Raw genomic sequence first — 72089 nt, 5'->3', positions numbered from 1 at the left:
ACTCATTTGTCATAATATGATATTTCGATTCGCAAATTAGCAACAACTTTCTTTATCTTTTAATACTCCTTGAAAAATAGATATCAACCTTTGTACTTATCAATAATTTGTGAATATCTTATTTAAATTTTGATTAATATACTTTTATATAATGACAAATGAATGTAAATAATATATAATAAATTATCAATAGAAGTTGAAGTGTATTGTGAGGGAAATAACTTTAAAATTAGTAGGAGAAATACATATGACATTTGAAAAATAAACTTTGTATTATGTATAATTAAATATAACATTAGCAATAATAAAAGACGTAGGACATATTTCAGCGTTCATTTTACTCTTTACATGAGTAAATTCCATGTAATACGTATTATGCATGCACATTTGTCACAACCCAGTTTGGCATAGGGCCTTTTAGCCTCATAATACCTCATTTTTTTAATCGAAAGTTGTTATAAAATTGGATATTATAAATATATCAAAGGTTTTTTTTCCTTCTAATTTAATAAAAAGCGAACAAATACTAATGAATAATTTTTTAATATTAATAAATTATAGATAATTAATTTATTTCCTGTTTCTAATAATAAAATTGTAAAATAATTAATTAATTCTCATTTTTAATAGGAAAATCATATTCCTAATTATAATATAAAAATTTTAAATAATTATTATCTCCTAGGTTGGCTTTGCATCCTTTTTAGCTTGTTTATGACATCTTGTATTTACGTATGTAAGATAACCAATAGAACATTGTATTTACGTTTCAAATATTTATAAGTAATACACCTCTCATTGCTTATCAAATATAAAATAATTAGGCGGAAAAGTTAACTACTATTGAAATTCTACTCCAACTATATTTTAATTGAGTATGTCTCCTGAGGGACGGTCTCTTAATATTTATTAAACTCTATCTCATGAGATTAATGTATGTAAATATTATATGAAAAACACTAACTTTATAACTTCTTAAAATTGTGTAACTGTTAAAACCATTCAATTTTTTTTTATTAGAGATGTTTAACATTATTGAGATAATTCAAAACTTTATCTCTAACTAATAAATTCTTTTAAGTCTATATTCATAAAAAATAATGGACTCTTTCAAGTTTGAAAGTTATACAGAAAAGTTAATCTATTCGATAAAGCTCGAAAAAATAAAATCACCAACGACTATGGGTCCTTAGCTTTTGCGTACGCATGATGTTATTAATTAGTCATTCACAATTAATTTGCAGAAAATTGTATCAAAGCAATTATAAAGTAGCAGTTGTGAGTATCTTTGTCATAAAAATAATAATATTGGTGTACATCAATAATATTAATAATATATCCCTAAAAAATTATTAATAATACAAACATCAATAGTTATTGTGTGAGACGATCTTATATCGTGAGACGGTCCATTTGTATAAACATTACTCTTTTGTCAATGCAATTTTTTAGGAAGTAAAATGTAAGAATAAGTAAGATCAACGATTGATATGATCTAATCGAATGGCTAGCTTACACTCACTATACATATCACATGTAATGAATCAGAAGTTAGTCAATATAATTACCGTCAATATCGTCATCATTAGCATAGTAAACAAATACTTGTAGAATCTTATTGCAGCTTCAATTCTTGATTTTTCGATGACTACCTTTCATTGCTCCTGAAAAATCATAAAAGGTACAAAATTAGACATCACAATATATATTGTATAAAATTAATCACTATAACACTGAAAAACAAACTAATCTACATGACTAAAACAAAGAAATGTAAATAGCAAAATTATGGATAGGAGAATCTAAAAACACTATATATTTATACTCCTTTGAAAGAGATAGAAATTAGATTGATTTAGAATTTGTTTTTACATATTTGTTTATTATCTCTAAAGATATCTTCATTAAAAAATAAGTTAGGTAGTTTTGAAACATTGGACTCTCTGTAATCGCTCGAAAAAAGCTTCATTTATTAATATACTAGATTTAATGCCCATGCGATTCACGGGCCTGTTGGTTAAGTCTTATGTAATGATTTTTGTCATATATACCTAGAACGTTACTGATTATCTAAACTCTGAGAATGATTTATCCATGTGAAGATCGTCTGTACTAATCTTAATTACACTTAAACTAAAAAAACGATTAATCCATGATCTTTTTGTTACTAATTGAACCGATTTGTCTTCTGTGATAACAATCTCGTGTGGCTCCAAGTTCATGTCCTCTCAATCTGCGGACTGATCTAATGGATTATGAACAATTGAACATGGTGTATGTGGCGGGTCAGTACTCAGTAGCATCATCAAAGACTCAAATAAAGTCCATCCCTAATCCCTTCACTATGACTCCAATATTTCTATGTACTACAAAGATATCTAAAATAAAGATAATGTTATGATTCATGAACGTACATAGAATTATATACTCTATCCTTCTATTATGATTTAATTATATACTCTATCCTTCTATTATGATTTAATATAATTAACGATAGTATTGTTAAGGTAATGTTCGCTCGAAAACTCTATAAGAATACGTGTACTTTGTGTTGCAAATTTGCTTATTGTTTGCATGAGCTTTATCACTCTGCATTCGATTTTACATCTCATACAAACAGATGAAAAAAATAATAGGTGCGTAAACAATAAAAAAATTTGAAGATCAATATGACATGGTTGACTACTTGACTACCATATTTACGGAGTAATAATTAATTCGATCCTGATAACAAATGCCCCGGCGGCGCTTGTTAAAGTTAGTTTTTCAGACATAACATTATTAAAATAGGGAAAACTCTTTAAAACTAAAAAAATCATTGACAAAAAACGAAAAATATTTGCTGCAGTCGATCATCACTACAATTCCATAGTCTTTGCCATCATGATCCTTCCATAAAGTCTTTACCATCATTATGGGACGGGATACCAGCACAGGACACCGGCGGCTCGCCGAATCACCTGACACCCTAGTAGAGGAACACTAAACCCAAGACCCGGGCGAATTTAAAAGAAAATATCGATTAATAGTTCCCGTAAAAGGGTTTAGGTTGGTTTTCCGGTGCCGCTTACCCCAACCCTAAGCCCCTTTTCCAAATCGAAATTCTATTCATAATGGGACATCTGTGTTGATTGGTGAGGCCTGTACCAGCTTCAATGATTTGATAGTGAAAGACTAACTTATTAATGGAGATCGATTAGGGCCATCAAATGATCCTGATTGAGGGAATGGAGTTCAACCAGGGCTAGCCCCCAATGCGAAGTTCATGAATTCGTGAAATTGTTGGAGATTCATTAGTTTTGTGAAAACAATTGAATGATGCACTACTAAAGCAGGATGAATTTGTGTATTAGCATAGTTGGGTGAGTGAAGAGTGAAATAGATTAATAATGGTGAGTTAAGAATAAAACCGTCTGAATTGTCTAGTCAAGAAAAGAGATTATACTCCGCATGTCTTATCTTTAAAGTAAATAAACATCAACATTCTTTAATACTCCGAGTAAGAATTAGGGAGTGTTTGGTTGGGAGGTTTGGAATGGAATGGAATGGATACAAGTCATTCTAGTGTTTGGTTGGGGTATTTTGGAATGGAGTTAGAATCCATTCGGATTCTCATTCCACCCCAACCCCTTGGAATCCCATACTCATCTCCTCACCATGGATTCAAACTCCATTCCTTTATGTTTATTTTTCTATTGAACCAAACATGTTTTGAAAGGTATGGAATTGGAGCCCCATACTTCTATGGTTTCTCAGTCCAATCAATTCCAATCCTGAGTAGTGAACCAAACGACCCCTTAGTTTATTGCCAATCTTATATCAGCTTATTTGTGCTCCTTTTCAAAGTATATGGCAACAAATAATAGATAAAAAATATAAATCCCCTGAAAAAAAATAAAAATAATCATCAATTCGCTTGGCCGCCTCTGAATGTATATAGGCCAAAGATAATCATCATAATTTCGCAATTTGCCCGGTCGCTGAATGGAGTATATAAGGTTATAAGCCAAAGATAATAATAAAAACTTCACAACAGCGAGAACATAACCTTGCAGTAATTTGTAGGCTTTGACTCTCCATCAAATGAACAAATAAGCACAACTCTAATGATACAAATTACAATCAAATAAACGAATATAAAAACTATTAGCGTACTCATTCTACGCATATACTAAACATAGGTTGTCAATATATATAAAAAAAATTTGAAACATAAACTAAACCCTCTAAATACCTTGCGACAAAGCCGACAAAAAATTGTTCTGCTTCGTAATACCTACAAATGCATTAAAGCACATTGTAAATTTTAAAACATCAAATTATTAACCTATAATGCAGTATGAAAAATATAAATAATATTTAGCGGAGTAATAATGTAATCCACATCGTCTCGAGAATAATATACTATGTGATTATGTAATCCAATGCATTTGTTTTAATTGTCTTAAATCACTTTGAAAAAGAAGAAAAAAAGAACACGCATTAGAACTTTGTATCAAAATAAATATGAGTAAGAACTAAAGCGTCCTTAATTAGGTAGAACTTAGAAGGCAAATCATTACAGACAAAAAAACAACTAAACTAACAATAATAATTGAAAGCTAATAGTCTACAGACTACAAATCTACAATTGATGATATGGAAAATTCCTTTGCGTAAATTATGCCTTCGAACATGTCTTATATATGAGCAACCTGCAACCCTCTAAAACATACGGTAAAAAAATTTCACATACTACAAACTTTGACGATTGCCAAAATCCAAAGATGTCACCACATCACAAATGCTTACTAGGTTACTATAAACTTTATAAAACAATAGCATTATTGTACCTGCGTTGCGTAAACAATCTTCCTCCATTGCGTTTTCTTACTCTCTCGCATTCATGTGCTTTAGTAATTCCCACTTCCTACCATAAAAATTACAAAATCACATCATGAGAACTCAATTGTATACAATAAACAAATGTAACTAACACATACATTGAATTGCAAAAGAGAGTGAAAACATTCGAAAGAGAAAATAATAGAGCAAAATTTGTAGAGCCATCAAGTACAAATACAATACATACAAAAATACAATAAAGATGGCAGGACAAATAGTATATATACACAATGCAATATACGACCTATACATAAGAAAGAAGGTAAGAGGTAGTCACCGAGTAAAAGACTCCTTCCAGTTCATTAACGTGACTTGTTTTTGGTTATATAAAAATAACTATAATTTATATCTATAATTATACAATTATCTATAAAAAAATTAATAATATATTTAGGTGTTTCCGAAAGGTTGGAGACTCTATAATCGCTCGAAAAAAGCTTCCTTTATTAATATACTAGATTTAATGCCCGTGCGATGCACGTGCCTATTTGTAGTATTCTATATATAATATACTCCGTAAAATGTTAAAGTTTATTCGTAATCAGATGGTTGTTTATTTTCGCAACACATATTTAGGACCACTTAGATTTAAAGTCATGTTCTTTTGGAACTACTTTTGATGAACTGATCAACTGAAATTATAGGAGCTATTGTTATAGAGATGAGCTGAGCTATGCACTGAGCTGAAATTATAGGAGTTGAACGGAATTTATATGAGCTGAACATAACTTGTATGAGTTGAACTGAACTATTATCCTCTTAATAGTAAGAGGGGTGTAAATTGTAGTCTAATCACTTTAATGTAGAACTCTACTTTCACATTTGTACTAAACTTAGGATTCGAAAAAATTAAGAAGTCATTTGGTAGTATATGTTACGTAACTATTAAAAAACTACTATTACTCTAATCAAATTAAGATCTCGTAATGCATACTGTACACCCTTTTTATGAATCGTGCGTGTGATCAATTGTCCAAATTCTTTATTCTTAGTTGTTAACTAAACAAAAGAAACTACTTCATAAATTACTTCGTATTTGTCTAGTACTCCGTACTTTTCTTTGATACTTTTATTTTATATACATACTTGAAGATATCTAATACTCCGTATTTATTGTAAGTGAATGTTTCTAACTGTAGACACCTCGTTTCTGCACCCCTCGCAAACCACCCGGTGATGATTGGGCCGCATGTTTGATTCGCGGAACGATTAGTGACAGTTCGTAAGATTATCGTCAAGTGATTGCTCAAATATAAATGTCAACCTCTTAGTTGTCATCTACGTGCCGATACGGTCGTTTTGGCGATAATTAGAGTACATTCGAGTCCGGGTCAAAAACCGTCTCCATTTTCTCGATAGTTAAATCCCGAGTCGGAATGTTCCGGAATGTTCCGGATATTTCTATTCCATATTCATCAAATTTTATCTTTTGGCAAATAATATCCCGTAATATTTAAAAGATAATCGAATAAATCCGTCCTACCATAACTAAAACACGGAAATCTTTCTTAAGCAGGAGGAAACCTCCTCGGGAACAGACGCAAGCAGTCTTGCGCCTCTTCCAAGAGACGCAGTGGCTGCTGCGCCTCTTCCCAGGCCCTTCTTTGCATGATTTACGTATCTTTTTTTTATATCTTTCCGAGATTCACTTCCAAAGAGTCTCCGAAACCCTATTCCTTCACGTGATTAGTATAAATAGGAGCTTTCGTTCCTCATATTTCTCACGCGAGTGTCCGCCCTTCTCTTCTCCCTTTGCATTCTAGACTTCGTTCTTACTAATTGGCGCCTACGTGCTTGGACTTCCGACCACGTAAGCTCGGATCCTTCCGGGTACCAGCCTCTCCGTTGCATGACCGACCAATTTGACCACTACACTCAATCAATCTAATTAATTTAATCAATCGTTTTCCTCTTACGAGGGCACTCTTTCCTTGCATTCGCGTCGAGCATTCACTAATCGATCTTCTTAGTTCTTCTCGTTCCGTCAACATGTAAGTCTGAGGGTGTATAATTCCTTTTATTTATTGCATTTAATTACTGTATAACAATTGTAAGGTTTATGTCGAAAGTATCTCATTAAAACCGATTTCTAAAACCGTCTTAAACCTTTTTGCGGATTTCCGGTGAGAGAGACAATCGAGAAAAGACGCAAAGAATCGCCGCGCTCTTTCAAAGGAGCGCAGACTCCGCCGCGCCTCTTTGTGAGGGCCGCCAGCATTCTCGCTTCTTTTCTTCTTCCTCCGTCCTCTGCAATTCGTATCAAATTTATTTGTTTTGTTTGTTAAATCATTTAATTCTCCGTCATAAAATCATAGTAATTAGCATGTATATTGTATCATATATTTCATCATTCATTAACATGTTTAAATCGTCATAAATCCGACTTAAATCCCAAATAATCCATATTTGCGGGTTTTCGTCATTATATTCAAACTCGGATTTTAGAGATTCAATTCGTTCATGTTGGGTTTCTGGGATTCATTGTTGATATATTTTCATCTGTTTAGTCATTAATCCGCCATCATTCATCATGTTTAATCTAATTAATTCGTTAGTTAGTTTAATTAATCATTCATTAACATCGACCCTTCACATAATTAATCCGTTTATTTCCGTCTTCATCCATGTTTTGCTGTTTTATGGCCTCAATCATATGTTAAATAATCTGTAAATCACTTTCATCCGAGTACATAATCTAAATCAGTCCATTAAATTCACCAATTAACGTTAACAATTGCAGTTTTGGCTTCACACGAGTTCGTCCTTGGAATGCAGACGCAGCGTCTCTGCGCCTCTTCCAAAGGGCGCAGATCTCTCTTCTGTTCCAGACGACTTCGTCCCGAACTCCTTTTACGCTTGACCTAGATTAATTAGCTACGTATTAATCAACTAGTATCTGTATTATCACCTTCTGATCTGTCGTGTTTTATTCTTTTGTTCCTTTTTATCAAATCATCCGTTTTAAAGGTATTTTCGACATAAATCGCCTAATCCAATGTAATCAATGTAATTTCCATTATTGTAATTTATTTTATTTGTTTCATTGTTTTGTATGCTCCCATATGTAATTGAACATTAAATCTTACTTCGACCCTAATTGTTTGCTAATTAAGTGTTCACCGACTTAGCTAATTTCACATGTTAGGATTAAAATTTGGATGTTGCATTGCATGCATATAGCCGACGATATATCAAGTACGAATAACTTCCCTAATCATTAGTAGAGGCCGCTATCGAGGCGGGCGGGATTAGGTGTTCGATCAAAAGAGCTTCCTAATACGTACCCTCACCCCTTACTCCAGATCTCCGTGAGCACCCGTGTTCATTGGCATCCACGAGAGTCATTCTAGACATAGAATGCTAAGGGTAACGATTGCTTAGTGTTCATGTCACTACTTTGTGTCTTGACATGACACGAGGTATTCGAACGGTTCCAATTTCCCATAAAAATTGGTGGCGACTCCATACAAAATGCAAACGCTTGTTTTCGAGCCCCTTCACTCCCAAGCGCCCCGTGGGCGGCCCGTCGTCCACGTTTGGCGACTCACTGGGATTATACACTTACGTGTAGCTAGGGTGAAACTTGAACAAGGTTAGGGAATAAGTTTGTGCAAGACAATTGTCGGTTTTCATAACTCGGTCTTCCTAGACCGTTTAATTCGGCCTTCCTAGGCCCAACCCAACCTATTCGACCAATCGTCCCGTCTAAACGGTCCTAATTCTTATTTGGGCCTAAGGATGGATAGCGGTTGACGTCATCCATACCATGATGCTTACTCTTGTTTGTATCAAGGGCCTTCACTACTTGAGGAAATGGACTAGGAATCGGCCTTACTCTTGTTTGGCACGAGCCTCTCCACAGACTTCGGGTTTGATGGTTCGGTATGGCAACCCACCCTTTAAACCAAAACCCTTCTAAAAGCACTCAAAGATCCCGTTATAATGCTTATATAAATGTGTAAAACTCTACATGATCACCATTTCTAAACAAAACTATGACAAATTTTCAAAAATCAAAACCCAATTTCAAATCAAGAATTTCGAAATAAAGGCCTTCAATTAGCGCAAAATCCGGTCAAAACTCTGTCCATTTGTCGTGTCAAAATTCGGGCCACAAGCCCATTTCAAAACCTCACTTCGAGTCCACTCCTACAACTACACTACAGTTGGCTAGGACACACATTTTCAAAGACCTTGTCTTTCTTCAAAACTCACTCAACGCAAGTGGCACACACCCACTTCACGAGTCAAAACTTTTCCTCTTTTAGCAAGTGTGATGGAATGGTCGATTGTGTTTTGATTCGTCGCCGATCTCTTACTCAGTTTTCAAGATGCCTGGGTCAAGTGATGATACGAACCTCCAGCAAATTCAAGAAAGTAATGATCGAATCCTAGCCGCGCTAGCCCAAATGCAAGTTACCCAAAACCAAACCTATGACCGCCTCGAGCTCATCGAAGGCCGTATCTTTGACGTAGAGGGAAGGTTGCCTCCCATTAAAGGTGAAGTACTACAATTTTCCGATGACGAGTCTAAGGATGAGAATCCTCTCATGGGGACGACCGCAGCTGAGAAAAGGCTCCAATACCTAGAGGAGCAATTGATGTACCTTAAAGGAGATGACATTTACAGGGAGAACAATCGTAAGTATGAAGCCGTCAATTCCAAATTGCCCACTAACTTTAGCATGACGGATATCCCTAAGTTCAAGGGACATGAGAACCCTTTGAACCATATCCGTGCCTTCAAGGATTACATGTCTATCAAAGGCATCAAACCCGAGATGTTCTTAAGGATCTTTCCTTCATCTCTTGACACCATCCCAAAGCAATGGTTCTACACTTTAGATCACAAAAAGGTCGCTACTTGGGAGGACGCCGCGATCGAATTCTCAAAACAATACGCGGATAATGCCGAGATCCAAGTCAATATGCGCACTCTAGAGGTTCTTACCCAAAATGACAAAGAAGGATTCACCGACTTTCTAAGTAGGTGGAGGAAGACTAGTACTCAACTAGTAGAACGCCCGGATGAGGCCACTCTTGTGGAGAAATTCGTGGACAATCTCAAGCCCATATATGCCAACCATTTGAGATATCAAAACATCAAGACTTTCAAAGACTTAACCGTGTTAGGGACACGAATTGAAGATGACATCCGCAAAGGACTCTTGTCCAAAACGGTAGGTCGAGGATATCAAGGGTCCACAAGTCGTTCATACGGCTCTACTAGCAAGACCGACGAAGTTAACCTTCTCGAACCATCCAAGAAAACTAGCCCACCAAGGAAGTTCACAAACCTTGGGGATACATACTCCAATGCTCTAAAAAGGCTAGTGAAGCAAGGCAAACTCCAACCCATTGGACCTACTCCCGAGCCCGAAAGGAAGTCCAAATTCGGGACGAAAATTCCTCTTTGTGAATACCATAGGGGTAAGGGGCACGACACCGAAAAATGTTACAAGTTGAAACACGTGCTTCAAGATATGATCGAAGATGGCCGACTTCCAATTCCACCAGGAGGTAAGCCTAATAACACTCAGAATCCTCTTGGAGTTCTAGTGATTACAAGTGATGAATCTACCTTAGATTGCTCACATCTCATTTCTCCCGCCGAGGATGAAATCCATGCAATTGAGAAAGAAAGACTCTACTCTACCATCTCCCCTACCATTTCCGATTTCATCGCCTGGGCAAGGAGTGTAGATAGACAAGTGTGGGAATTAGAAAGCATGGTAATGATCTTGCGCGATCCCAATGCAACACCTAAAGAACGCGTACCATTGATCTTCTCTCAAAATGCTACTATGCAAGAAGTCATCACCACGGTCGATAAACTAGTCGATCAAATCATACAACTAGAAAGTGACATCATGAGGATGAGGGAACTGGCCGCGATCAATGGAGTTTGGGCCGATGACGATGAAGACGAATATCTCATTGAAAACTCTTTAGTCAAAGAAATAGTCCAAAATGGCGAAGACCAAGATGTGGACCACCTAACTCGTTCGGGTCGTCCATACCAAAGCACTACTCAAAACGGTCCCACCAATGTCATCACACCAAATGACAACGAAGATGACCCCACTGATCATTTGCTCAAGCAATTACAAAAAACCAAGGCTGATCTTTCGGTCTGGCAACTAGTGGCAAGCTCATTTCCACACCGCCAAGCTTTACTGCAAGCTTTGGCCAAATTGAATGTAGCACATAACTCTACTCCCGAAGATGTAGTCAACTTGGTCTTCCAAGAATCACCGAAGCTAAGTAATCCTATTACTTTCTCAGACGAAGACTTGCCACCTTTTGGCGCCAGTCACAACCTTGCTCTATACATCACCGTCATCTGTCTAAAGAAGAATGTGCCAATGACCTTGGTAGATGATGGCTCCGCGGTCAACGTCATACCCCTCAAAACGGCACACAAACTAGGCATGAGAGAGTCGGACTGGACTCCTACAAATCAAGGTGTACGTGCATATGACGGTACACGACGAAAAGTGGTAGGACTTGCTAACCTAACCATAGCAACGGGACCAATCGAACGAAAGGTTAACTTCCAAATAGTGGACATCGAAGCTTCATTCAACATACTTCTGGGAAGGCCTTGGATTCATGCTTCCAAAGCAGTAACATCCACCCTTCATCAAAAGATCAAGATCCCACTAAATGGCAAAGTTGTGACAATCACTTCGTCACCTATTAAGGCCATAATCGAGAAGCAATCAAATAATCAAGTCCTTGCGGATCCCATATACGAACTTGGGGGCTTCGAAAGTGTAAATGTCATAGAAAGTGAGTTGGCACCCTTATACTATAATCCCTACTCCAACTTGGTGGTTAACCACATTCTCAAAAACCAGGGATACTTCCCTGGAATGCCTTTGAACCCAGTTCGGAAAAACACCTTCGCGCCATACAAGAAAGGCAACTCGTCGAGAATACCACTTGGACTAGGATACAAACCCGCAACAGAAGAAGTTCTCGAAATGCTCGCCCAAGTCCAAAACCGCAAGTATGTAGGAGTCCAAATGAGGCCATATCTTCCTACCCTCAATGGATACTTCGTTCAAGAAGGAAGTTCGGAACTCTTTCATGGATTTCCCGAACCTTGGCATTACCTCGAAAAGAAGTTAGCCGGAATCGAGATCTTTCACGATTGCTACTTCATCCCTCCAGAAACGGTTCCTACCGTCAAAACCCGTCAAGCACCTTGCTTAGACGAACAAGCTGTTAGCCTCCTGTTTGGAGAGGACCGATTTGTTAGGGCCGCGCAGGATGAGATCATTACTACGATACTTCAAGACGATCGCTTCAACCCCACCGCTTTGATCACGTAAATCGACACCAAGCGGCGAAAGGGTGGAGAAAATCAATCAAATGGACCAACAATCAAGGAAGACTCTTCAAGCTCACCACCGGAGAAGGAGAGATGTTCAAAGAAGAACCAAGACGACGAATTCGAATCGAGTCGGAGTCGGAGTCGAGTCGAGTCTAGAGAAGTCATTAGAGAGTCTACTCCTGTCGTCATCCCCACTCCCCTCGTTTCTCCTAGCTTATTTTCGAGTAGTCACGGTAGTTCGGAAATGCCCCACCATCGTCCCTTTGCCGCCACTATCCTTGGATCAGTTGGCTTCTTTGTTTCAACTTTACTCAAATCTTAATATGAATAAATCAGGTTCTGCTTACTCTTTGCGTTATCTTGAGTGCAATTCTGTTTATGATGATACTGAGGATGACCAAGACCCAGACTTGACCGAAATACCTCCCTACGTAGCCAAAGAAATACTACAGGAAGGGGAAGGGGGACCTGTAATTGAGGACACCGAACCCATCAATGTTGGAACCGAACTAGAACCCAAAGAACTTAGGATAGGGACTACCTTGAGCTCTACCGAAAGAACCGATTTCATAGACCTCCTAAATGAATTCAAAGACGTTTTCGCTTGGTCCTACAAAGACATGCCAGGGATCGACAGGGATATCGCCGAACATAGGATTCCGATTAAGCCAGGTTTCAAACCTGTGAAACAGAAGCTTCGACGAATGAGAACAGAGTGGGCTCTAAAGATTAAGGAAGAAGTTGACAAACAATTCAAAGCCGGGTTCATCAAAGTTTCCGAGTATTCACCGGGTAGCTAACATAGTACCCGTGCCCAAAAAGGATGGGAGAATCCGAGTTTGTGTTGACTTTAGGGATTTGAACAAAGCAAGCCCAAAAGACGACTTCCCTCTACCTCACATCGACATATGGGTAGACAATACTGCAGACCATGCATTACTATCCTTCATGGATGGATATGCGGGTTACAACCAAATCAAAATGGCCATGGAAGACATGCATAAGACCGCGTTCGTCACCCAATGGGGAACCTATTGCTATACAGTAATGCCGTTCGGATTGATCAACGCCGGAGCTACATACCAACGCACCGCGACTACACTTCTACATGACATGATGCACAGGGAAGTCGAGGTATATGTATACGACATGATTGTCAAATCCAAGGAAAGAGAGGGACATATTGCGAACCTTCGCAAGTTCTTCGCAAGGCTACGGAAGTACAACATGAGACTCAACCCTCAAAAGTGCACATTCGGGGTGACATCTGGCAAACTCCTAGGGTACGTCGTTAGCCAACGAGGCATAGAAATAGATCCTTCCAAAATCAAAGCTCGATTGAAATGCCACAACCTCAAACAAAAAAGAAGTCGAGGATTCCTGGGAAAAGTGCAATACATAAGTCGATTCATATCGAAACTTACGATGATTTGCGAGCCTATCTTCAAGAAGCTCAAGAAAACAGACCACACCATGTGGGACGACGATCACAAAAAAAGGCATTCGACCTAATCAAGGAGATATTGGCTAAACCACCAGTGCTCATGCCACCACAACGAGATCAACCTCTTGGTTTATATCTCACAGTAACTGAAACTGCCATGGGTGCTATGCTAGCTCAAACTGTAGGAAGTGAAGAAAGAGCTATTTACTATCTAAGTAAGAAGTTCTTGGAATACGAGTGCAAATATTCACAACTCGAAAAGACATGCCTCGCTCTTGTGTGGGCAACAAAGAAGCTACGTCATTACATGCTTAGCTACTCTGTCAAGATATTCTCCAAAATGGATCCAAATAAATACCTCTTCGAGAAACCCGTTCTCAACGGACGTCTGGCAAGATGGACCATGATGCTCTCCGAATTTGACCTCAAATACGTGCCACCGAAAGTAATAAAGGGTCGCGCCGTCGCCGAATTCTTCGCAGAAAATCCCATCAACGACGCACAAACCATAGATACTTGGTCATTTCCCGACGAGGATATACTTCAAACTGATGTAGAGTCTTGGGATCTATACTTTGATGGAGCATCAAACCTAAGAGGATTTGGGATAGGAGTGTTGCTCATTTCTCCTGAAGGTGAGCATACACCGATTGCTGTCAAACTCGACTTCGAGGTGACAAACAACGCTGCAGAGTATGAAGCTTGTCTCATTGGACTACAAGCGGCAGTAAGCTTAGGTATCAAAAACCTACGAGTGCATGGGGATTCGTCACTGATCATCAACCAAATTACGGGATCCTGGAAAATCCGGGTGAAAGCCTTGCACCCTATCAGGCCAGGATAGACCAAGTGGCTCAATTCTTTGATCATGTAACCTACTTACACCTACCTCGAGAGGAAAATCAATTTGCAGACGCTCTTGCGAAACTTGCATCTTTGATAAACATGCCAGATTACATGATGGAAATGCCTTTGTGTATCGAACGACGGTCGGAGCCAGCGTATGTCCATCAAATTACCGATGAAGAAGAAATCGCACAAGAACCTTGGTTCCAAGCAATCCTAAATTTCAAGCTTAACGGTACCTATCCGCCAGAAATGGACAGAAGGGGACAACGAGCTATACGCCTACTGGCTTCCCAATACATCCTAATGCAAGGAGAATTGTACAAAAGAACACCTCTTGGTGTAGTCCTACGTTGCCTTGATCATTCACAGGCACGAAAAGTAATGGAAGAAGTCCACGACGGAGAATGCGGTCCTCACATGAGTGGACCTATGATGGCAAAGAAAATCACACGTCTAGGGTACTATTGGACCACAATGGAATCCGATTGCATCAAATATGTGAGGCATTGCCACAATCACAAATCTTCGAACGTACAACACGTCCCTCCTTCGTTGCTCTACACAATGACATCTCCTTGGCCATTCTCCGCATGGGGAATTGATATAATTGGGAAAATAACCCCGGTAGGAACAGAGGTCACTGTTTCATCCTAGTAGCGATTGACTACTTCACCAAGTGGGTAGAAGCGACTTCCTACACCGCTCTTACAGCTAAAAATGTGGCAAAGTTCATACAAAACAACATCATCTGTCGATATGGTTGCCCGCATGAGATCATTAGCGATAATGGGTCCCACTTCCAAGCCGAAACCGAACAATTGCTAGCCAAGTACAAAATCAAGCATCATCACTCCTCGCCCTATCGACCGCAGACTAACGGCGCGGTAGAGGCGGCTAACAAAAATGTCGTCACAATCCTCAAGAAAATGACTGACAATTATAGAGACTGGCCAAGCAAAATACCCTTCGCTTTGTGGGGGTATCGTACATCAGTCAGGGACGCCCACCGGGGCTACTCCTTTCTATTTGACCTACGGCATGGAAGCCGTACAACCAGTCGAGCTAGAAATACCATCCTTGCGTATTCTACTAGAAAGTCAAATCCCGGAGGCCGATTGGAAAAGGGATAGATACGAAGAACTCATCCTCTTGGATGAACGTAGGCTACGTGCCTTACATAATGTCCAAACATATCAAGCACGTATCAAACGAGCGTTCAACAAAAGAGTTAGGCCAAGAAACATCAAAGAAGGAGATTTAGTTCTCAAATCGGTTAGAGCTCTTTTACCTGTCGACCCGAGAGGGAAGTTCAAACCTAATTGGGCCGGACCATATTTAGTCAAATCCATACTCCCGGGGGTGCGGTTAGAATCACGGACACTGGATGGAAATGAGTTTTCAAACCCCACAAATCTCGACCAACCGAAACGATACTATGCCTAGGATAGAATGTAAACGCGCCTCGCGTAAACCCACGTGTCGCTCTTGTGGCACTAAATAAACGGCCCCTAGCCTATTTGAATGTCACTATGCTCTTGCATCTTGGCAAACTTGTCATCCTCATATCATCAAACAAACTGAATTCGCACCTCCAGAGTAAGCCAAGCTCATGCTTGTTTTCTATGTTCATTACAAGCTCTTGCTTCGAACAATTATTCTTTTACATTTACTCGAACTACGCGCAAGGGTTTGATTTCACTTTCTTTAAGTGAATACGTAGGCAATCCTTCACCGGATTCAACCCGCCATTATATATAAAATAAATGTAAATAGAAGGACATTTGCATCGCATCTGAAATTCGACAAGAATAATTAAAGAAAATGCCAACGGTTTCATAACCACATAACCTCTTTTATTTCATTCAATTTCTAATAATAATAGTACGACAAATAATAAAAATAGATAGGCTAGGATTCTAAAAATCCCTCCTTTTTATTACAACAATAATAATAATAATCAAATAATAATAACTAAGACTTGGGCTATTCCTCCATCTTTCCCTTGCCCTTGTCGTTCTTGTCATATTTCTTGTCACGACCTCGAGCCGGGCGCTCTTGCACCACTTCAGACCTAATCACCAACGGTCTTTCTCGAGGCCTGACTCTCCCGTTCTTGTCAACCACCATCTCTGCGGCAGGAATAGTCTTTGATTTCTTCGAAGGATGAATGACTTGAAAGCCGGCTTCTTCTTCTCCTTCGGTCAGATGCTTCTCTTTCTCTTTCTCTCCCTCGCGCACCTTGTAATCAACGGGCTCGCGCTTCCTCAGTCTTTCGCGCTCTTCCGAAGTTGCAGCCTTTCTCCACCTCGGATAAGAGTCCGACACCCACAAGGCATTGGCGAGAAGCTCGAACCACATGTTTCTCCGGGGCCCATTTCATAGCCCACTCTCTTCGGCTCTCGGTAGTCAACGCCATAGCATCATGGGGACGGTGTCAAGCCTAGGGATCATCTGCTTCAACCCAACTTGCCTCATCAATCTCTCAGGAAGATGCACACCATAAACTCCAATCCAGGGATGCGCACGGACCTAGTGGGATCTAAAGAAGACACCCCAAAGTGACGACTTGAGGTGCCACCACGGTACAACCCACCCGATCAAAGGGCCGTCATCGCCTCTTTAGCTTGTTCTTCCAATAGTCGCAGACCGGGTGAAGTCCACCATGTACAAAGTGTCCTCATCGAAATCATACGGGCATGATAGGAAAGTGCATGAACCGGGGCTCAAGCAATCGGAGCCGTTCCATGAGCCAAACCTACCAAGACAGGTATTAGACACACAAAAAAAAAAAACGAAAAACAAAACAAAAAAAAAAAAAAAAAAAAAAAAAAAAAAAAAACGAAAAAAAGAGAAAAAGAAGGTGTCTTTTACCTGTAGGATAACGGGACTTCCCAAGAACGGCAGATCGCGGTTGGACTTCCTATTATCCAAACCCAAAATGATCTCCCTAAGCACGCATAAGCCGGGCTCTGCGCCCATTTGCTCCATTTGCTCAATAAGGCTCAAAAGGCGAGGATCACCTCTCAAGTCCTCATCAACATGTCCCTGAAAGACATACACATGCAACAAACAGAAGCCAAATGCTCTCCTTCTAGCAACATAAGAGATAGTAGGGTCGGCCCTGTTGATGAATCGATCTATAAAATCCAACATCCGCACGCCTTTCGGGGTAACAAGACGATCTACCTCGAGTCCGGTCGGTCCAAGCAAATCTCTCGAACTTACTCTTATACCCTTGAGCGGAGAAGGGATGGCGGGTAAGTGTTCGGGGTCCCACCCGCCAATAGCGAAATTTCCTCCTGGAAAAGGACAAATATCACCTCCTGGAAAGGCGAATACATGATAATTTGGATCCCAATAATCAAGGCAAGCATCTAAGAACGGTTTCACTACCTTGATGAGTTTCAAACTCAATAAAGACCCAAGATTATAAGCACCCATGTCGTGCTTTTCCGTGTTCGAAAACTCATTAGTCCATTCCTTCAAGCGAACCTCCAAAGTATTCATGATGATAATTTTCTCTTGAAAATTTATTTTAGGAGTTTTAGGAGAAGCGGCGAAGAAAAGACGGAAGAATTATATGATTCAAAGCTTCGGCAGCGCTTCTATTTATACTAATTTGTCTTTGTTTCCAAAATCCGTCGAATAAACCCCTCTGGGAACAAAGCGCGGCACTGCCGCGCCTCTTCAAAGGGACGCACTCATGCTGCGCCTCTTCCCCAGGCTCACTCCTGTAATTTCCGCGTTTGGATCTTTCCTAATTCTATAACACGCGTGATTTCCTATTCCTATGGGATTTTATTTTGGTAAACTACGGAAGTTTACCATGTCTTGGGATTTCCTAATCTCGCGGGCACGCATTTCGAGGCGACATTGACATTTTCGCCATTTTATCACATTTGTGTATTTAATTGTCCATTTAATTATTCTTATTATTCAAACATTTATACATTTATTTCATTTTCTTAATTTCTTTTTCTACATTTTCTAACTCATAAATTTCTATTTTTCTTTTTTTTTTCGGGGGTAACCCTCCCTACCGTCCGGTCATTTCCGGCAAAATTTTTGCATTTTTGCGTTTCTTTTGAGTCTCATTGTGCGCTAATTAAAGGCCTTATGTGTATATAAAATGTATGAATCGCGTGATTTTCCATGTAAATTTCGGCAGCGTAACGGCATAAACCGTTATCTACCAAAACCTGTTCAAGAACTAACCTGCAGGTACAAACAAACAACCCAGCAGCAAAGGCACTCAGGCCATAATATATACAACAAAAAGCAAATGTACGAGCAAACTGGGGGCTTGCGCCCCGAACAAGTCCAGATGTACGAGCAAACTGGGGGCTTGCGCCCCGACCAAATCAAAAATCCAAGAAAGCTGGGGGCTCGCGCCCCGAACCAAGTCCAAAAATGTTTCAAAATCAAAATGTACAAAACTACACAAGCTACTGATGGACACCCTCCAACTCAAAGAACTCTCGCCATCGTACGGCGATCTCGGCATCCCGAAACTCGAGCTCCCTCGACAAGCGAGCCGTCTCCTCCCGAGCCTGGGCCAACTCTCGTCCTGACTCGCTGTCACCCTGCAAACAGCAACGAATTGGCTCATGTCAATCAACTCAATTGGAAAACCAAAAAAAAAAAAAAAAAATCAATCAAAAGAAGAAGATCGAAAAATGGGTATAAAGGTTCATACCTGACGACCTCGACCGCCGACGAGTGCCTCAATGGCCGTAGCTCGTAACCGGTTGGCCACCCTCCATAGTGCCACGAACCGAGATGGCGCGACCTGCATTTCAAAAGGGAAACTCTCAACAAATTAAACAAATTCAGTCAAACGTGTTCTTACACGAAAACCATGCAAAATGGGAGCTCACCCTCCGAATCGATGATCTTTTTGCAAATCATCTAGGCCAAGATCCGTCACGCTACGTCAAAATCACGCAGCTCGAGATCGTCGTCCTCCCAGTAGCGTCAGTGTACTCGAGAGTCTCGGGGTACTCTGGGGGCTCGATGCCCGCCGCCTCAACCTCCTGAAAAGACAAATAGCTCTCATCAATCGACGATCTTTCGTCGCAAGTCTCGAAGATCAAATCAACAAGAAAACAAAGGATACTCACCACTACCGGCCAATACGCCAACCTCCCGTAAAGGAACGCTGAGTAATCCTCCTCAGGGAGAAGAAGGTCGTCGCCACCAACACCGCCAAGTCCGCCTCCTCTCGGCCTCGGAAGGCTCCCTAAACATCGTCCCTAGGAGGATCGACGGAACCGTCAACGCACCCCGAAAGCACCGACGAGCTAACCGCTCGCCCGGATACCATACAGACCCATCGACGTCCACAACAAAGCAGCTCTCGAGCTCCTAGGACGAAGGGTCTCGGCAACAAAGGGAGGCGCTCCAGCGTACTCCGCCCCAAGGTCCGGGGCACCCACCGTGAAAATATGAAGGCAAAGGTCATTCCTATGATCAATTGAAAACAAAATATGAGAAGATGTGAATGAATACAAATGGGATACTCACGCCGCTCACCAAGGGCGTTCACGTCCCGCCGGTTGACGTTGTGAGAAGAACGCTTGCTCTTCGTCCGGCACATGACCCAATCCCTCACCACGGGATAGGCCCTCTCCAACGGCTCCGTCCTCTTGGGCGCGAGGTCCGGAAAGTAAGAGTACACCCACGCCTGTAAAGCAAAATGGTCAATGACGATCTTTGATAAAAGAAAGGAATTTACGTTGGTCTAAAGGAAGGTTCATACCTCCAACAGTAGCCCAGGTCCGACAGCGCCAGGAGAAGTCCCCTTCTCCATCAGCTCTGGGCGAACCATGGCCCTCATAAAGCGGATGAGGACCGCAAAACCAGCAGTGACCCAGTCCCCAACGCCCTAAGGAACTCGGTCGAAAGAAAGGGGAGAAGCTTCGTCGACAACCTCTCACCCTTGTCTCCGAGGTAAATCGAAGACAAGAACCACCAAAGCCACGACGAGCCCTCTCGCTCAACAGACAAGGAGGAGGGGCCGTCTCCTCCCCCATCGATCACCACCGATCCGGGTCTTCCCCGCAAAGTAATCTCGAACATAGGTACTGGGTACCAAACCCGGACGCAACAGCCTTCGGCGACAAGTTCCACCGATCAACCTCCTCGCCTCCGAGTCCGCCTCATGCCACCTCCGCCACACCATCTCCTCGATCCCGCACCTGCACTGAAATCATGCCGTAATCCTCCAAAGTGACTCCCACCTCACCAAAAGGCGGGTGAAATGTGGAAGTCGTATCCCAGAATCGATCCAAGAAAGCGCGAACCAAGCTAAGGTTGGCCCGCAACTTCCTCTTCACGATATCCCTCCAAACCCGAACCGAGGACCAACGCTCCGCGCTCGATCATGGCCCTCTCCTCCTCCGACAAACAGTACCGCTCGTAATGCTCCATCGCCGTCGTATACCCCGAGAACGACCGGATGTTCCCGGCCTCCTATTAAAATTTGAAACAAAGCTATCTTTAGTTTTGGAATAAATTTGGAAGAGATTTGAACAAAAATGGAAAAGGATAAGTAATGAGTTAGGGAATTCCTATTTACCAAGCTCTTCACCGTCCTGTAGGACAAGTGACCCTCTGCAGCCCACACAAGGTGCCTACTCTCCCGTCTCGGCCACGCGGAGCACCTCTCACCGGTGACCCCCTCGTCCGAGGTGGGCCCGTCTCGGAATCTCCTCCTCGTCAGCAGCCTCCTCCTCGGGAACCTCCTCTGCAGCAGCCATCACCGCGGCGGTGAAGGCCTGCTCTAAAGCCTCCTCAACAACAGGGGCGTCTATATCCATAGGATCTCTCCCAGAAGTAGAAGCGTCGTCACCTGCAACGATTAAAGCAAATCCAGGCCGCGTCACATGACGACAAGCCCTTGTTAAGTAGTTTTCGAGCCTTCAAGGCCCAGGAATCGCCCCTTTCCGGCCATCCTTGGCCGTGTTCCCGCCAAATCAATCACTCATGTGATGGATAGGGTCAAGCCAAGCCCAAGTCAAAACCTAGTTCCGAGTTCGGGTCGAAAATTCGGCAGCATTTCGCTATAACGGCGATTATGCCCTAAAAGGTGTCCTGCAAAAGTTGTCACAAACCAAACTTCCGAGATGACAGAAAGTTTACCCATCATCCAAGGGTCCCTACTATCAAATTTCATCACAAATGGGCAATCCTAAGGCCATTTTCGAAGCAATTTTCGATCTAGCTGTGAAACCGTCTCAAAATTCGCTCAAGGGCTCAAAACTTGATGAAAATTCGAAGTAAATACACGGTTATGTTCCTAACATTGCCTACTACTCGTTTCTAGTATCAATTTGGCATGAAAAATTCATTTGGGGGAAAAGCCCCAAATTTTCGATCAATTGGGTCGAAAACCCTAATGTTCGCGGCTCAAAATTCGACAAATATGGAAGATTAATGCAAGATTAAAGCACATACCTCGATTAGTCATATTTTAAGCAAGCTTTTGAATCCAACCTTGATAGAAATGGTGAAGATTTGAGAGAGAAATTGAAGGATTTGTGTTTCAAATAATGAACATAAACCTTTCGATTTCGCGTTTTTACGCGAATTCTTTGAATTGGGGAATGACGCAAAGAGGGCCAAGCGCCTCTTCCAAGAGACGCAGCTCTTGCTGCGCCTCTTCCTTTGTTTCCCTCCCGATGGATTTTCAAAAATCCGTTATGAGTTCGTTACTCGTGGGCCCATCTTTGGTGCGCCTCTTCCTCGATGACATTTTATCACTTTGGTCCGTTTCGACGATTTCCTTTCGTCCCGCCCGCATTTTATCCAAAGTCGACAATATTTCGCAGATTGTCCGAGTTCATTTTATCCCGCATGCAAGATTTCGCAGTATTGCTCAACCATTTTGGCGCAAAGAGTATTTTGCGATCGCTCACTCGAGACTTTCTTTCATGACGATTCAGATGTTCCTAGTCGTCAAATCATTTTATCCGGCGCAGTAGTATTTTGCAGTACTGCTCATTCGAAGTTTCCCCTACGACGATCAAGATGTTCCTCGTCGTCGATAGGTCCCCAACAAGAGTTCGCTTGAGACCGACGCAAGCGATTCAACTTCCAAATTTCGCTGAGACTTCGCTCGAGACCGACGCAGCGGATTTCCCCGGCTTTCTACCGACGTCCTGCTGTTTTCAATGTCTCTTATTCCCCGCGAAGTTCGATTAAGTCTTAGGTATAGTCTCTTCTTATGGTCAAGGCGAGCCTCCTTACGTAGTCTAATGGACTTTAAACGACCCTCCCGATAGTCGACAGACTCTAAAATGTTCCCGACGACAGTCCTTGGCTCGGACCCCTGAGCCGCCTCGCGTCGCCATAGTCGTCGAGTTGTAATCTTGATTGACCTGATGGCTATACTTTGACTTTCGCCTTGTCCAAGCCTCGGTCAAAGTGGGGGCTCAGAGACACCTCGTTTCTGCACCCCTCGCAAACCACCCGGTGATGATTGGGCCGCATGTTTGATTCGCGGAACGATTAGTGACAGTTCGTAAGATTATCGTCAAGTGATTGCTCAAATATAAATGTCAACCTCTTAGTTGTCATCTACGTGCCGATACGGTCGTTTTGCGATAATTATTAGAGTACATTCGAGTCCGGTCAAAAACCGTCTCCATTTTCTCGATAGTCATGTTAAATCCCGAGTCGGAATGTTCTGGAATGTTCCGGATATTTCTATTCCATATTCATCAAATTTTATCTTTTGGCAAATAATATCCCGTAATATTTAAAAGATAATCGAATAAATCCGTCCTACCATAACTAAAACACGGAAATCTTTCTTAAGCAGGAGGAAACCTCCTGGGAACAGACGCAGCAGGTGCTGCGCCTCTTCCAAGAGACGCAGTGGCTGCTGCGCCTCTTCCCAAACCCTTCTTTGCATGATTTACGTATCTTTTTTTTATATCTTTCCGAGATTCACTTCCAAAGAGTCTCCGAAACCCTATTCCTTCACGTGATTAGTATAAATAGGAGCTTTCGTTCCTCATATTTCTCACGCGAGTGTCCGCCCTTCTCTTCTCCCTTTGCATTCTAGACTTCGTTCTTACTAATTGGCGCCTACGTGCTTGGACTTCCGACCACGTAAGCTCGGATCCTTCCGGGTACCAGCCTTTCCGTTGCATGACCGACCAATTTGACCACTACACTCAATCAATCTAATTAATTTAATCAATCGTTTTCCTCTTACGAGGGCACTCTTTCCTTGCATTCGCGTCGAGCATTCACTAATCGATCTTCTTAGTTCTTCTCGTTAAACAACATGTAAGTCTGAGGGTGTATAATTCCTTTTATTTATTGCATTTAATTACTGTATAACAATTGTAAGGTTTATGTCGAAAGTATCTCATTAAAACCGATTTCTAAAACCGTCTTTAAAACCTTTTTTGCGGATTTCCGGTGAGATGAGACAATCGAGAAAAGACGCAAAGAATCGCGCCGCGCCTCTTCAAAGGAGCGCAAGACTGCCGCGCCTCTTTGTGAGGCTGCCGCAGTTCCTGCTTCTTTTCTTCTTCCTCCGTCCTCTGCAATTCGTATCAAATTTATTTGTTTTGTTTGTTCGTCTGTTAATTCTCCGTCATAAAATCATAGTAATTAGCATGTATATTGTATCATATATTTCATCATTCATTAACATGTTTAAATCGTCATAAATCCGACTTAAATCCCAAATAATCCATATTTGCGGGTTTTCGTCATTATATTCAAACTCGGATTTTAGAGATTCAATTCGTTCATGTTGGGTTTCTGGGATTCATTGTTGATATATTTTCATCTGTTTAGTCATTAATCCGCCATCATTCATCATGTTTAATCTAATTAATTCGTTAGTTAGTTTAATTAATCATTCATTAACATCGACCCTTCACATAATTAATCCGTTTATTTCCGTCTTCATCCATGTTTTGCTGTTTTATGGCCTCAATCATATGTTAAATAATCTGTAAATCACTTTCATCCGAGTACATAATCTAAATCAGTCCATTAAATTCACCAATTAACGTTAACAATTGCAGTTTTGGCTTCACAGCCAGAGTTCGTCCTTGGAACAGACGCAGCTGTCTGCTGCGCTCTTCTTCCAAAGGGCGCAGATTCTCTTTGCGCTGTTCCAGGACGACTTCTTCCCCCCAACTCCTTTTACTCGCCTTGACCTAGATTAATTAGCTACGTATTAATCAACTAGTATCTCGTATTATCACCTTCGATCCGTCGTGTTTTATTCTTTTGTTCCTTTTTATCAAATCATCCGTTTTAAAGGTATTTTCGACATAAATCGCCTAATCCAATGTAATCAATGTAATTTCCATTATTGTAATTTATTTTATTTGTTTCATTGTTTTGTATGCTCCCATATGTAATTGAACATTAAATCTTACTTCGACCCTAATTGTTTGCTAATTAAGTGTTCACCGACTTAGCTAATTTCACATGTTAGGATTAAAATTTGGATGTTGCATTGCATGCATATAGCCGACGATATATCAAGTACGAATAACTTCCCTAATCATTAGTAGAGGCCGCTATCGAGGCGGGCGGGATTAGGTGTTCGATCAAAAGAGCTTCCTAATACGTACCCTCACCCCTTACTCCAGATCTCCGTGAGCACCCGTGTTCATTGGCATCCACGAGAGTCATTCTAGACATAGAATGCTAAGGGTAACGATTGCTTAGTGTTCATGTCACTACTTTGTGTCTTGACATGACACGAGGTATTCGAACGGTTCCAATTTCCCATAAAAATTGGTGGCGACTCCATACAAAATGCAAACGCTTGTTTTAGAGCCCCTTCACTCCCAAGCGCCCCCGTGGGCGGCCCCGCTGTCCACACTAACATAATTAAAAATATGAGAATTTGTAACCCTATTAGGGAAAATACTTGTGTTCTCCGAAAGAACATCCTCCTTATATTCAAAAGAGGAAGACCATGCTCCCGAAGGACACATCCTTTGGGTGTAAGGAAGACGTCCTCCCGGAGAACACAAGTATTTCTCCCCTGTTAGAAGAATTTCTATAAGTAAGAGGGAAAAAAAAAGAATAGAGTGTGTATAAACAATACTCCTAATATCTTAGGAAGGAAATATGGTTTCAAAGTTCAAATCTAACTGGCACACAGCTTGTTAGCTTCCCTACATATTAACCTAAGCCTTATAACTTGGTTCCATCATGATTAGCACGGGACAATGAAGGTGAGTAAACAAAATCAATATGAAACTAATTAAGTCGATCAAAGTAACTCATTGTGATAAGATGGGAAAAAGTGAAAACCTTTACAAAAATAAGGGGTAATATACTCCATATACAGTAGTTAGAGACTCCAAATATATAATATGATTTACATACTTCAATCCCATGCACGGATTAGTAACAAAATCTATTGTCTTCATCCTAATGTATACTCCAAAACACAGTCCAAATAGATAGTCCGTATACTCTAATATTTTGATTTCGACCTACAAAAAAAAGAATCAAAGTGTCAGTATATTTAACAAAAACCAATGCAAACTCAAAGCTTTAATTAAGTAACACCAATTACAGGTTAAAAACAAAACGTATAAAATATTGCACAATGAAATATTGAATTAAACAACATTAATAATTAATAATAACAATTAATAAATACAGAAAAAACGGTTAATCCTTAAAAGTTGGGTGTTGCGACTTGCCGTCTTGGTCGACCTATTTATAGTGGGAGAGAGTTAACATATAGTAGGGCACAATTACTCCAAATATTATGAGGAGATGAGGAGTTTTTATTAAAAAGAATTAGTTACTAAACTCTATCCTAACAAAGTAGGTCTCCAACATAATAAGGAGTATAATGCATATGAAATACAAACAATAAATAACGTCTCAAGAGATAGAAATTCTATTTAATATCATTGAAACTCTATCGTATAAGAGATAGAATTTCTATTTAATATCATTGAAACTCTATCGTATAAATCATTTAGTTTGTATATCTTTCAAACTCTATCGTATAAATTATTTATTTATTAAAATTATTAAATAAAATAAAGATTTATTTTATGTGGCATGCTAAAATTGGACTCTCTATAAACGCTCGAAAAAAGCTTCCTTTATTATTATATATATATATATATATATATATATATATATATATATATATATATATATATATATATATATATATATATATATATATATAAAATAGGATCCTGTGCGAACCTAAAGTTCGGTGCGAATCGTGCAAACTAAAAATCCCAACCCCTTACTCTATCAGCTTTACACACTCCCGTTACTTTCCCAAATAAATCAAAACCCAACAATTCAATTCCTCCTCCACGTCTTCTCCCACACACTACCGACTACCCTCTCCCAATTAATCCTGTGCTTAACTTTTAATCGACGCCGATGTCGAGCTCCATCAACAACCGTCAATCGCCGATGTTGACATTCTCGACCGACGAGAACTATTTAGACTCGAAATCTGCCGTCGGACCCGTCTCCTCTTCTCCATTTCGAATTCAAGATCATTTCCGACCAACAACCTCCTACGAAAACGATATATATACGTAAAATCGATACTTAATTCTCAAATCGACAAAAAATGGCGATTAATTGTCGAAAACTAAGACGGTCGGGATTGTTGAGTGAGTTGGATCTGATTAGGTTTGACGGTTTTGAGGTGTGTATAAGGGATTATGGGTGGTAGGGGGTGAGTAGACACCGCACATCGGTGGGTTTGACGATGACCGGTGCGAGGGACTTTGAGAAATCGGGGAAATGTAGGAGGGGTCAGGTCTTTGTGGTCGGTGATGTGGACGCCGGTATTGGTGTGAAGTCGGGAGAAGGGAGTAGGTGCTGGTACTGGTGATAGTGGTGGTGGGCGGTGGTATGGTGATGTGCAGTGGTGGGTGGTCTGATGGCCGGATACACTCATTAGTATTGTAGATACATTTGTTAATAAGCCCTGGATACACACGATATTACTGTTGGATACACAAATTGATTTGTGTATCTAGTAGTAAGACTATGTGTATCTGAGAGTAGTAATATGGGTATCTTGGTAGTTCATACGGTGTCAGGGACTCGTAGGGATGCTGTTGAAACAGCCTTGGACACACTACAGTCATAGCTAGAAAGCCGGGGTGACATTGGAATGTTGGTGCATCAACTAATTGGATATGGGAGTTCATGGTTTCTTCTTTTCTGCCGATTAGTAGTTCGGGTAATATGAAGAGTGAACAAGAATGAGTTGTCTCGAGTTTTAGCGCTTAGACAAGCTCCTTGGTAGGGAGAAGGCTTGACATGGAGAAAGATATCCTTGAATGTACTAATGTACAAATAGCCGCTTTGAGAATGTATAGCTGCTACTTTGATTCATGTTATTGCTGTTATACGCAAGGGGTGTTAAGGCTTTGAGAATGTACTAATGTACAAATAGCCGCTTTGAGAAAGATTGCTGTCATAACAAGCTTGTTAAGTATCTGAAGGATAATGATGTTATTATTCCAGGTCTTTTAATCTATTTCAGTTTGTTGTCATAACAAGCTTGTTCAGTACCTTCTCCTTTTCTTTTGAATTCCCTCAATTTTAAAATGGACAAGAATCCTGATGTTTATTTTGTTCAGGTTTTGAAGGTCTTAAAGACATGGCTTTGCACCCAAGTGGTTGTTCTTGCTGCAAAGAGGCCCAGAAGAATGACGAATCCGATGGTATCCCTCACAATTCTTTCACTCGATCTTTTTGTAAACTCGTGTGATAAGTTCTCCTCAGTTATGCGTCTTTTTTATTGATTATGTGTGTATGTTCTTACTTAATTTTCACTCACCTACCGCTCCTAGTGAGATTTCTGTTGTATGTGGAGCATAATATTGTAGCAGACTTGCAATATTGCGGACTTACTCCTTGTTTTGAAAGCCATCCATATATTCTAAGCACTTCTGCATCTTAATTTGTAGCCTATTCAGAGTTGAGCATGATGGCAAGCGAACACATAAACCCGTACCTACTAGATGGAAAGGAAGGAGTGGTAGAAAACATGGTGGTGGATGACACTAATGGAGGCGAGCGCATGTACACTAGAATCGACATGCCTGGTCTGGGAGTGAAGAACAACAAAGTGAGAGTCGAAAATGGTATCTCTTTGATCTTCGGAGGAGAAGGCTCACAGGAACACCCTTTTGATGAAGGCGGCCGTACTTATGCAGCAAGCTTGACATTTCAGTGTAGTTGCTGCAAGATGGTTGATGTGAAGCATGTAATGAAGGATGGAGTTTTAATGGTATTGCTCCGTAAACACACCGCTCCAGGTAGTTCAGGAATGGATTGCATGATGACCTTACTTGAGAAGTCTTAATCTTTTTAATGCTGTTCTGTTGCTAGGTTATTGTCCCAAATCTCTTGGGTTTTGGTGGGATTTCAGACATGAATTTGGAGAAAAACATCATACTTTGTGCTTCAGCTAGTTTGTTGTTTGTATACTAGTTGTAACGTATCTTATTTACTTCTAGTTATGAAATTTATAAATTGTTCTCTTGTTGAACACAACTCTAATTTCCATCGCTTACTAGATAGTACACTATAAGATGTTAGATACACATCTCTGGCACCCCAAATACACTTCGTTACGCTGCTAGATGCACTCCGTGAAGTTCCTATATACACTCTATAAGATGTTAGATACACATCTGTGGCATCCCAGATACACTCCGTTACGCTGCTAGATGCACTCCGTTAAGTTCCTATATACACTTCTTAAGTTGTTAGATACACATCTTTGGCACCCCCGATACACTTCGTTAAGGTGCTAAATACACTCATTAAATTACAAGATACACATCTCTAGCACCCTAAATACACTCATTGAGTTGATGGTGATGCACTATTGGTTGAAACAAATTCACTGACTTGCAGAAAAGTGATTATAAATGAGTATGAATTGCTGCTATGAAGCTGATAGCATCAATTCATTGTGACATGGTTTATTGAGATGTTATCGAGTGAGGGAAACTAAAGGGTAGATACACAGCTCGAACGACTTTAGGAGCCTGTTATGAACGTTCCTTGTGGTGATACATGTTTATTGCGGTAATAATAGTTATTTGTATACAGCAGCTAATCTAATACGCCTATGATTTGGCGCTAAACACTTCAATATATACGTGACTCGGTGTACCTACATGGCGCCAAATGATCTAATTTGAATGCGATGATACGTGATCGATTGAGAACTGTCAATAAGTATAGGAACTCCCTCCAACTCTTTGAAACCATCTCATTCTATTTGGAATGGGCTTCGCCTTTTCTGTCCTACTCGCTTTTGTTAATCCGTCTACTACTGATTCACGGCAAAGCCTTAGGGATACGTCTGTGCATTACTATCATGTTGCAAAGATAAAGCGGTGCGGGCGATCGTCTTCTCGTTATGTGAGAAAAACTAAGACTTGGCTTTAAAGACTAAATAATGGTTTTATAATTTCATAACTAAGTGAAAAGTGTGTTACTCAAGTACAATACACCATTTTTTATACGATATACGAGCAAATAGCTTCTCGATTTTCATTATGATTCAAGAATAATTATAACCAATACACAAGAATAACTTTATGATAGGAAACTTTTTATGTAGCAGTAGCTTACATGTAACTGCTGTAAAACAGGTAAAATCAACATATTATTATCAGACAGTTAGATTCCTTGCAAGAATACCCTCAAATGTAATTCCAGGACCAAATGCCAAAATCAATCCCCAATCATTATCACTCTTTTCTCCATTCTTCTTTTTCAACCCTTCTTCAATCATATACTCCATCACATACACAATTGTATTACTGCTAGCATTCCCGTAATCCAGAATTGTTGAAATAGTTACGCTTAACTTTTGTAGATGCGTGTAATTATTGTAGGTGGTACTGCATTGATCATCATCTCCAAATTCATCTTGTACCCCTCTCTTAACTCCTTCAATACTGCAAATTTTGATTGCTGCAAGACAAATGCTTCGATATAAGAATATGATTACCAGCAATGTTACTTAAAATCGGCTGAAAGTGTCTCCGATGAAGTGATCGGGTGTTGTATGAAAGTCTCAAATTGTAGTGATACACTCTTTTACATTATAAACTGTAATTTCTCAAATCGGCTAAATTATAAACTGTAATTTCTCCTAGAAAAATTTGGCCACGGTTACGACTTGAGAAGGAGTGATACACTCTTTTACATTCCTAAGCTAAATACACTTTTTTAGATTGCTACATACACTCCTTTACCTTTCAAGATACACATTTCCGGCAAACTAGATACACTCATACCTTGCTAGATACACGTCTATGGAATGCTAGATACACCCTTTTAGATTGCTAGATACAATCTCTTACCTTACTAGATACACACTTTTAGATTGGTAGATACATTCTTTTACCTTGCTAGATACACATCTCTAGCATTCAAGATACACTCATTTACCTTCTCTTCAAAAAAAAAAATACTCATTTACCTTCTTAGATACACTCTTTTAGATTGCTAGATACAATCTCTTACCTTACTAGATACACACTTTTAGATTGCTAGATAGACTTTTTTAGATTGCTAAATGCACTTCTTAATCTTGCTAGATACATTTTTTAATCTTGCTAGATACACTCCTTGACATTGCTAGATACACTTATTTACCTTTCTTAGATACACTCTTTTAGATTGCTAGATACACTCATTTGCTTTGCTAAATACAATTTACCTTGCCATGAATATACACATCTCTTCCCCATACATGAAACGAAGCAGAGAAGCATGATAAATAACAATAATTGTGTTGGGTTACTGCTATAAGATCCCATATTATGCACATCATTTATCAGATCTTCAACTACTATTATACTACTAATTTCCATTCAACATTCTCCAATTTTCGAAAACAACTATAATCAACTACTACTATACTACTAATATATCATAATACACATCTAATTAACCAAAAGTTAGTAAACTTAGTAACAGCCTTAGTCCCTTCGGAAACTAACATGATTCGCCAATTCACCAGGAAGAGCAAGTGTGACACCGGCTGAACTTATGAAAGAAAGAATTTGACAAGTTGAACACCACCGGCCTTGAGAATGTACTCAAAAGCATTGTTCATCAGGCCTCCGTTACAGCCAGCATCGCATGAATTGTATTCTTCAGGATCACACTGCGTATTATAATGAAATTATCCTATTAGAAAGGCAATCAAACGTAACCCACGTCGTCCCTTTATCATACTACGCCAATACCATATTATTAAGCAGGGATCAACAGTCGAAAATGCTTTGCTTGCTCAACATAATTCAAAATGTCGACCCATTCTTCACCTTATGACACCTAAGTTGATTAAACCAAAATTACATGCTTAACATCTTCAAGTTATGAAAACATGAAAAGGTTACATCAAACATTGGATAGGAAAATTTTTCGGTAACGCAGGACACAATTCACGCTTTTCAATGAATTTTCAATTTGAAACCTCAAGCTCAATCCGTGTCTACAATATTACCAAGTCCTATCATAGGATCGTCGTATCTCAATGTCAACAAGCATATCAATTTGGAGACGAGCACCAAATCGACCAAACGAGCCTACTACTCTGACGCACGTCTTTTCAAATGAATGAGAGTAAAAGTAAACATGAGGGAAATGAAACGAGAAGTCGAGAATACACAAAATCAGGAGAAAGAAGAGACCTCATGGTCACAATCAACCAGTTGTTGTTCACTGAGACTAACAAGTTCGCCAGTGGCGAGGAAATGAGCACCTTCCAATGCACCTGTGGTACTGAAAGACCAGCATGATCCACATGACCCCTGTTTCATTCATTGTGTTCCGGCAGTCAATATCAATAGTCAAACTAATTCTACAAGCTACTTAATCAGAGAATCATATACCTACCCTCAATCAACATTCTGCAGCAATATTACATACTCATGAACCAGTCCGATTACTTCTCTATTACTCGAGTCCACAGTGTCAAGATTCATGCCTGGAACACCATGAGTTCAGTACTTCACACAAATGTACATAGTCAAATCTTCCCAATTTTTATAAACCCAGTTTCTTAATTAAAATTCACACCTAAAAACATTTTTTTTTTATTGTAATCTTATTTTTCGCACTAAACTAATTCTTAAGTCTTTACAATTGAATAGATTCAAAATACTAAACAACAAAGATTAAAATAAGAATTGAATCTAACCTTTTTGCTATAATAGACTAAAATCCGTTCTTGAAAAGGGTCATTGACGAAAATATAGATGGTAGGAGTGGCGGTGGAAGTGGCGGCCGATAGTGGTAGTGACGGCCGGTGGTGGAAGTGACGGCTAGCGGTGGAAGTGGTGGGAGGCGATCAAAGTTCAAAGTGTGTGTGGTGGGAGGGTGTCTAATTGTTTCAATTTGTTAGATTAGGTGGTCGTTGTGGGTGTGTCTGCGTTTTCCTACTGTGATTGGGTGTCCTGGCGTCGGCTATCGGAGGTCGTGGCTTGTGTGTTGGGGTGAGAGAGGAAGAGGATATTAATAATTGAATGTCAGGGAGCAAATATGAGATGGAGTGGAAGAATAGTTTAAAATTGAAATGTCGGTAGCGTGTTTTATTGATTTGGGTTAGTTCGCACCGTACTTTAGTTCGCACTTGACCCCAACCCTATATATATATATATATATATATATATATATATATATATATATATATATATATATATATATATATATATATATATATATATTGATTTGATAGAAAAAAAGAATACAATGAACTTTTGCCTGAAATGAAGAGTATAAATGGAGACTTTAATTAGGAGTATGGAGAAACTCCACTTTCAAAGATAAGTTTCTATTTTGTCTATCTTTTTCTTCATTAGATTGTGTAGTACTCATAGTTTTTATTAGGTTAGTCAAAGTTATTTTTTGCATTTCATTAAAAATTTTATTTTTCCCTATTGATTAAATCTAATATTATATAAAATTCTACGAATTATTGCCATCTAAGTTAATCATGAACAACTCCAATGATAATAGCTTATCAATGGTTATTTTTGTAGTTTAAAAGTAAAGACGAAACTTCGAAAGATTAAACACGCACAATATCAACAAAGACGCACGAATAATTGGATTATGCTTCTGGAAAATAATGAGAATTTTTCAATACTTATATATACATTATAAAATTTCGGCCCAATCTAGATTTCGACTCTAGCTTCGTCCCTGGTGGAGGGTGGTGGAAGTTGTAGGTGGGTAAGGCGGGTGGAGCGAGCCATGAGAGAGGAAAGAAAAGAGAGAATTTGAGAGCAGAGAAATAAAAAATTTAAAAAGGAGGGTGGTTAGGTTTTGTAAAAAAACACACCTCGTTGTTAGTTGTTAGTTGTTAGTTGTTACTTCCTCCATTCAACTCCACTCTACCATATTTACTTTTTCATCCATTCAACTCCACTCTACCTATTTTCTAAAAAAAAAAATGACAAATGACCATTTTGTCCTCATACCCCATTACTTATTTACAATATTTGCCACTCATACCCAACTACTTCTAAATCAAACTCCACTCTTTTCCACTCATACCCCACCTATTTACATCTTACCCCATTATTTATTTACAATATATTCCATCCAACCCACACTTCTTAATATTTGTGCAAAATACAAATAGGTAGAGTGGAGTTGAAGGGAGTAATACTTGTTAGAATAAGTTACTCTAGAAGTAATAAAGATTGTAAGGCGCCAAGTTTAGTGAAGAAGACTAATCCAAAAGGGTAGAGCAAAGAAGATAAGAAAAAGAAGAACAGAAGAGTGGCTGTTTCTACCTATCTCTTGAGTTGGTTTCTGGAACGACAAGAATGGCGTTAAATTGCTGCTGGATATCCGGAATAACCTCCACTGAACCACTTCGTTCTTCCCTTTTTCCTTTTCAACGTCTCTCTTCCTTTCGTTCTTCTCTCTTTTCCAGAAATCCCACTCATTCTTCCTCCAATGCTATTGCTATTCCCTTTTTTCAGGTATTTCTTTTTATTCATTTTCATTCTATATTAATGTCATTTTGTATTCAATTTACAATCAATGCTTACATTGATGGATGAATAACCCTAGGTTTCACGCCAATGTAGATAATTTCCCATCATACCTTGTCTTCAGATATTCCGCTTTTCGTGTAGGACTTTATGCAATCTAACCAAATACAGCTTGTTTCCGCTTCTCCCATAATTTAGTGACCTGTGACCACTACTACACAAGTTCAGCCGCAGCTTTTCATCTTGTGTTTTTTTCAATAGCTACCAAGCTTAATTTCATCAAATTAGAATGCTATATGCGCTAATGGCTTTGCTAAATTGTGTTTGTTCTCGAGTCATACCCCGTGGGCTCATACTTCATATATCTAATAAACATCTTGTAGCTGCAGACTCTCTTTCGTTAGCTTTATTAGCTTATAAGTCAAACTCTTAACTCTGCTGCAATAAGCTCACATCTGCAGGACAATGTAATTCGTGACTGCCAAATGCTGTAATTAAATATGTTGCAATAAATGCTACAATCAGCTGAATATGCAAATAAGGTTAACTAATTGGTGACATCTCATATCAGTATATTGCTGCGCCATCTTTAATCAAAGTTTCATTTTCAGTGTAACTTTTTCCAAACCAATTTAAGAAAAGGGCATGGTATAAAGTTTAGAGGAATATCGTTGTTATCCCCTATCCTAGATATCAGTTCTGTCCGACACTTGTACTCGACTTAGTAGCATGCTCATAATTGGTATAAGATTCGTCATGCTCACTAATGCACCATCATCACCTTCTACTTGACATCACCTCTCATTAAAAAAAATAAAGCCACCCTTTGAGCCTTGGTAAAGAATCCAAGCTGAAAGAGTGACCAAAGGCAGAATCATGAATCCCTTGTAAGTTCGATCCTGTACTAGGAATGAAGCTGGCGACCACGGCTGTCTCTCATAGACTTCTCATCTTCTGTTACTTCCTTTGTTTCTTCTTTTTATGCTGTAGTTTCTTCACTGAGTTGGAGTTTGTTAAGCCATTTTGGTAATAATATTGCAGTTTTCATAACGTCATCTGATAAACATTTGGTATTGTCAAATTTAATGCTGTTGACTTCATCCAGACAGATGTTGTCTACACCAAGAATTTTCTGGGCAAGCCAACAGAAGAGAAACAGTTTCCGTGTGGTTATCCTGATGGTGGAAAAAAAGAAATGAGTAGATCTCAATCGTTTCAGTCATTTGCGATGCCAAGGAAAGACAAGAAAGGTTTTACCTTGGAATTGAAGGACCAACAGGTATATTGACCCTTATAGTGTGTTCAGCAAAAAAATGTTGTTACTTGTTAGTGATGATTATAGCTAAATAGGCAAAACACTGCGTAACTTTTATCAGCTTCTTCATCCACTACGAAGCGCTAGATACATATGATTTATGAAACTTATCTCAACTTTGGGAAACGTGTTTTTGCATGAAATTTTGACTCTGGACTATTATAATGGATTTTGGGAGACCTCTTTCTAAAACTTTGTTACTGGAATCTTCCATGGTTTGATAGGAAGCAACTAATTCTTAAGATATGCATCAACAGGGAAACATTTATATTGGTAATCATGTTATGTGTTATGATTGCTGAAAGTTCAGGTACCAGAATTGGCTTATCTCCAATTTCAAAGTTGTAAGGAAATTGGAAAGTAAAAGTCTATTCTCCCTTAATTGACCTTTTTTACAGAGTTCTACAAACATTCAGAACATTTGTTGACCTATTTATTGTTTTTGACTTTTTGCTGTCCTTTTAATGAAATACAGTTTACTTCAAAAGAGACAGTTCAATGTTTATTTTTATTGAAGCTTCTTATAGGTCATTAAGATAATACAGTATTACTTGCTTTGGTGTGCACACACATATATATGTATATTATTTCAACTCAGTTTCATACTTTCATTTTATTTGCGTATATGGCTATATGCCGTGATAGCGTAGTGCCTGAGGCCAAACTATTAGTCTGTTAAGAAACCCTTTTTACAATCTTACAACGTACTAGTGGGAACATTTGTATGTATTCCTTCAAGGGAATCTTGTCCTTTTTTTATTTAAAAGAAAAAAAATATTTTTCAAGTTCTTAAAAGTTGTCTTAACAAAACAGTATTATGAAGAAATGAATCGGAGTTGTCTCATGTTGTCTGAGAAATAGTGAAACTAACACATACTGTAACAAATAATATTCAGTAACCAACCAATTGACATGAAAGTTCTTACCCAGTTACTCCTGTGCTGGTAATGTAAAGTTGTATTGCTCATTGCACAAACTTGTTTTCCAGGCTGAGGCAGGAAATTTTCAAGACGCAGGATTTTTAAATGCTGTAGTGAAGGTAATACAGTACTAAATTGTCGTCTCCCCCATTCCCCACAAAGTTTAGACAATCTTAATAGTATATATGCAACTCATGTCAACAATCATTTGACTTGAAGAAATATCATTGGAGAAGTGAGCATAAAATGTTTACATATGGAAAATTGTTCTTTATTCTCTTTTATTCTTCTGCAGCATTTTAAGAAGACGTAATGTTTCTCGCATTATAATTTAGTGGGAATCTCTCTTCTGAGACCATCTGATCATACAACTATTCTTATTAATGTGTAAGGTCTTAAGATAAAAGGTAATTTTCAAGTTACAAGTTACATATTTTATAAATTCTTCACTCTTTGTTTCTCTCTAAAACCTTTCCATTTAGTGCAAAAATTTCACTGGTCTATCCACAACCTCGTAATCCGAATGTCATATATTCCCTCCCTCGGTCCCTCCCTCCCATAATAATATTTTTATTTGTGTTTTACTATGAAACCGATATTGTAATAAAATATTCAAAGTAGGATGAGGTGGTTAAGAGAAGAGAGAAGATAAATTAGCACTCAAAAAGGAAGCCAGGAAGGTATAGATTATTCTGGGATGAAGGGAATAAAAGATTCTGATGGTTGGCTTTTGTTTTTATTTACCAAGGGCTTTTATTGCTAAGCTGTCTATGGATTTGAACTGCTAGGTATATTGTACTCATACTGCACCTGATTATTCATTACCATGGCAAAAGCAAAGACAATATACTAGCACGGGCAGGTATCTTCGGATGTTTCACTGCCTCCCCTTGCTACTTTTCCTTACCCGAACTTCCCAAATTTTACTTGTTGTATGTAAATTTTACAGTGCTTTCATGATAGGGGATGGAAAGCTCTTGACAAATGCTCATTGTGTTGAGCATGACACACAGGTGACTGTCAACTTTTGCGACAGCAGGATAGTTCAGTGAATTGCTATCTATAACAATTCATTTTTAAAATCTTTTTTCTTATTAATCGTCTTGTTTCATTCCCCAATGCATGATATTCAAGTCTAAAATGAATTTGTTGTTTGGATACAAGTACTTTACTGTTGCTTGGTGTTGTAACTTGTAAATGGGATTTTTCATTTCCTGATCATTCTTTCCTTCCATTGGGAAGATTCCAATGCTCATAGTGTATCTTATGAAACATATATTTAAGCATTTTCACATAACTATTTTGGAGATGTACAATAAGGGCCCTCTCCCTGTAACTCCTACAGATGTTTTATCTTCAGTATTATATTCGAGGGTGAGGACTACATCCAATCAATATTTCCTAAACTTTGCTTAACATGCCCTTCCATCTACAAATTTCGCACTTATGTGTATTTGGAGTAAATACGCCACCTTAAATGTGGTATGTGACTATGGAAGTGGAAACTAGTACTGATGCTGATGAACTCCAATGAATTGGTCCCATTTTATTTGTGGGCGCAAAAGACCTACATTTTTTGTGCAATTTCTTTTTGATTTCTTTAGGACGCTAGAATGAATGTAACTCAGAGAAAGGGCACTAAACTGTAACATTCCTCATCATTGGTCCTCGGTCTTTGTTTTGCTCTACAATCACAGCGATCATAATCCGGTTCAGTGACATGGCTTTTTCTCTGACTTAGGTGAAAGTGAAGAGAAGGGGAGATGACACAAAATATGTTGCTAAGGTAATTCTGGCTAAAGACCTGCTTGATTTACTATGGTAGCTCGTTTTATGCTCAATTCTAGATAATCCCATGGTGAGCAAATGTAATAGATATATAATCTATTTACATATAGGCAGTAAGTGTTTCAAAGAGAATTTATGGACTCCTTAGTCAGCTATTTTTGATTTGAGTAAATGGAAACAAACTCATGAAGTGTTTTAGTGGTACGTTCTTCTGCATGACACAACCTGTATTTTTATAATTTGACAAAATCCTGGTGCCTGCTTTTCTTGTTGTACATATGATAATATTCAATGTGGGCAGGGCTGAGTTGCTGAGGACAAGTTTCTACAAAAGGGTAGCTTTTCTAAAACAATTGAGCATGATGCAGTAGTGATAATTTGAATGCGGTAATCTGTCATGAAGGCCGACTCTGTGAAATGCTTTGATCATCTGACAAAAGTTTTCTTGATCTCCGGCATTCTACTTGCAATGCGTATGATTAATATGGACACAATTGGTGCTAGATCCCATGAGAAACTGCTAATCTATTACTCGTACATCTGCAGTGTCATTTATTCCTCCATTAGTTTTCAATAGCTTCTTTGCTTATATTCTGCATTATTCCTGCTGTATTCTGATTGACAACATTAGACATGAAACTTGATCCTGAAGTGAAGTGTCATTCTTTTCAATTGGTTCTTGATTCATTGTTGCTTGTGGAAATTTGATGACAACTGAACAATTGAGACTTCATTTCCTTTCATTCTTTTTCAATGCAGGTTTTAGCTAGAGGCATCGATTGTGATGTTGCTTTACTCTCTGTGGAAAATGAAGAATTCTGGAAAGGAGCTGAACCACTAAGCATTGGACGGTTACCACATCTTCAGGTAGCAAATTCCTTACAGAAAAATATATACTCATCCAGAAAGTTCATTTACATCATCAATATTACCGGGTGTGTAAAAAATGTAGGAGGGATCATGTGTGCAATTTTACCACTGTTTAAGATACACTAGAGGGTTTTTAAAACCTGTTTGGGCTAACAGGTGTAATATGAAACCCCCAAATCTATAGTAAAAAAGTTGATTATGCCAACATGGGTCTGGCCCTTGATTAACAATGACACCTATTTGAGAAGATCCTGTATTAAACTGTTTGAGCATAAGACTTTAGCTAATCCTGCGAGTTTTCACGATAAAATAGTGAGGTGTAGAAAAAATGAAGGGGAAGGGTTCAGGAGTTATAGTATATATATTTTGGGAGTTTGGCTCTTGTCCTCACTTTTCATTGTAAAAGTTTTATGTGTAGCCATAACCTTTTGATCAAATTCATACCAAGAGTTTATACATCTGAAAACAATTACTTAAGGTATCTTAACATTGCTGATTAAGTATTCGTTACGGGGGTAATAGTTTGGACGTGCCACAATACAGAAAATTCACAGGATAGTCATGTTTTTATAGAGCTGAAAGTGGTACGTTTTGAAAAATTTCAAGAGTGTTTCTTATACTCTACTGAGAATATTCCAAATGCAGTTGGATCTAGTTTTCAGGATTTTGAGGTGCCAGGTGACAGAAATGGGTATCGATTAAGAAATTGTTGTTGAATTGCCACCGTTTTATTTGTATATAAAGAAATAGAAAAGGCAGTTATTACGTAGAACAGACAGCCAACATATCTAATGAGGAACCCCATTAAAAATATCTACTTTGGGAAGTGGATTGAAGAACATAGATCATGGATTAAATCATTGATATTGTTATATGGCCATTCACTCTCAAAGGAAGAATTTGTCTTCAAGTTCAGTTCGTTATTTTTTCTACCCATTGATTTATGATGGATCAAAAAGAAATATGTCTCGTGAAACTGTTTGTGTTTCTTACATTCTTATATCAAGAAAAGCTATTGATCGATGCATTTTTGACACGATCGTCATGGTGGATGTCTGTTTTGAACACATTGATAATGCTATGTACAGTTGATCCCTTCGTCATAAGTTAGGCACATCGACAATATAATAGTTTCATTAAGCCCTTGAGCGGACTGTGGTGTTGTGGCGGTAGGTTAGACCTTTTCTCTCCCCCACCTCGCAGATCAATCACATGGTTCCTTCAATTTAGATGACAAAGAACCGTGGATGTTTGTTGTTGGACCTTAAACTCCATGCTCCCAATATAATTGATCTTCGGCTGCCACTGAGTTAATAACATTATCAGGGAGCTTAAACAACCCAGTAGAAAGGCCTATAACCTAATTTGCTTATGATGGTTCGTTCTATGTACATCAGTTACTGCAAACTAATTATGATATCACATTTTCATGGGCAGGATGCGGTCACTGTGGTAGGTTATCCCCTTGGAGGAGATACCATATCTGTAACAAAAGGGGTAGTCTCCCGAATAGAGGTATGAGATGTCAATAAAAAAGCATTTTGCTACGCTCTTTGCTCTACTAATGGCTACATATAAAACATTGTCAATGCTTTTCATTACCAACTATTCTCTCTTATTGTATAATCTTTTGTCAATAATCAGAGTAATGTAAAAAGATTGTTGTAACATAGTTCGGCTAAGTTTTCAGCTTCTATATTATGAAGATGAATATATATTCAAATGTGCTTACTCGGACTCCTCATATTTTCTTCACGTGTGTCATACTTCTGACACTCTGACATGGATATAGCACCGAGACACCTAATTTGAAGCTAAAAACATAAATTTTATAATTAACAAGTACTTGAAGTCTTGGACACACCCATGCTCTATGCTTTTAACCGGTTGTGAGTAGCATAGCTCAGACTGCAATGTTTTATGTTTTTACTCGAGAAAAAGTTACCATATCTTTCTGATTAGCTGCTTCTTCTTAATGTTATTAAAGAAATAGCTGAAGTTGTAACTTGCAGGCGTAATTGTTAATCATTTGTGAATTCAGGTTACATCATATGCTCATGGTTCATCTGATTTGCTAGGCATACAAATTGATGCTGCCATAAATCCTGGTCAGCATATAGCCCTAGCCTCTTTAAAATATCTTGAGATACAGATCTCTTTCATGATACATATTTTCGTTGTTTTTGACTCTCCTTTGTTTTAGGTAATAGCGGTGGCCCTGCGTTTAATGACCAGGGGGAGTGCATTGGGATTGCTTTTCAGGTATAGCGGTTTTAAACCATTTGAAAGTTGTAATACCTTTTGCTTTGAAATCTTGGTTACTCGTCCCAAGGAAGAACTAGGTCAGAGAAACTGGATTGTTATGTTGGTAAAGATCATGTTTTAGTGTTGATATGCAATTGTGTCTTGCATAAGGTTAAGGGAGTAGGATACATGAACTAGAACAGCGGCTGCAACAAAGCCTTAATCTGAATAGATTTGGGATGGCTGTCACTCCCTCCATTTCAATGAATAAGCCTCATTTCACTTTTTAGTGAGGGCAAAGAAGTCAAATGGGCCTTATCATTGAAACAGAGGGAGTACAAACTAGTTTAAGGGATTGGGTAAATAAAAAATGTAAATATTGAGGGATAAGTGATGAAATAGAGGGAATTATATGAAAAGGCACTAATAAGTCCATGAATATGGCAATTCAAAGAAATTAAGATACTCATCTCTGGCAAGCACGCACCATTATCTTAGCAATTTTTCTTAGACTTCTCCTTATACATTTTATTGTCACATGGGGAAATCTTAATGATTTGACTATGTTACTATTGTATTCTTTTGCTAGGTGCTCAGATCAGATGATACAGAGAATATAGGTTATGTCATTCCAACAACAGTGGTATCTCACTTCTTAACAGACTATGAGAGGAACGGGAAGTACACAGGTCTTCACTTTTCTGTATCATAAAAAACTCTGAAGCCGTGACTACATTCCATTATTTTTATCTTGTGGACTTACTAATGTACAAGTCTGATTTGACAAATTATGTATGAAAATGTATCCTGCTAGCAGACACATTTACACAAACACGCAAGCACGTGCACTTGCATACTATTTTCATAGGTATAATGGGATTAACAGATGTCTAACGATGAGGGCTTGGACTGATAACAATGTACTGATTTCGGGCTGCGTGGGATGGGGATAATTCTTGTGACTGTATTAGAGCTCACAACAAGTGGAAAATGGAGGAAGTTGCTGGACGCAGAGGGTAGATATGATGAACTGATGAAGAGAGGGAAATAATTAAATCATAATTGGGGGAAAAGTAAAAGTTAGCCACCCTTCCCTAAGATATTTCACTACCCTATATGGGAATGATGATTCTCGCATCACCCTCTTTTCCACCCTCTTTAGCACCATTACCACCACTTTCTTCCCCTTTCCCTTTGTTTTTAGCCCTATTACCCTGGTAACAATTACCCCATCACAAGCTACCCCTTAGAAGTATTTATTTCAGTTTTATCCCTCTCTTATAGGCTTATATAACAAAAAATAACAATGTGTCTTGCAATTTAGCCACCTAGTAGAGGAGACTTCTCCTGTTACAGTTCCAACACATGATCTCTTTCTTGTTTTTGTTACATGATGGTCTTCTCACCTGCGATGATGGATTGGGATCTCATCGGATGACTAACAATGATCAGTACTCACATTATAATCCTCTACCATATTCTAGAAATTATTCATTGCCCAGCAAATTGAATCCCAATCTTCATATAACTGTTTCTTTTTATCTTGTTGCTCATTGAGTCCCTCAAAAGAATAGTCATATAAACTCTCTTAATCATGATACGACTGTGTTAAATAACATGCTTCAATTCCGTGCTCTTAGGTTTCCCTTGCCTTGGTGTTTTGATGCAAAAGTTGGAGAATCCAGCTCTACGCTCCTGTTTAAGAGTTCCATCTAATGAGGTTTATTCTAATTTGGTTGCTAACAATTGCTTTTATTTACATTAGTACACCATCAAGCCAAAGTGCAGTACCGTATAGGGAATAGTCCTCATTTAAAAATTTGTATTGTGAACTTGTGGATATGAACATTTTCCCTGACGTCTGCCCGAATTTCGTTAAAAAGTGAGAATCAGAATTTTACACAATGTACTGAATGTAGGTTTTGGTTTGCCCTGAGCACATTGTGCATTTACCCTTACCCCACCCAGTGCAATTCAATGGATTGGTTAATCACATGTCCATTGTTACCCATACATTTAAATCATAATTTTAGAAGTTAATAACTATTCGTTAATCTCGATTCATTTTAGAAAATGACGGAATTCCTCTCATTTCCATTGTTACCCAAAATCAAGCTCCCCACTTTGACGTTTTTTTGTTGTTGCATTGTTAGTTAACTTCATGAGAATAGACATGCTATTCTAGACAGTCTGAGTTTAACCTGCTAGTAACTTTATCGTCATGCTTGGGTTTGTTGATCTTCAGGGGGTGCTCGTACGCAGAGTTGAACCTACTTCTGATGCACACAGTGTATTAAAAGAGGTAAGCTAGCTGGTAACCTATGGCCTCCATATGATCGATCCTGTTTGTGATATTAGAATGACCCAAATAATCTGTATGAGCAAAGTGTCTTCCGTGATAAAATTAATAGTACAGAATGCTAGAATGTAATTTCACATACCAGAAGACACAAAATTATCTCATGGATTGGATAACTAAATGCAAGATGTTAGTTTATGTTGTAAAATTGTCTTTGATTAATTAATGTCTGGCATTGCCTAGTCACTATCTTCCGAAATCAGGGGTACAAATTGTCTACGCTGACTGCTGAACCCTGAATATTTCAAACTGTCTAATGCTGCAACAAGCATAATGATAAAAATTTGCAATGTCATAATCCAGCCTGATGTGATTGAGTTTTGATGGGATCCAAGTTGACTGTGACATAATTTGTATCTCCCTCCTTTCCTCTCAATTCTATACATATTCCTTTTTAGGCCATTTCATTCAATTACACTTTCTTTGGTATGTTCTAAGTGTCCAAATACTATTTTCGCCCTTCTGAAAATCTTACCTTCTCTCGCTCTAGTCACCCAACTCAGTGCCAAGCACTACAGCTTATTTTCCAAGACCACCACAGGCCCACCACAGGACTACCAATCCCCCTCCCTCTACCCACCCAACACACGTGGTGCCACGGCCACTTCGCACCAGGCCCAACACCCACCCACTACATGCAACACCACTTCACGAGTCCACCACACCACGCCCACTCTCTCAACTCACAGGTCACATCTCGGCACCATTCCCGTTACTACCCATTTCGCACCACAACCACCATACCATGACTAGCAAACTTGCTTCACACACAGCCTTGGTACACCCACATCACAAATCAACCGCAGAACACTTCCCCCGTCATCTTTTTGGTGCCTTGTGCTTAGATTTGATGGTGGCTGGTGGAAGGGAAGGAGTTTGGTGGTTGGGCGTGGTGTGCCTGTGAGTGGGCATAGATTATGGACAGCAAAGGTGGGTGGTGAAGGAGTAGATTAGTGGTATGCGGTAGAAAGGAGGGAGTCTGGTGGGTGGGCATGGCATGGTGGGTCGGGGATAAGGGCTGGTGGTAGCAGACTGTTGGGTCGGCGTTGAGCTAGCAAAGCTGCTCCTACAACCCCGAGAAACCCACCCGATTGAACTCAGAAATTTGGTGAACCGAAACCGACTTACCCAAAGTTAAAACCTATAGCTGATAGCAAACTTATTCGTCCTAACCTGAAGGCGACCTAAAGCGACCGGAACCGATTCGTGACTCGTATTGACTCACCTCACCTGTCATTGACATTCTTCTTAATTGTATACACGTAAAACTAAAATACACATACGGAGTATAAATTGTTTCAACTTAGAATTATCAATCAAAACTTAAAACATAAAAAATAAAATATATGTTGATGACCTAACCTAGTAGTGACCCAAACCGAATCCGACCCGACTTGTCATCCAATGATGGCCTGGCCCAACGATGACCCGATATGAACTGCAACCAACCCGACATAACCCGAACCGCTTATGACCCGGTCCGCTTAGATCCGACCTATAAATAACCAAAGTGACCCGATTGCTACCTCTAGGTGGAAGACAACGGTGATGGGTGGTGTGTAGTGGGTTGTGGGTGGTAGGTGGTGGGTGGGGCAGACTAACAAGGTGGTTGATAGGGTGGGGTCGATGGTGGAAGGTTCGGGGTGCGGGAGTAATAAAGTTGGGGGTAAATTTGATGAGCTGAATATAATAATAATTGAATTCGATGGGAAGGAGGGAGAAGTACAACAATTAATTTCACTTCCCAGAAGCCGGAAAATTATTTCATGGGTTGAACAACTCAATGCAAGGTGTTAGTTTAAGTTGTGAAATTGTCTTTGTGTAATTAATATCTAGCATTGCCTTGTCACAATCTTCCGAGATTAGGGGTACAAATTTATCTATGCTCAATTTTCAGACTGTCTAATGCTGCAACAACCATAATGATAAATTTGCAATGTCCTAATCCAGGGTGATGTGATTGTCAGCTTCGATGGGGTCCAAGTTGGCTGTGAAGGAACAGTGCCTTTTCGATCAACTGAGCGCATCGCTTTTCGCTATCTCATAAGTCAGAAGTAATGTTACTTACATTCAACTTCTCGATTCTTTTTTTTTTTCCTTTTATCTTCAGAAGGTAGAGGAAGTTGGTAAATCAAATCTCTAGTGCAAAAGTTATTAAGATCTTCTGTGGAAGTGTGGGAGTTCAAGTCATACAAAAACTATATTAGATCTGTCATCTATGGATAGAAATTTCTAGTGCAAAATTATATATACATGCTGTGTAGTACTACCATTCTATTTTTCTTGTACACATTTGGCTTTGGTGGTCAGGTAAATGTGAACTTCGACCATTAACTTCTCCATACATATGAGAAATGAGAATATAAATAGTAAAATTAGTCGCACTAAATTTCCGAAAAACAACTATTTTCATGTTATTAAAAAATGTTCTAGCTAGTGTATATTGATAGAAAATATTGATGAAAATTGAAATCAATTGACCACTAAAATAATGTGGCCCAATATAAATGGGATCTTGAGGGTACAAAACTACCAATATCTGCACATGCAGATTGTCGGATAGATGAGTCTACCATACTAGACGATTAGATAGATGGGTTGAATTGGTCTTTTGGCATGTATTTTCGACTCGTCACTATATGTATTTGATACTGGATTGGTCTTGTAGGCTTGTAGCCTCACTCCCATGACTCTCCAGTGTCCAAACTCATCTTAACTTTATTCGTGCTTAGCTTTGCAGCTTGATTAACTCTTAATGAAGTGTGGGAAGTTCAGAATGTTACATGTACAAATGTGGGTAGGTTGGTGACGTCTAGTTGGGGTTTTTCTGCCTGTGCTGCTTTCACAAAAGACTGCCTTTGGTAATAGTGTAATACGGTGATAAATACCGGTTGAAACTTTGGCTCCTGCTCTGAACATTACACCTGTTTCACAGGAACATATAAAATATTGCTGACAAAGGCAGTTGGCCCAATTAAAAAGCACATATACAAATAATAAACTTTCAGTATTGACTATTGAATTGTGCCTTTAGCCACTTGTTGCATAGACACTGTGATTAGCAACTGAGTAATGTGTCTTGATATAGATTTTCAGGTGATATTGTTGAGCTTGGCGTCATTAGGAATGGTTCTCTTATGAAGGTTCAAACTGCTTTGAATCCTCGAGTACACTTGGTATGTGATCATCAGACCCTTGTAAATTGACTCTGACTTTGATCAAATTCTTCGATATGAAAATTAATTGACTTAATTGTGTTGTTGCTTTTCTAAAAGGTTCCGTATCACATTGAAGGAGGCCAGCCTTCATACCTGATAGTTGCCGGATTGGTGTTCACCCCACTTTCCGAACCTCTTATAGAGTAACTGCCAGTTGACTCACTGATTCCTTAGAGTCCATGTACTTCACTTTTTATCTTCTGTGGCTTTGCTAAGTTGCTGATGTGCTTCTTTTTTTTTTTTTTTTTTTTTTTTTTTCATTTTGGTCAGAGAGGAATGTGAAGAAACGATGGGGGTAAGCTGTAGATCCATGATACGCATATTGCATAATACTGTCTTTATATACATTGACGCCTTCATCTCAGGTGAGCTTGTAAAGGCTGACGTTTGTATCTTTTGCTTTCAGCTAAAATTATTGACAAAGGCAAGGTATTCTTTGGCGCGGTTCAAAGGAGAACAATTAGTGATCCTATCTCAGGTAGCTGTATTATTCTTGATCTACCTTCTGCAAGTCATATTGCATATCAGACTCTTACAAATGTTCTGTTAGTTCAATGAAATTCTTAGAAACCTTCTTTCGTAATTGTTTCATTTAGAATTCACTGATTGTACTATCATGTGAAGGTCCTGGCGAATGAAGTAAACATAGGATATGAAGACATGGGGAATCAACAAGTGAGCTCTTTGACCATGACCTTATTTATAGCTCCCACCCTCCTATTTATATTACCCCTATTTGACGGATTTCGACAATCATCTGTCGCTAAAACCACCCTGCAGGTTCTGAAGTTGAATGGCAAGTACATCAGAAACATTCATCATCTAGCACATTTAGTTGATTGTAAGGAGCTTAGTTTCTTTATTAACTGCACTTTTTGTTCTTTCCTGATAAATCATTATCCTTGTTAATTATTACTTACATTGACGGCCTTCTTTCCCAGCTTGCAAAGATAAGTACCTTGTTTTCGAGTTTGAAGACAATTACCTCGTTGTATTAGAACGGGAATCAGCTACAGCTGCCTCATCATGTATTCTGAAAGATTACGGAATTCCTACAGAAAGATCATCTGATCTAACCGAGCCTTATTTGGATAATATCGGAGACAATAATTCAGCAGATCATGACTTTGGGGATAGCCCAGTTTCAAACTTGGAAATAGGATTTGATGGGCTTCTTTGGGCATGATTTGTAACGTATAATTTATGCCTAAAAAGCCGGCTCGATTTGTCTGATGATGGCTTTTAATGCAAGGAATACACTATTCGAAGGTTTCAAATTGAGCGTCAGATTGCCCTCGGAAAAAACGTCATATTGTTGAACTAGAACCAAGTGAGCTGTTAGCATACTCTTAAAGAGTGTATTGAGTTTTACAGTCATCTGTCCCAGATTTTAAAGAGCACTGGGGCAGTTCAGAGTATCCTTGTATATATTTTCAAAATGTAAGCAATGTGTTTTCATCGCCAATTTGTTACTCTCCATTTGTAACTTGAAAATATCATTTATTTATTCATATACTATACTATTGCTCCGATTATATATGTTTCCATTCCCAGGATCAAATACTTGATATATTCTATAGTTTTGGATTGCGATGGAAAAGGTAAATGTTTTGCCTGAAGGTGTAGAATAAATTGGTCGCATCATTTTCAAACACAGGATTATTGCAAACATCTGACTGCTTAACCGACCTACAATAGGTATTTGGGTAAGAGCTATGACAACATATAAGTTATGCTGTTATTGTTTTTGTCTAAATTAATAAAAAAAACTTTGAAGTATATTATTGAGATTGAGTTCCTTTTCATTTGTTTCCGCTATGATATGATATCTTTAAGTGAAGTCATGCTCCCAGTACTTAAAAAGAAATTCCGATTGTATAGTCGATCATAATATCCTTTATGCTGCGTAGAGACTAGAGATGTGATTGTATGTCTTGTGCAATATTCTTGGCATCCAATGTTAACCCATAAATGCCTCTCCTTGCAAGACCAGCGCAATACAAACCATTCTTGCCCTTCCAATGATTCGGAAATTCATGCTTAGGCATTCCATCTTCCTTGAGTAGATATTCATCTCCCTAATCGCATCAATAATAATTCAAGTTACTACAATCAGGTGGAGCATATGTTTTCGGTAACAGATCTTCTGTATCGACTATATGCTTAATTAACAAAGTCTCAAATCCGGACAGTTGGACCGAAAAATATGGCAGTAAATTACCTGAAGCCACTTATTTGTAGACCTCGTAAATCCAGTTGCAAAAATGATGGTGTCAAAAATAAAGGATCTCCCATCTTCAAATAATATATAATTTCCTCTGATGCTTGTGATTGCTGGCAACACCTGTGCATTCAAATTGCATACGGTTGCTTTAGGCTGAAAGACTTGCCGTATACAACAATAATCAATTTTGACAAGTAGAAAGAAATCCAGCAGATACCTGGATGTCTCCGGATTGAATTTTTCGGAGAGTTCCGACGTCAATAACAGGGTACTTGCCATGAGCTACTTTCAAATAAAAGGGGCCTTGAGTAGGTCTATTAAATCCGTATTTAGTAACGTCTCCATAAACAATTTTGCTAAGCATCACCATCAACTTATCTACCATCTTATATGGCAAATGATTCAATAGAAACAATCCCATCCATACCATTCCTCTTGACAATATGTGAACCTACATACACAAATACATATACATGCGTTATAAAATTAACAAACCATTTTAGTCCAAGTTTAGTTATTGTTCATTCTTACCGGACTTCTAACAACAATGGACGTGTTAGCACCATGATTAGCAAGATCAAGAGCAATCTCCATGCCAGAATTACCACAACCAACAACCAAAACACACTTCCCTTTATACTCTTTACCATTCTTATATTCCGTTGTATGCATAACTTTGCCATGAAATCCATCCAACCCTTGAATTTCAGGACAAAATGCTTCACTTGCTTCACCACTTGCCACTACCAAATACCTTCCAATATACTCTTCCTCCTCATTCCCATCCCCCATGTCGTTCCGAGCCACAACCCGCCACCTTTGCGCGTCATGATCAAACACCGCACTCTCTACGTCGTTTCGGTACAAGGGTTTGATCCCAAAATGTGCCACGTAGTTGTCCAAGTATTTGACAAACTCATCTTTTGAGATATATTTAGGGCAAGAAGGTGGTAGGTTTAGGTAAGGGAGTTGAGTATATTGTTTTGCAAGGTGGAGGTGAAGGCGATCATACGTTTTTTTCTTCCAAAGCGAAGCATAACAATCTTCTCTTTCTAGTAAAATATATGGGATTGATTGTGTAGTTAGGCATGCAGCTGTTGCTAGCCCAGCTGGTCCAGCTCCCACGATTATAACACTCGTTTCTGGCATTGTTTTAGTCTTCCAGCAAACGGGTCAACTATGGATTAAGAATGATTTTATGAACGCTTATATATATATTATGGCAAAGCCGTTGATATAAGGTGTGAAAATTATCGTTTCGGGAATACGTACTAGTGATGACGATGAATATGGATCACATTGGAATATATATTATGAAACGGAGGATATTCTGACAAATTGGCTGTTCTGATAAATGTGTTCATATCTTAATACACTACATACATACGGAGTACTATCTATGTTGGAAATTGATCATCAATGAAGTTGCGGTTTATATGCTAGTATTCAATACATTGAAATAAATAAATATATATACATGGTACATGACAACGCTGAAACGTAAGTGTCATGACTCCCAGGAAAATAAAAGTTTGATAAAAAGGGAACTACAGGTAACGTAAAATTGACTCTTTAAATATACCTGCTACAATGGTACACTGGTACTACTACTCATTGTCATCACTACGTTTCTTGTTTTACTCTGGTTTTCGCATACTTTTAAGTTGATGTGATGTCAAAGTTAAGTTTGTGTGAATGTTAAGAGTTTTTAGATAAACTAGTTTTAAACCCGTGCAAATTAGAGTATGCGGTTTAATTTTAAAACTTGTTATGATAAAAAAAATATATAAATATTCGAGATCAAGTTTTATTGATCAATTAAATTGAGTTATAAGATGATATCTAAGATTTTAAGTCTGTCTTATAAATTTCATTTGAAATTAGCATAAATGATACATAAGGATCTATTTGTTGAGTAATTGTTGTAGTACGATATGCCCTCTTGTTAATTAAATTTACGTCTCAATTTTATCTTCTTTACTCAGGCGGCTTAAAAATCTCCAACTTATATAAGATGAAATGAAATTATTAGGATGAAAATCAACACAAAGTTAGTGACACTGCATAGGTATGAATTGTGAGACCCTTTTGCAAATTGTTAAACCCATTTTTACATTAAGTCAAACCCGTACCCTTTAAAACGAAAATTTTGACCCATTTTTCATGTTTAAAATGAAACAGTTGACCCGCTTTTCATTTAGTACATACTACCTTCTACTCCCTTCTATTCCGAATAACTGTCTCATTTGCCATTTCCGTCGATTCACATAACTGTCCCATTTGCCATATTTGGACATGTTTTTTTACCTTCCTACCCTTGACTCTTTTCTTTATTTACCACCCCAACCACCCATAAACCATTATATTCAATACTTTTAATTATTTAACTCCTATATTCTTACCCCTATACAATAATTTTCATTATTTTAACTTCATTCCTTAATTTTCGTGTCATTGTCCAAATGGGACAGTTATTCAGAATAGGAGGGAGTATTCATTATTTTCTTCCCCTTTCGTTTTTGTACAAGAAATAAGGAAATGAATCTGGACCACACAAAACACATTACCCCACATCCAAATAAATTTGAACCACATCAATCTTCCAGAAAAGGAAATATGGAAGAAAATCTAAATAATCCGTTTAAGGAAATGGGTAAGAAAATGATAAATTAAGGGGAGTATTATTAATTATTAATAAGTGAATGGGGTAAATGAAACTTTTGACCCATACCCGTTTAAAACGATCTGATAGAGCTGCATGTAGAGCTTTTTTATAAACCAACTTTATTGATTTGTTATGACAAAGCAAATGTCATAGAAACTATATATCATATGTGTATATATTATATCACGAAAAAAATTAACTTATCCTAATCCGTTGAGTAGGATAATTAAGTCAAGCTCACTATATTAATCTAATTAAACATACATACATGATATATATGCAAATTAGCACAAATTCTTAGTATTTAAGATAGAAGTATCCCTCTTAAATATTTAAGGTCTAATAAAATATAAAATATTTGTCTTGCAAGTGAAATGGTAATCATCCCGTTTTAATCTTAGACGGATATATCCATCTTAAAAAGACGAATTACCAAATAAATGGGATTACAAACATATCCTTTATTACACTCCACTAACTAAACCCTACAAACTCTATCTATCATCACCGTCTTAACTCTTTCTGTAACACCCCGTGCTTTCCTTATATTTTTAAATAAACTTTTAAGTAATTTTTATTAAATAATTATTAATTAAAGCTTATTTTCATAAAATATCGTCATAGTCATATAACGGTAATAATAGTGTAGATTTAAATAATATTATTCTCCGTCTTGAGTTATAGTAGACTCGGGACGAAAATTCTAGTGGAAACCGACTCACTTTGAGTTATTGGGCTTAACTTGACTCATGGGTCTTTTCCCTCCTCTTTCCTCTACACTAACCCCCCAACTAAACCCTCACAACTTCATCTCCCTCATTTCTAATTTCTGAAATTCCCCAACAAACACTCCACCATTGTGAAACCCTTTGCTCTCAACCCTAAAATCACCATAATTCACTCAATTCTTCACCAATCTCGTTCCTTTTTGCGCCATTCTCTTCCTTTTCTCATTTCCCTTCTTTCTAAGTAAGAAAGTTGCCATCTTTTCCTCTATTTCGAAATTCTCATCTTACAAGGATGTGGATTCTTGACTTAATACCTTTATTTTTGTGTTTAGGGAGAACTTGGACAACCCGGAGGAGGATAGCTACATCATTGACGAGTCTTTAGAAGATTGAAGTGCAAAAAGGTAACGGTGATGGGTTACTCGACTTTTATGTTAAAATTGTGTGGTTTTATATAGTGATAATCTCATATGAATGTTAAAAGTTGTATCTTTCATGATTTGTGCTAATTTGGATGTGCAATATCATGCTTGTTTGCAATTCTCACATGTTTGGTTGAAAATCTTATGCTTCACCTCTTGAATCCGAAATTACCCATTCACATGCTCAAATATGTTGTTTTTCCGAGTTAAAATCATGCTAGGATACGTAAACATTTGATGGGAAACGATTTTTGTTGGTTTTAAATGGTTTGGAAGTTGCTTTGCGTTGAACCCGTGTGTATGTACTCCCGGCCGGTCGACCGGCAGCCGGTGTTCCGCCCGGCTGGGAGATTCCTGTAAGTTTTTGACACAAACTCGTAAGCTTGTATTCCCAGCCGGTGGGCCGGCAGCCGGTCCGCCAACCGGCTGGGAGTGCACTGAAGATTTTATGTGATTTTGAGATTTGGCCGTATTCCCAGCCGGTGGGCCGGCAGCCGGTCCACCGACCGGCTGGGAAGTTTCTGTAAGTTTTTGTGACTTTGGTATTTTGGCTTGTGCTCCCAGCCGGTCGACCGGCAGTCGGTCCACCAACCGGCTGGGAGAGCACTGTAAGTTTTATTGAATTTTCAATAGTTACATGTAGCCCCAGCCGGTGGCCCGGCGGCCGGTACACCACCCGGCTGGGAGTCCCCTGTTTGCTTCTTTTTACTTAAGACTTCAAATAATGATTGAGTTATGCATGTATCTTCTTCCCTATCGATAATTGGTTACTTTAAGACTTATTCATGTTATGATCATGCAAAATCATGGACATTCCCCTTTGACCCATGTGTGACGATTTACATTGCATGACGACTTGACAATACCTTATTTGCCTTTTCGGACCTTTGGATACGAGTGCGTGCCATGTTTCCGAATTAGGATACCCTTCCGCCTTTCTTCGGACCTTTGGATACGAGTGCGTGCCATGTTTCCGATTAGAGGTTACTCGACCTTTGGATACGAGTGCGTACCATGTTTCGAGTCTTGGATACGATTAGTGTATCGTTTGTCGAATCGGGTGTCGTCCATCCCGAGAGTCTGGATCCAGGTTTAGACTAGGACCGTATTATGATCGTCGTCCTACCAAGAGGTTGGAGTCTAGGTTGTCCGTCTTGTCCGTCTGAACTTTGTATTTGTCTTACATTTGAGTCGAGTTGGGTGTGTGACGGTTTGACCTAATAATTCTTCTCTCATTTGTGTATCTCCATTCCTATTTCCTTATGCCCACTAATCATGATTTTCTTATTACCGTAAGTATTTATTCTTATGCTTGTTTATTTAATTAAATTCCTAATTACTTGTATTTTGACATATTGTGGCTGGGAGAACCCTGAGTTACTCCCCACTGACTGTGGCTTTCATATTTATTATGAATGACAGGTTGGTGATGAAGCTTAAGTGGGGAAGACCGTGTGAGCTAGCGAGTTCTTACCTCGGACCTTATTTAGTTATCACATAATAGACTCACCTACTTTTCGAATTTATGTTAATTCGTGGGATATCTTTTCCCCAATAAATAGACTTGCGTTGTAAACTTAATTTAACTAAACCTAACTTATTTATCGTGTTGGTGATGCCTCTCGTTGGACTTCGATAAGAAGCCCCAAAAAGTTTTTAAAACCCCGTGTTTTCCGCTGCATTTTACCTTATTGTCATTGCTTTATCGAGGGGTGTCACAGTTGGTATCAGAGCATATATTGCTCCCGACGCACACATGTGTACCTGTAGACACCTCGTTTCTGCACCCCTCGCAAACCACCCGGTGATGATTGGGCCGCATGTTTGATTCGCGGAACGATTAGTGACAGTTCGTAAGATTATCGTCAAGTGATTGCTCAAATATTAAATGTCAACCTCTTAGTTGTCATCTACGTGCCGATACGGTCGTTTTGGCAGTAATTAGAGTACATTCGGAGTCCGGGTCAAAAACCGTCTCCATTTTCTGATAGCTGTTAAATCCCGAGTCAGAATGTTCTGGAATGTGCCGGATATTTCTATTCCGTATTTATCAAATTTTATCTTTTGTCAAACAATATCCCGTAATATTCAAAAGATAATCGAATTAAATCCGTCCTACCATAACTTAAACACGGAAATCTTTCTTAAAAAGGAGGAAACCTCCTGGGAACAGACGCAGGCCCAGTCTGCGCCTCTTCCAAGAGACGCAGTGGGCGCCGCGCCTCTTCCCAGGCCCTTCTTTGCATGATTTACGTATCTTTTTTATATCTTTCCGAGATTCACTTCCAAAGAGTCTCCGAAACCCTATTCCTTCACGTGATTAGTATAAATAGGAGCTTTCGTTCCTCATATTTCTCACGCGAGTGTCCGCCCTTCTCTTCTCCCTTTGCATTCTAGACTTCGTTCTTACTAATTGGCGCCTACGTGCTTGGACTTCCGACCACGTAAGCTCGGATCTTTCCGGGTACCAGCCTCTCCGTTGCATGACCGACCAATTTGACCACTACACTCAATCAATCTAATTAATCAATCTTGTTAAATCGTTTTCCTCTCACGAGGGCACTCTTTCCTTGCGTTCGCGTCGAGCATTCACTAATCGATCTTCTTAGTCCTTCTCGTTTCGTCTACATGTAAGTCTGAGGGTGTATAATTCTCTTTATTTATTGTATTTTAATTATTGTATAACAATTGTAAGATTTATGTCGAATACACCATTAAAATCGATTTCTAAAAACCGTCTTTAAAACCTGTTTTTGCGGATTTCCAGTAGACAGACGTCGAGAAAAGACGCAGCAACTGCTGCGCCTCTTCGAAGGAGCGCAGCACCTGCTGCGCCTCTTCGTGAGGCTGCCGCAGTTCCTGCTTCTTTTCTTCTTCCTCCGTCCTCTGCAATTCGTATCAAGATTGTTCCTTTTGTTTTGTTCTTTATTTCTTCATTACGGTAATTTATGAATCATATGTGTATTGTATATAATTCATCATTCATGCTTAATTAGTCATCAAGTCCGACTTAAATCCCTTATAATTCATATTTGCGGGTTTTCGTCATTAAATTCAAGTTTCGGGTTTTAGAGGTTCAATTCGTTCATATTGAGTTTCTGGGATTCGTTGTTGATATATTTTCACCTGTTTGTTCACTAATCCGTCGTCATTCATCATGTTTAGTTTAATCAGTTAATCGTTTGTTAGTTTGTTCATTAATTAACATCGACCCTTCACATAATTAATCCGTCTTATTTCCGTCTTAACCATGTTTTTTTGTTTTATGACATATTCATATGTAAAATAATCCATTAATCACTTTCATCCGAGTCTAAAAATCATAATCACCCATTAATTTACCAATTAATATTAACGATTTGCGCTTCCGCTTCACAGCCCGAACTCACCCTTGGAACAGACGCAAAGAATCGCCGCGCCTCTTCCAAAGGGCGCAGATGTCTCTGCGCTTGTTCCAGGTGATTTCTGTCCCTGAATTCCGTTTCTGCCTTGACCTAGTTTGTTTAGATTATGTATAAACTAACTATTATTCGTATTATCACCTTCTGATCTGTCGTGTTTTATCCTTTTATTCTTTTATTCTTTTTTATCAAATCATCCGTTTTAGCGGTATTTTCGACATAAATCGCCTAATCCAATGTAATTATTGTAATTTTCATTATTGTAATTTATCGTTATTGTATTTATCCTATTTCTTGTATGTTTTCATATGTAATTGAACATTAAATCCTACTTCGACATTAATTGTATGCTAATTACTTGTCAACCGACTTAGTCTAATCTTCACATGCTAGGATTAAAACTTGGATGTTGCATTGCATGCATTATAGCCGACGATATATCAAGTACGAATAAACTCCCTAATCATTAGTAGAGGCCGCTATCGAGGCGGGCGGGATTAGGTGTTCGATCAAAAGAGCTTCCTAATACGTACCCTCACCCCTTACTCCAGATCTCCGTGAGCACCCGTGTTCATTGGCATCCACGAGAGTCATTCTAGACATAGAATGCTAAGGGTAACGATTGCTTAGTGTTCATGTCTTTACTTTATGTCTTGACATGACATGAGGTATTCGAACGGTTCTAATTTCCCATAAAAATTGGTGGCGACTCCATACAAAATGCAAACGCTTGTTTTCGAGCCCCTTCACCAAGCGCCCCCGTGGGCGGCCCGCTGTCCACAGTTTGGCGACTCCGCTGGGGATAATACACTTACGTGTAGCCAAAAGGGTGAAACTCGAACAAGGTTAGGGAATAAGTTTGTACAAGACAATTGTCGGTTTTCATAACTCGGTCTTCCTAGACCGTTTAATTCGGCCTTCCTAGGCCCAACCCAACCCATTCGACCAATCGTCCCGTCTAAACGGTCCTAATTCTTATTTGGGCCTAAGGATGGATAGCGATTGACGTCGTCCATACCATGATGCTTACTCTTGTTTGTATCAAGGGCCTTCACTACTTGAGGAAATGGACTAGGAATCGGCCTTACTCTTGTTTGGCACGAGCCTCTCCACAGACTTCGGGTTTGATGGTTCGGTATGGCAACCTACCCTTTAAACCAAAAACTCTTCTAAATGCACTCAGCATCCCGTTATAATGCCTGTATAAATGTGTAAACCCTACGTGATCACCACTTCTAAACAAAACCATGACGAATTTTCAAAAAAATCAAAACCCAAATTTCAATCAAAAATTTCGAAAAAGTAGGCCTTTAATTAGCGCAAAATCCGGTCAAAATGCTGTCCGTTTGTCAAGTCAAAATTCGGGCCACAAGCCCATTTCAAGATCTCACTTCGAGTCCACTCCTACAACTACACTACAGTTGACTAGGACACACATTTTCAAAGACCTTGTCTTTCTTCAAAACTCACTCAACACAAGTGGCACACACCCACTTCATGAGTCAAATCTTTCTTCTTTTAGCAAGTGTGATTGAATGGTCGATCGTGTTTTGATTCGTCGCCGATCTCTTGTCCAGTTTCCAAGATGCCTGGGTCAAGTGATGATACGAACCTCCAGCAAATTCAAGAAAGTAATGATCGAATCCTAGCCGCGATAGCCCAAATGCAAATTACCCAAGAACAAACCTATGACCGCCTTGAGCTTATCGAAGGCCGTATCTTTGATGTAGAGGGAAAGTTGCCTCCCATTAAAGGTGAAGTACTACAATTTTCCGATGACGAGTCTAAAGATGAGAATCCCGTCCTAGGAACAACCGCAATTGAGAAAAGACTCCAATACCTAGAGGAGCAATTGATGTACCTTAAGGGGGATGACATTTACAGAGAGAACAATCGTAAGTATGAAGCCGTCAATTCCAAGTTGCCAACTAACTTTAGCATGACGGATATCCCTAAGTTCAAGGGGCACGAGAACCCTTTGAACCACATCCGAGCTTTCAAGGACTACATGTCTATCAAAGGCATCAAACCCGAGATGTTCTTAAGGATCTTTCCTTCATCTCTTGACACCATCCCAAAGCAATGGTTCTACACTTTAGACCACAAAAAGGTCGCTACTTGGGAGGACGCCGCGATCGAATTCTCAAAACAATACGCGGATAATGCCGAGATCCAAGTTAATATGCGCACTCTAGAGGTTCTTACCCAGAATGACAAGGAAGGATTCACCGACTTCCTAAGTAGGTGGAGGAAGACTAGTACTCAATTAGTTGAACGCCCGGATGAGGCTACTCTTGTAGAGAAGTTCGTGGACAATCTCAAGCCCATATATGCCAACCATTTGAGATATCAAAATATCAAGACTTTCAAGGACTTAACCGTATTAGGGACACGAATTGAAGATGACATCCGCAAAGGACTCTTGTCCAAAACGGTAGGTCGAGGATACCAAGGGTCCACAAGTCGTTCATACGGCTCTACTAGCAAGACCGACGAAGTTAACCTTCTCGAGCCATCCAAGAAAACTAGCCCACCAAGGAAATTCACAAACCTTGGGGACACATACTCCAACGCTCTAAAAAGGCTAATGAAGCAAGGCAAACTCCAACCCATTGGACCTACTCCCGAACCCGAAAGAAAGTCCAAATTCTGGGATGAAAACTCCTATTGTGAATACCATAGGGGCAAGGGGCACGACACAGAAAAATGCTACAAGTTGAAACACGTGCTTCAAGATATGATTGAAGACGGTCGACTTCCAATTCCACCAGGAGGTAAGCCCAACAACACTCAGAATCCTCTTGGAGTTCTAGTGATTACAAGTGATGAATCTACCTTAGATTGCTCACATCTCATTTCTCCCACCGAAAACGAAATTCATGCAATTGAGAAAGAAAGACTCTACTCTACCATCTCCCCTACCATTTCCGACTTCATCGCATGGGCAAAGAGTGTAGATAGACAAGTGTGGGAACTAGAAAACATGGTAACAACCTTGCGCAATCCCAATGCAACACCTAAAGAGCGCGTACCATTGACCTTCCCTCAAAATGCCACTATGCAAGAAGTAGTCACCGTGGTCGACAAGCTAGTCGATCAAATCATACAACTAGAAAGTGACATCATGAGGATGAGGGAACTAGCCGCAAACAATGGAGTTTGGGCCGATGACGATGAAGACGAATATCTCATTGAAAATTCTTTGGTAAAGGAAATAGTCCAAAATGGCGAAGACCAAGATGTGGATCACCTAACTCGTTCGGGTCGCCCATACCAAAGCACCACTCAAAACGGTCCAACCAACGTCATCACACCAAACGACAACGAAGATGACCCCACTGATCATTTGCTCAAGCAATTACAAAGAACCAAGGCTGATCTTTCAGTCTGGCAACTAGTGGCAAGCTCATTTCCACACCGCCAAGCTTTACTGCAAGCTTTGGCCAAATTGAATGTGGCGCATAACTCTACTCCCGAAGATGTAGTCAACTTGGTCTTCCAAGAATCACCGAAGCTAAGTAATCCCGTTACTTTCTCAGACGAAGACTTGCCACCTTTTGGCGCTAGTCACAACCTTGCTCTATACATCACCGTCATCTGTCTAAAGAAGAATGTGCCAATGACCTTGGTAGATGATGGCTCCGCGGTCAACGTCATACCCCTCAAAACGGCATACAAACTAGGCATGAAAGAGTCGGACTGGACTCCTACAAATCAAGGTGTACGTGCATATGACGGTACACGACGAAAAGTGGTAGGACTTGCTAACCTAACCATAGCAACGGGACCAATCGAACGAAAGGTCAACTTCCAAATAGTGGACATCGAAGCTTCATTCAACATACTTCTGGGAAGGCCTTGGATTCACGCTTCCAAAGCGGTAACGTCCACCCTTCACCAAAAGATCAAGATCCCACTAAATGGCAAGGTTGTGACGATCACTTCATCACCCATCAAGGCCATAATCGAGAAGCAATCAAACAATCAAGTCCTTGCGGATCCCATATACGAACTTGGGGGCTTCCAAAGTGTGAACGTCATAGAAAGTGAGCTGGCACCCTTATACTATAATCCCTACTCCAACTTGGTGGTCAACCACATACTTAAAAACCAGGGATACTTCCCTGGAATGCCTTTAAACCCAATTCGGAAGAACACCTTTGCACCATACAAGAAAGGCAACTCATCAAGAATACAACTTGGGTTAGGATACAAACCCACAGCAGAAGAAGTTCTCGAAATGCTCGCCCAAGTCCAAAACCGCAAGTATGTAGGAGTCCAAATGAGGCCATATCTCCCTACCTTGAATGGATACTTCGTTCAAGAAGGAAGTTCGGAACTCTTTCATGGATTTCCCGAACCTTGGCATTACCTCGAGAAGAAGTTAGCCGGAATCGAGATCTTTCACGATTGCTACTTCATCCCTCCAGAAACGGTTCCTACCGTCAAAACCCGTCAAGCACCTTGCTTAGACGAACAAGCTGTTAGCCTCCTATTTGGAGAGGACCGATTTGTTAGGGCCGCGCAGGATGAGATCATTACTACGATACTTCAAGACGATCGCTTCAACCCCACTGCCTTGATCACGGAAATCGACACAAAGCAGCAGAAAGGGTGGAGGAAATCAATCAAATGGACCAACAACCAAGGAAGACTCTTCAAGCTCACCACTGGAGAAGGAGAGATGTTCAAAGAAGAACCAGAAGACGACGAGTTCGAGTCGGAGTCAGAGTCGGAGTCTAGAGAAGTCATTAGAGAGTCTACTCCCGTCGTCATCCCCACTCCCTTCGTTTCCTAGCTTATTTTCAAGTAGTCACGTAGTTCGGGAAATGCCCCACCATCGTCCCTTTGCCGCCACTATCCATCGATCAGTTGGCTCATTTGTTTCAACTTTACTCAAATCTTAATATGAATAAATCAGGTTCTGCTTACTCTTTGCGTTATCTTGAGTGCAATTCTGTTTATGATGATACTGAGAATGACCAAAACCCAGACTCGACCGAAATACCTCCCTACGTAGCCAAAGAAATACTACAGGAAGGGGAAGGGGGACCTGTAATTGAGGACACCGAACCCATCAATGTAGGAACTGAACTAGAACCCAAAGAACTTAGGATAGGGACTACCTTGAGCTCTACCGAACGGGCCGACTTCATAGACCTCCTAAATGAATTCAAAGACGTTTTCGCTTGGTCCTACAAAGACATGCCAGGGATCGACAGGGATATCGCCGAACATAGGATTCCGATTAAGCCAGGTTTCAAACCTGTGAAACAAAAGCTTCGACGAATGAGAACAGAATGGGCTCTAAAGATTAAGGAAGAAGTTGACAAGCAATTCAAAGCCGGGTTCATCAAAGTTTCCGAGTATTCTGACTGGGTAGCTAACATAGTACCCGTACCCAAAAAGGATGGGAGAATCCGAGTTTGTGTTGACTTTAGGGATTTGAACAAAGCAAGCCCAAAAGACGACTTCCCTCTACCTCACATTGACATATTGGTAGACAATACTGCAGACCACGCATTACTATCCTTCATGGATGGATATGCGGGTTACAACCAAATCAAAATGGCCATGGAAGACATGCATAAGACCGCGTTCGTCACCCAATGGGGAACCTATTGCTATACAGTAATGCCGTTCGGATTGATCAACGCCGGAGCTACATACCAACGCACCGCGACTACGCTCCTACATGACATGATGCATAAAGAAGTCGAGGTATATGTAGATGACATGATCGTCAAATCCAAGGAAAGAGAGGGACATATCGCGAACCTTCGCAAGTTCTTCGCAAGGCTACGAAAGTACAACATGAGACTCAATCCTCAGAAATGCACATTTGGGGTAACGTCTGGCAAACTCCTAGGGTACGTCGTTAGCCAACGAGGCATAGAAATAGATCCTTCCAAAATCAAAGCTCGATCGAAATGCCACAACCTCAAACAAAAAAGAAGTCGAGGATTCCTGGGAAAAGTGCAATACATAAGTCGATTCATATCGAAACTTACGATGATTTGCGAGCCTATCTTCAAGAAACTCAAGAAAACAGACCACACCATGTGGGACGACGATCACAAAAGGCGTTCGACGAGAATCAAGGAGATATTGGCTAAACCACAAGTGCTCATGCCACCACAACGAGATCAACCTCTTGGTTTATATCTCACAAGAATCGAAATCGCCATGGGTGCTATGCTAGCTCAAACCGTAGGAAGTGAAGAAAGAGCTATTTACTATCTAAGTAAGAAGTTCTTGGAATACGAGTGCAAATACTCACAACTCGAAAAGACATGCCTCGCTCTTGTGTGGGCAACAAAGAAGCTACGTCACTACATGCTTAGCTACTCACAAGATATTCTCCAAAATGGATCCGGTCAAATACCTCTTCGAGAAACCCGTTCTCAACGGACGTCTGGCAAGATGGACCATGATGCTCTCGAATTTGACCTCAAATATGTGCCACCAAAGTAATAAAGGGTCGCGCTGTCGCCGAATTCTTCGCAGAAAATCCCATCAACGACGCACAAACCATAGATACTTGGTCATTTCCCGACGAGGATATACTTCAAACCGATGTAGACTCTTGGGATCTATACTTTGATGGAGCATCAAACCTAAGAGGATTTGGGATAGGAGTGTTGCTCATTTCTCCTGAAGGTGAGCATACACCAATTGCTTTGTCAAACTCGACTTCGAGGTGACAAACAACGCCGCTAGAGTATGAAGCTTGTCTCATCGGACTACAAGCGGCGATAAGTTTAGGCATCAAAAACCTACGAGTGCACGGGGATTCGTCCACGATCATCAACCAAGTTACGGGATCCTGGAAAATCCGTGAAAGCCTAGCACCCTATCGTGCTAGGATAGACCAAGTGGCTCAATTCTTCGATCACGTAACCTACTTACACCTACCTCGAGAAGAAAATCAATTTGCAGACGCTCTTGCGAAACTTGCATCTTTGATAAACATGCCGATCATATTATGGAAATGCCTTTGTGTATCGAACGACGGTCGGAGCGGGCTTACGTCCATCAAATTACCAATGAAGAAGAAATCGCACAGGAACCCCGGTTCCAAGCAATCCTGAATTTCAAGCTTAATGGTACCTATCCACCAGATATGGACAAAAGGGGACAACGAGCTATACGCCTACTAGCTTCCCAATACATCTTAATGCAAGGAGAATTGTACAAAAAAACACCTCTTGGTGTAGTCCTACGTTGCCTTGATCATTCACAGGCACGAAAGGTGATGGAAGAAGTCCACGATGGAGAATGCGGTCCTCACATGAGCGGCCCTATGATGGCAAAGAAAATCACACGTCTAGGGTACTATTGGACCACAATGGAATCCGATTGCATCAAATATGTGAGGCATTGCCACAATCACAAATCTTCGAACGTACAACATGTCCCTCCTTCGTTGCTCTATACGATGACATCTCCTTGGCCATTCTCCGCATGGGGAATTGACATAATTGGGAAAATAACCCCACCGAACAGAGGTCACTGTTTTATCCTAGTAGCAATTGACTACTTCACCAAGTGGGTAGAAGCGGCTTCCTACACCGCCCTTACAGCTAAAAATGTGGCAAAGTTCATACAGAACAACATCATCTGTCGATATGGTTGCCCACATGAGATCATCAGCGATAATGGGTCACACTTCCAAGCCGAAACCGAACAATTGCTAGCCAAGTACAAGATCAAGCATCATCACTCATCGCCCTATAGACCACAGACTAACGGTGCGGTAGAGGCGGCTAACAAGAATGTCGTCACAATCCTCAAGAAAATGACTGACAATTATAGAGATTGGCCAAGCAAAATACCCTTCGCTTTGTGGGGGTATCGAACATCCGTCAGGACACCCACTGGGGCTACTCCTTTCTATTTGACCTACGGCATGGAAGCCGTACAACCAGTTGAGCTAGAAATACCATCCCTGCGTATTCTACTAGAGAGTCAAATCCCGGAAGCCGATTGGAAGAAAGATAGATACGAAGAACTCATCCTCCTGGATGAGCGTAGGCTACGTGCCTTACATAATGTCCAAACATATCAAGCACGTATCAAACGAGCTTTCAACAAAAGAGTTAGGCCAAGAAACATCAAAGAAGGAGACTTAATACTCAAATCGGTTAGAGCTCTTTTACCTGTCGACCCGAGGGGAAAATTCAAGCCCAATTGGGCCGGACCATATCTAGTCAAATCCATACTCCCAGGGGGTGCGGTTAGAATCACAGACCTAGATGGGAACGAGTTCTCAAACCCCACAAATCTCGACCAACTGAAACGATACTATGCCTAGGATAGAACAAAAACGCGCCTCGCGTAAACCCACGTGTCGCTCTTGTGGCACTAAATAAACGGCCCCCGGCCTATTTGAATGTCACTATGCTCTTGCATCTTGGCAAACTTGTCATCCTCATATCATCAAACAAACTAAATTCGCACCTTCCGAGTAAGCAAAAGCTCATGCTTATTTTCTATGTTCATTACAAGCTCTTGCTTCGAACAATTATTCTTTTACATTTACTCGAACTACGCGCAAGGGTTTGATTTCGCTTTTTTAAGTGAATACGTAGGCAATCCTTCACGGGATTCAACCCACCGTCATATTTAAAATGTAAATAGAAGGACATTTGCATTGCATTTGAAATTCGACAAGGATAATAATAGAAAATACCAACGGTTTCATAACCATTTAACCTTTTTATTTCATTCATCCATTTTCTAATAAAAATAGTACGACAAATAATAAAAATAGATAGGCTAGGATTCTAAAAATCCCTCCCTTTTATTACAACAATAATAATAATAATCAAATAATAATAATAAGACTTGGGCTATTCCTCCATCTTTCCCTTGCCCTTGTCGTTCTTGTCATATTTCTTGTCACGACCTCGAGCCGGGCGCTCTTGCACCACTTCAGATCTAATCACCAACGGTCTTTCTCGAGGCCTGACTCTTCCGTTCTTGCCAACCACCATCTCTGCGACAGGAGTAGTCTTCGATTTCTTCGAAGGATGAATGACTTGAAAGCCGGCTTCTTCTTCTCCTTCAGTCAAATGCTTCTCTTTCTCTTTCTCTCCCTCGCGCACTTTGTAGTCAGCGGGCTCACGCTTCTTCAGTCTTTCGCGCTCTTCCGAAGTTGCAGCCTTTCTCCACCTCAGATAGGAATCCGACACCCACAAAGCATTGGCGGAGAAACTCAGGAACCACATGTTTCTTTGGGCCCATTTCATAGCCCACTCTCTTCGGCTCTCGGTAGTCAACGCCATAGCAGATCATGGGGACGTTGTCAAGCCTAGGGATCATCTGCTTCAACCCGACTTGCCTCATCAACCTCTCAGGAAAGATGCATACCATAAACTCCAATCCAGGAATGCGCACGGACCTAGTAGGATCCAAAGAAGACACTCCGTGTGATGACTTGAGGTGCCACCACGGTACAACCCACCGATCAAAGGGCCATCATCGCCTCTTGACTTGTTCTTCCAATAGTCACAGACCCGAGTGAAATCCACCATGTACAACCTCGTCCTCATCGAAATCATACGGGCATGATAGGAAAGTGCATGAACAGGGGGCTCGAGCAATCGGAGCCGTTCCATAAGCCAAACCTACCAAAACAGGTATTAGACACCCGCAAAAAAAAAAAAAAAAAAAAAAAAAAAAAAAAAAAAAAAAAAAAAAAAAAAAAAAAAACGAAAAAAAAAAAAAAAAAAAAAAAAAAAAAAAAAAAAAAAAAAAAAAAAAAAAAAAAAAAAAAAGAAGAAAAAAAAAAACCAAAAAGTAGAGGGTGTCTTTTACCTGTAGGATGACGGGACTCCCCAAAAATGGAAGATCGCGGTTGGATTTCCTATTATCCAAGCCCAAGATAATCTCCCCTAAGCATAGGCAAGTCGGGCTCTGCGCGACTCCATTTGCTCAATAAGACCCAATAGACGGGGATCACCTCGCAGTTCTTCGTCAACATGTCCCTGAAAGACATATACATGAAGCAAACAGAAGCCAAACGCTCTCCTTCTAGCAACATAAGAGACAGTAGGGTCGGCCCTGTTGATGAATCGATCTATAAAATCCAACATCCGCACGCCTTTCGAAGTAACAAGACGATCCACCTCGAGTCGGGTCAGTCCAAGCAAATCTCTAAACTTGCTCTTATACCCTTGAGCAAGAGAAGGGATGGCGGTAAATGTTCGGGGTCCCACCCGCCAATAGCAAAGAATTTCCTCCGAAAAGGACAAATATCACCTCCCTCGGAACGCAAAAACATGATAATTTGGATCCCAATAATCAAGGCAAGCATCTAAGAACGGTTTTACAACCTTAATGAGTTTCAAACTCAACAAAGACCCAAGATTATAAGCACCCATATCATGCTTCTCCGTGTTCGAAAATTCATTGGTCCATTCCTTCAAGCGGATCTCCAAAGTATTCATGATGATAATTTTCTCTTGAGAATTTGTTTTGAGAATTTTGTGTGAGGCGACGAAGAAGAGACGGAAGAATTATATAATTTAAAGCTTCATCGACGCTTCTATTTATACCAATTGCTGTTTCCAAAAATCCGTCGGAATCGACTGCTTGGGAACAAAGGCGCGGCACTGCTGCGCCTCTTCAAAGGGACGCACTCATGCTGCGCCTCTTCCCTGCACTCACTTCGTGATTTCCGTGTTTGGATCTTTCCTAATTCTATAACGAATAATTTCCTATTCCTACGGGATTTTATTTTGGTAAATCCGAGAAATTTACCATGCTTCGTGTTTCCTAAAATTCGCGGGCACGCATTTTCGAGCGACATCGACATTTTCCGCCATTTTTATCACACTTTTATATTTAATTCTTTAATTTCAACATTTACTTAGTCATTTCATTTTCTTAAATTCTATTTTTTCCATTTTCTAACTTATAGATTTCTCTTTTTCTTTTTTTTAGGGGGTAGCCCTCCCTACCGTCCGGTCATTTCCGGCAAAATTTTTGCATTTTGGTCCTTTTGAGTCTCATTTTGCACTAATTAAAGGCCTCATGTGTATATAAAATGTATGTGTTGCGTGATTTTTCTATGTAAATTCCGGCAAATGACGGCGTAAACCGTTGTCTACCAAACCTGTTCAAGAACTAACTGCAGTACAAACAACACAATCCAAAGAAAAAGGCACTCAGGCCGTCGTATATGCAACAAAAAGCAAATGTACAAGCAAACTGGGGGCTTGCGCCCCGAACAAGGTACAAATGTACGAGCAAACTGGGGGCTTCGCCCCAAACAAGTCAAAAAGACCAAGTAAACTGGGGGCTCGCGCCCCAAACCTAGTCCAAAAATGTTTCAAAATCAGATGTACAAAAACTACACAAGCTATCATGGCGCCCTCCCTCCAGCTCGGCAACCCTCGCCATAAGAGCAACGATCTCGGCATCCCGAAACTCGAGCTCCCTCGACAAAGCGAGCCGTCTCCTCCCGAGCACAGGCCAACTCTCGTCCCGACTCGCAGTCACCCTGCAAAACAGCAACGAATTGGCTCCTGTCAATCAACTCAATCAAAACTGGAAATCAAAAAAGGAGATCGAAAAATGGGTATAAAGGTTCATACCTGACGACCTCGACCGCCGACGAGTGCCTCAATGGCCGTAGCTCGTAGCCGGTTGGCCACCCTCCATAGTGCCACGAACCGAGATGGCGCGACCTGCATTTCAAAAGAATTCTCAGTAAATTAAACAAATTCAATCAAATGTGTTCTTACACGAAAACTATGCAAAATGGGAACTCACCCTCCGAATCGATGTTTTGCCATCATCTAGGCCAAGATCCGTCACGCTACGTCAAAGTCACGTAACTCGGAGATCGTCGTCCTCCCGATGCGTCGGTGTACTCGAGGGTCTCGGGGTACTCTGGGGGCTCGATGCCCGCCGCCTCAACCTCCTGCAAAGACAAAACGACTCTCATTAATCGAGGATCCTTCGTCGTAATTTTCAAAATCAAATCAACAAGAAAAGTAAAGGATACTCACCACTACCGGCCAATAGGCCAACCTCCCATAAAGGAACGCCGAGTAATCCTCCTCAGGGAGAAGAAGGTCGTCACCACCGACACCGGCCAAGTCCGCCTCCCTCTCAGCCTCGGAAGGCTCCCTGAACATTGTCCTAGGAGGATCGACGGGAACCGTCAACGCGCCCGAAAGCACCGACGAGCTAACCGCTCGCCCGGATACCATATAGGACCCATCGACGTCCACAACAAAGAATGCCGACTCGAGCTCCTAGGACGAAGGACCTCAAAGAACAAAAGGAGGCGCTCCAGCGTACTCCGCCCAAGGTCCGGGCACCCACTCACGACAATATGAAGGCAAAGGTCATTCCTATGATCAATTTAAAGCAAAGGACAAAAATATGAATGAATACAAATGGGATACTCACGCTGCTCAGCTGAAGGGCGTTCACATCCCGCCGGTAGACATTGTGAGAAGAACGCTTGCTCTTCGTCCGGCACATGACCCAATCCCTCACCACGGGATAGGCCCTCTCCAACGGCTCCGTCCTCTTGGGCGCGAGGCCCGGAAAGTAGGAGTACACCCACGCCTACAAAACAAAATAGTCAATGACGATCTTCCGATCTTTGATAAAAGTAAGGAATTTACGTTGATCTAAAGGAAGGTTCATACCTCCAACAGTAGCCCAGGTCCGACAGCGCCAGGAGAAGTCCCCTTCTCCATCAACTCCGGACGAACCATGGCCCTCATGAAGCGGATGAGGACCGCAAACCAAGAAGGACCCGGTCCCCAGCGCCCTAGGGAACTCAGTCGAAAGAAAGGGAAGAAGCTTCGTCGACAGCCTCTCACCCTTGTCTCCGAGGTAGATCGAAGACAAGAACCACCAAAGCCACGACGAGCCCCTCTGCTCGGCTGTACAAGGAGGAGGAGCCGTCTCCCTCCCATCGATCACCACCGATCTTTGGGGTCTTCCCCGCAAAGTAATCTCGAACATAGGTACTGGGTACCAAACCCGACCGCAACAGCCTTCGGCGACGAGGTTCCACCGATCAACCTCCTCGCCTCGGCCGAATCCGCCCTCATGCCGCCTCTCCGCCACGTCATCTCCTCGGTCCCACACGGCGGACCGAAACCATGCCGTAATCCTCCAAGGTGACCCCCACCTCACCGAAAGGCGGTGAAACGTGGAAGTCGTGTCCCGAGACCGATCCAAGAAAGCGCGGACCAGGCTAAGGTTGGCCCGCAACTTCCTCTTCACGATATCCCTCCGGACACGAACCAGAGGACCAAACGCTCCACGCTCAATCATGGCCCTCTCCTCCTCCGACAGCCGCCGCTCGTAATGCTCCATCGCTGTCGTATACCCCGAGAACGACCTGATGTTCCCGGCCTCCTATTATGATTTGAAACAAAGCTATCTTTAGTTTTGAAATAAATTTTAAAGAGATTTGAACAAAAATAGAAAAGGATAGGTAATGAGTTAGGGAATTCCTATTTACCAAGCTCTTCACCGTCCTATAGGACAAGTGACCCTCTGCAGCCCACACAAGGTGCCTACTCTCCCGTGTCTCGGCCACGCAGAGCACCTCTCACCGGCGACCTCCTCGTCCGAGATGGGCCCGTCTTGGAATCTCCTCCTCATCGCCGGCCTCCTCCTCGGGAACCTCCTCTGCAGCGCCCATCACCGCGGTGAAGGCCCGCTCCAAAGCCTCCTCAACAACAGCGGCATCTACATCCATGGGATCTCTCCCGGAAGTAGAAGCATCGTCACCTGCAATGATTAAAGCAAATCCAGGCCGCATCACATGATGACAAGCCTTTGTTAAGTAGTATTTCGAGCCTTCAAGGCCCGGAAATCGCCCCTTTCTGGCCATCCTTGGCCATATTCCCACCAAATCAATCACTCATGTGATGAATAGGGTCAAGTCAAGTCCAAGTCAAGACCTAGTTCCGAGTTTGAGTCGAAAATTCGGCGAAGATTTCGCTATAACGGCGATTATGCCCTAAAAGGTGTCCTGCAAAAGTTGTCACAAACCAAACTTCCGAGATGGTAGGAAGTTTACCCATCATCCAAGGGTCCCAAATATCAAATTTCATCACAAATGGGCAATCCTAAGGCCATTTTCGAAGCAATTTATGATCTAGTCATGAAACTGTCTCAAAATTCGCTCAAGGGCTCAAAACTTGATGAAAATTCGAAGTAAATACATGGTTATGTTCCTAACATTGCCTACTACTCATTTCTAGTATCAATTTGGCATGACAAATCCATTTGGGGGAAAAGCCCCAAATTTTCGATCGAAAGGGTCGAAAACCCTAATGCGCGCGACTCAAAATTCGACAAATGTGGAAGATTAACGCAAGATTAAAGCACATACCTCGATTAGTCATATTCCAAGCAAGCTTTTGAATCCAACCTCGACGAAAAGGGTGAAGATTTGAGAGAGAAATTGCAAATTTTGTGTTTCAAATAATGAAAACAATCCTTCGATTTCGCGTTTTTACGCAGAATTGCCAAATTGGGGAACAGACGCAGCAGTCTTTGCGCCTCTTGAAGAGACGCGGCTCTTGCTGCGCCTCTTCCTTTGTTTCCCTCCATGTGGATTTTCAAAAATCCGTTATGGGTTCGTTATTCGTGGGCCCATCTTTGGTGCGCCTCTTCCTCGATGACATTTTATCACTTTGGTCCGTTTCGACGATTCCCTTTCGTTCCGCCCGCATTTTATCCCGCGCAGCAAAGATTTTGCAGATATTGCTCAACCATTTTATCCGGCGCAGAGAGTATTTTGCAAGATCGCTCACTCAAGACTTTCTTCTACGACGATTAAGATGTTCCTAGTCGTCAAATCATTTTACCCTACGAGTATTTTGCGATCGCTCATTCAAGGTTTCCCCGACGATCAAGATGTTCCTAGTCGTCGATGTTTTCACCAACAAGAGTTCGCTTGAGACCGACGCAAGCAGATTCAACTTCCAAATTTTTGCCAGAGTTCGCTTGAGACCGACGCAAGCGGATTCACCCCAGCAGTTTCTACTGACGTCCTGCTGTTTTCAATATCTCTTATTCCCCGCGAAGTTCGATTAAGTCTCAGGTATGATCTCTTCTTATGGCTGGCGAGCTTCCCTACGTAGTCTAATGGACTTTAAACGACCCTCCCCGATAGTCGACAGACTCTAAAATGTTCCCGACGACAGGTCCTTGGCTTAGACCCCTTGAGCCGCCTCGCGTCGCCATAGTCGTCAGGTTGTAATCTTCGATTGACCTGATGGCTATACTTTGACTTTCGCCTTGTCCAAGCCTCAGTCAAAGTGGGGCTCAGAGACACCTCGTTTCTGCACCCCTCGCAAACCACCCGGTGATGATTGGGCCGCATGTTTGATTCGCGGAACGATTAGTGACAG

At 40.3% G+C, this 72089-nt stretch overlaps 3 protein-coding genes and 1 long non-coding RNA gene across 5 annotated transcripts; 2 read left to right on the top strand and 2 right to left on the bottom strand.

Moving 5' to 3' along the window:
- Positions 1-27745: 27745 nt before the first annotated feature.
- On the top strand, positions 27746-29028 carry LOC141646189 (heat shock 22 kDa protein, mitochondrial-like). The gene is made up of 3 exons (XM_074454184.1): positions 27746-28022; positions 28139-28222; positions 28469-29028. The coding sequence occupies exons 2-3, from the start codon at positions 28159-28161 to the stop codon at positions 28864-28866; spliced, it is 462 nt and encodes a 153-aa protein (XP_074310285.1). The 5' UTR covers positions 27746-28022; positions 28139-28158; the 3' UTR covers positions 28867-29028.
- Positions 29029-30112: 1084 nt separating this feature from the next.
- LOC141646188 (uncharacterized) lies at positions 30113-32818 on the bottom strand. 2 transcript variants are annotated; one of them, XR_012545412.1, is made up of 5 exons: positions 32734-32818; positions 32430-32520; positions 32225-32344; positions 31529-31695; positions 30113-30494 (listed from the first exon to the last, which is right to left on the bottom strand). It is a non-coding gene; the product is annotated as an uncharacterized LOC141646188 (long non-coding RNA). The 2 variants fall into 2 exon arrangements; XR_012545411.1 differs by lacking the exon at positions 30113-30494 and having other exon boundaries at positions 31359-31695.
- A 1424-nt stretch (positions 32819-34242) lies between these two features.
- LOC141647787 (protease Do-like 2, chloroplastic) lies at positions 34243-48812 on the top strand. Its single transcript, XM_074456116.1, has 21 exons — positions 34243-34525; positions 35643-35816; positions 36841-36891; positions 37561-37634; positions 37722-37785; positions 38514-38558; positions 39320-39427; positions 40868-40945; positions 41472-41538; positions 41634-41692; positions 42264-42363; positions 43315-43394; positions 43920-43976; positions 45984-46087; positions 47122-47209; positions 47309-47394; positions 47522-47546; positions 47658-47729; positions 47876-47926; positions 48032-48092; positions 48193-48812. Exons 1-21 carry the CDS (start codon positions 34367-34369, stop codon positions 48435-48437), a joined length of 1848 nt encoding a protein of 615 aa, XP_074312217.1. The 5' UTR covers positions 34243-34366; the 3' UTR covers positions 48438-48812.
- A 64-nt stretch (positions 48813-48876) lies between these two features.
- Positions 48877-50879, bottom strand: LOC141647788 (putative indole-3-pyruvate monooxygenase YUCCA10). The gene is made up of 4 exons (XM_074456117.1): positions 50007-50879; positions 49693-49926; positions 49473-49595; positions 48877-49329 (listed from the first exon to the last, which is right to left on the bottom strand). The coding sequence occupies exons 1-4, from the start codon at positions 50622-50624 to the stop codon at positions 49165-49167; spliced, it is 1140 nt and encodes a 379-aa protein (XP_074312218.1). The 5' UTR covers positions 50625-50879; the 3' UTR covers positions 48877-49164.
- Positions 50880-72089: the final 21210 nt, after the last annotated feature.

Source organism: Silene latifolia, chromosome 3 (genome assembly GCF_048544455.1).
Source record: "Silene latifolia isolate original U9 population chromosome 3, ASM4854445v1, whole genome shotgun sequence".
Classification (NCBI taxonomy): domain Eukaryota; kingdom Viridiplantae; phylum Streptophyta; class Magnoliopsida; order Caryophyllales; family Caryophyllaceae; genus Silene; species Silene latifolia.
Note: the sequence above shows the minus strand (reverse complement) of the source record. Positions and strands in the feature narration are given on the sequence as shown.

Coding starts and splice junctions, on each gene's coding strand:
- LOC141647787 (XM_074456116.1), top strand. CDS start 34,367: ATGGCGTTAAATTGCTGCTGGATATCCGGAATAACCTCCACTGAACCA. Junction 39,428..40,867: donor GACGGTTACCACATCTTCAG/GTAGCAAATTCC, acceptor TTTCATGGGCAG/GATGCGGTCACTGTGGTAGG. Junction 47,210..47,308: donor TGAATCCTCGAGTACACTTG/GTATGTGATCAT, acceptor CTTTTCTAAAAG/GTTCCGTATCACATTGAAGG.
- LOC141647788 (XM_074456117.1), bottom strand. CDS start 50,624: ATGCCAGAAACGAGTGTTATAATCGTGGGAGCTGGACCAGCTGGGCTA. Junction 49,596..49,692: donor TTCAATCCGGAGACATCCAG/GTATCTGCTGGA, acceptor TTGAATGCACAG/GTGTTGCCAGCAATCACAAG. Junction 49,330..49,472: donor CTACAAATAAGTGGCTTCAG/GTAATTTACTGC, acceptor TGATGCGATTAG/GGAGATGAATATCTACTCAA.
- LOC141646189 (XM_074454184.1), top strand. CDS start 28,159: ATGGCTTTGCACCCAAGTGGTTGTTCTTGCTGCAAAGAGGCCCAGAAG. Junction 28,223..28,468: donor GAAGAATGACGAATCCGATG/GTATCCCTCACA, acceptor CTTAATTTGTAG/CCTATTCAGAGTTGAGCATG.